Source organism: Apium graveolens, unplaced genomic scaffold (assembly GCF_009905375.1).
Source record: "Apium graveolens cultivar Ventura unplaced genomic scaffold, ASM990537v1 ctg939, whole genome shotgun sequence".
In the NCBI taxonomy this organism is placed as follows: domain Eukaryota; kingdom Viridiplantae; phylum Streptophyta; class Magnoliopsida; order Apiales; family Apiaceae; genus Apium; species Apium graveolens.
Window position 1 is genome coordinate 77 of NW_027421871.1, and position 72,089 is coordinate 72,165.

The window sequence follows — 72,089 nt, forward strand, 5'->3', positions numbered from 1 at the left end:
ATGATCAACCAATTAAGAATGCCTAGAATGGTATCCACCTCAAGAAATTTTACCAATGATTAACTCTTTATGTAATGATTAAAACTTCGAGGCCGCAGGGCCCTACCAAAAACCAACCCTCGATGCAATGAGGGTCGTTATGAGATCCCCATCGAGGGAATTTAAGTTATAAAAGCTTTCAAAATTACTTTACGAAAACGTCATAATTCATTCTCTGCTTCAAAAAAAAACAAAATAACAACATAAGTTGGATGTATCCCATTAGACTTCAAGTACAAATAATATATGTACTCCCGAACGATGAGCAATAATCGATCCCTTCACATTCAAAACATTCTTACACAACAATTAAGCACTACGCAAACAGACTCAAAAACAAACCAAAGACAATGCATCCCAGTGAAATCCAAGTGGTACGAAAACCTTACATTTAAAATTCCTAACATGGAAAACTTTAGTAGACTAACATAAAAATTACCAAATAGACAATTGAATATCATAAAAATGTCTAAAGGCCACCAAAGCCTCATTCAAAGTACGATTAACAATATAGCATCAATCAAGAAACATCGACTTACAACAGCAGAAACTCAAAATTCAAAATTCATACATCATCTACGGGGCATTCCCTGCCTTCAATTTTTATCGGTCGGATCATCGGGCTGCAAAGCAGCGAGGTCAGCAATGTAATCCTCAAACGAATGCCCCGTGGTGTCCACCCCCGCCCCCTGCATCCTAGCAACACAATGCCCATAACCATCTCCCAGGGCGTTAGCAATGTCCTCGATCCCTTTTTGGACTTCCGCCTTCAAAACAACATTCTCATCGACAATCAGTTTGTACGATGCATTCATGCCGTCGACATGGCGCTCCCAGCCTTCACACTTACTTCTTAGGTCATCGCGCTCTGTCTCAGCTTCTTGAAGCTTCCTCTCGAGCTCCGACACATTCGCATCCCTCGACTGCCCCGAAACCTCCATTTCTCCCACCTTCTTGGTCAACGCGGTATTCGCAGTAACCAACTCCGTAGATCTCTTCTCCAATTCTGAATAACTCATCATAAGCTTTTTCCTCTCAACCCTAAGAGCACTCACTTCCGCTTCCAGTCTCTTGTAAGCCACATCATTACCATCGGCACGAAATTCTTCCACGATATGCATAAAATCTGCGAGGAACTGTCGCAAACCACAAATACAAAGTAAAAAAAATATATAATAAAAAAGAAGACAACAATACATGAAAACAAAATTCACATACCCTCCCGGCTCGACTCTTACACCTGTCAGCAAGGTCATCTCGCCCGGCCATCGAAGGCAATCGCGTCTTGGGGAAGATGAAAATGATTAAAAGCCCTCAGCGACACTGTTGTCCCTCCGGTCCAACGCTCGTTGGGTTGAATCTCGACCCTCACAAGCTCCTTCTTGGATCGAGGCTCGCCAGTGTTGGACATAAGAACCCTACTATTGACCAAGGTGATGGTCTTATTCACTCCACTACCTCCCAAAGCTGGCTCGGCAAAATCTCCTCCTCCTAAATGAACATCATCAACCTCACAACGCCCTCTCTCTCCGAGGATTCAAATCCCCCAGATCAGCATCAGTCACAACCTTCTCAGGAGCCTCCACAACTTTGTTTCCCTGATCATCTAACAACTCGATGGACACAGAGTGCCCAGCCCCAGAAGCCCCGACCCTAGAAGTGCCAGCACACACTCCATCAGTATTCTTCCTCGATGAACGCTGAATGAGCAACATCATAGCCTTATCCATCTCCTTCCTAATCCCGTTGTCCAAAACCTTCTGCAAAGAAGCTCCAGCCACTAAAACAAAACAAAAGAAGGAAAAGAATCAACGCGTAATACAAAAAAAAGGGGGAGACAAGCAGTAAATAAAAAATATATGAAAAAGTAATTAATCGATTGAAAATCCCCTACAATCATGCATTTCCAAAAAATCGGGCTCGTTTAACTAAAGATGTGTGTACATCGACCTCAACCCATGAAACTCATTCAGATACCTCACATCGTACTTCTCGAGGTTATTTAAGTAATCGATAGTAAGCTGGCTCACTTTACCACACGGTTTCACAAACTCTAAATCAGGCCCCCCGAAATACAGCCACCTAGCATGGTACCCAGAATTGGAAGATCGAACACTGACAATTTTAACCCTCTTATAAGGACAGTCAAAATAAACATGTCCGTCGTGATACCTAACTGCATATATCAAAAAGAAAAGTTTAAAAGAAGGAGTTCTATTCCTATCACAACAAAGAGCGACGAATCCACTAAGCTGGGCAATGGAGTTGGGCTTCGACTGACTAACCCCACATCCAATAGCCTCGAACATCGCCAAGAAAAAAGGATGCATAGGCAACCGAAGCCCAAGTGGAAAAAATATCATCGGTATCCGTGCATCCCAAATTCCGGCATCTCCACAACCCATTCATCAGTGTCGGTACTCGGTATCGATACCCATTCGACAAATCCACATACGACTTTATCTTGTTAACTGGAGATCCTTGTAATATAATGACTCAGATAGTTTAAACTTGTTCTTCCCTCGAACTCTTCCCTACCTAACCGAAGACAATCTTCAACAACCTGTCGTCTCTTTTTAAGGTCCCAGGACTCCGGGGGAGGCGAGGGAAGAGGCCAAATAGGGAAATTCCTCAAGAACTCGTCCTCTTTCAATAAAATCGAAGGACCCACACTGCTCTAAAGTCAAGAATCTCCAGACTATTCAAATGTAGGAAGGACTCTTGATCACCCTCCTCGAGGGGTCGCTTACCGGATCTCGACCAGAAATGGTACGATAGATGACGAACTAGATTGATTCCATTAAATGATTGAAATCGAATAAACTAAATCAAGAGAAGCAAGATGTAAAAGAAGAAAACAACAAAAGGCAATATAGAAGGTGGAAGATGACTTACATGCGGTTACTGCAGAAGTCGAGAATTTGAGGTGGAATAAGAATAATCCGGCCAGCCGCTACGCTTTTGTTAAGTGAAACAGAAGCCGAACAGTCCAATGCTACAATGTCCAATCAATAGTCACCAGAAAATAAAAACCAAAATACTTATACGTTTCAAAAAAAAAGAAGGAAAAAAAGGAGGAAAAAGAAGAAGAAGAAAAGAAGTAAAGTTAAAGTACAACAATATGCACAACACATTCACTCCTATCTCAATACCCTTGTCTTTTTTATTTTTATTTTACTAACATTTAATCCTCTCATTATTTTATTCTTTTTACCACGCTTTGCTCATTTTACTAACTCTCAGGTCCCGAAATAAAAGCGCAAATCTAAAGATAGTTGCTTGAACTGGGAGGAGGACAAATGTTGGACCAAGACAAGACGGCCCAAAAGAGTCCTAGTTAGTATAATTATGGAACATAATGTAAAGCCCAAGAAGGCCCAATTTGTAAGATAAAGCCCAGTTGGGACTTGATATAAATAGAGGACAACAACCTCATTAAAGGAGGTTGGCAAATTAAAGTAAAGAGCTCATCTCCTAAAATTATAGTCTTAGTAATAGTAATATTGTAAGCTTATCATGTTCTATGTCCAGATTTAATAATTACTTTGCAATTGTTATATTCCTTTAGTTTGATCATAATTTATGATACTCTTTATTCTTGTCTTTCAGTGCAACAGGGTTATGCTTAACAGTATTCCCATTATCGTCATTGTGGTATCATTTGGATTGTTTTCTTTACTTGGAGGAGACTTAACACCGACAAAGGCATTTACATCACTTTCGTTGTTCGCAGTCCTGCGCTTTCCATTATTATGCTTCTAAATATAATAACACAGGTTTGGGTTGTGTGTTTTCCTTGTTCTACATATATCTCATTACTTTCTGGGCTAACATTAGGGGTGAGCAAAAACCGTACAAACCGCAAAAAAACCGTCTGCACCGCACCAATCCGCACCGCAAAACGCGTTTTTTAATTTTCGTGGTGCGGTTGCGGTTTGAATTTTTAATAAACTGTGCGGTACGGTGCGGTGCGGGTTGTGGTTTTATATTGGTGAAATGCGGTTCAAACCGCACCGCACCGCAATATTTAATATATATATATATAATAGTTATATTTCATGATTCCATTTATTAAGTTTGATTCCATTTAACATACTAGGAGTGCTTACTTAGTGATCATCTTGATTCTGCAAGATTTGTTGCGTGGTGACCATCCTATTTGTGTTTCTTCAAAAATAATGAGACACATGGTACAAATCCACATATTTAAGAGATAAATCATTAATTGCCGAGCCAAGTTTCTACGTTAAACTTTACAGTGTGAAATTTCTAATTTGTATTATTGAAGAATATTGGCGACTTTGTTATATTATTCGGAAATTTAATTAATTTAAGTTTTGTATTTATTTAAAATTTTCGAACTTGTAATGTATAAACCGCAGTGAACCGCACCACACCGCACCACACCGCACACCGCTTTTTTGTGGTGTGGTTTATACGGTTTTTGAGGTTACGCGGTGCGGTTGCGGTTTGGAAATTTGATCAAACCGCATGTACGGTTTGGTTTGCGGTTTAGGAAAAAAACCGCACCGCCCGCACCACGCTCACCCCTAGCTAACATAACATGTCACTGACAAAACAATTCACTAGCTATATCAACAGGTGAATACAATATTCAGGAAAAGTATCTTATATCATTACTTTAAGTGCTCCTGGATGCCCATGTGGCTCGACAGGTAGCTTTACTTTTAATAACAATAATGAGTTAAGTGGTGCTAGGTTATGTTTTCTGTTTTCCTACTCTGTAGAAACTAGAACGACGCTGAGCATAGCTAAGGGGTAAATTTACACTTCTGTGTACACTACATGGGCTACATGCCTCAACAATTTTTTCATGGTTTACAACATTGGGCTATTATAATTGTAGTCGCTGTTGATATTTCGATACAACTGCTGTTGCATCTCCAGGTTTTTGAAAAATGTATTAAGGAAGAACTAAGAGGGCAAACAAGAGTTCTTGTGACAAACCAACTACATTTTCTTTCACAAGTAGACAGAGTCATTCTAGTGCATGAAGGAAAGGTGAAAGAGGAAGGAACTTTTGAGGAACTGTCAAACAATGGACAACTGTTCCAGAAGCTAATGGAAAATGCAGGGAAGCTGGAAGAATATGTGGAAGATAATGAAGAAGGCTTGAACATCGATAATAAAATTTCAAAACCTATTGTAAATGGTGAAACAAACGAGGTTCCTCAGGATGCAAACCAGACAAAGAAAAATGAAGGAAAATCTATACTTATCAAACAAGAACGGGAAACAGGAGTAGTCAGTTGGAAAGTTTTGGATAGGTAAGCAGTAACTAATTCTTCTACTCAGAAATTTTGGACTTTTTGTGTGTTTTTCAGTCTGCTACTTGTGTTTCGTATTTAGGCTGCTTCTGATGGACCAACCTGAAACGACCACTTTTCTATTATAAAGTTCTTTAGGATAACTTCCTAGATATAAGAATCTAATATAATTCGGTGACGTTATATACGAGGGTAGTTTTATTCTTAGTGAAGAAATCTGATGCAAAGTTTATTTTTAAAGAACTTCAGATCATTGTGGCAGTCATCTAGTCTTTGATCTGGGACTGTTTATAGTTGGTTATAAACCATTAAATGTAGTTAACACTAAAATTATAATAATTACAGATTCGTGCAATTCGTGCAATTATTTATCTGCAATTTCATATTTCAGTAGGCCTAAGCTCTGTTGGAACATGTGGATGAGATATGCGTACATAGGTTAACACAATAGTTAAGTGTACCAGCGCTATGTTGTAGACTAAACTAAACCAAGTTGCATCCCAGTCATTGCATTTGTTATAGACTAGGTTTTTACAGCTATGTTTTCTCAGTTATGCATCTATTCAATCAACCTCTACAAATACTACCGGCTAGTCATCTGCAAAGTAAACATAATTGGTTTTCTTAATTTGCTTTTTCCTAAAACTAAGAAATTACCTCGATATATTTCTGATGATTAAAATGTCGAATACATCATTCAATCTTTGTTATGCGTGTCGTCAAACTTCAAATATTCCTACATGCCATAGCATTTACAATTGTGAAGACAGCCCCTCCAATATTAGTTCTCGAAGATAATTGAGAAATATGAGTTCTTCTGGAAGCTCCTCCAACATTGGACAATAATCAATAGACCACTCAGTATTGAAATTTTCGAAGACCGGATAATTTTGGCAGATCCTTAACCTCACACCACTCAGTATTGAAATTTTCGAGTGTCTCTAATTTGCTCAGCCCATTAAACCTTAATTTGGTTTTCTTCACTGATTTGAGAGAGACCCAAGGAAGTAAATACAAATGACGCAAAAATGCCAACTTGCCCAAAACATTACTTGACGCCGGTGACTTAAAAATATCATCCGGCACATTTAGGTTGAGAGTCTGTAGCAGCACCAAGTTATGTATCCATGGAAAAGTTTTCAAATTAGAACCCCTTAGGCTGAGATAGCGCAAGTAAACAAGGCTGCCTAATACTCTTCCAATATTTGTACCAGAAAAGGTACCTAAAACGGATCGTCTACTATGCGTTACATTTTCAAGAGACAAAACTCTTAGTAACTTAAAATTGGCCAAATACAGTCCCAATCGTAGTTGCTGACTTTCATCTTCACGATCCACATTTCGAAATAAAATTGATCGGTATTGTTGGTGATTTGGTTTCCCGGTAAAGTAAGAATTAGCTTCTACGACTCTTTTGTCATAAAATACAAGCTGTCTAGTTTTAGCAACCCGAGAGACATCATAATGATTGAGATTCAAGTCGTTTCCTTCCCCAATATCAATTGCTTCGAAAAAATCTTCTCCTTTTGCCTGGAATAATGATAGGTCTCTCATAAGGTCATGCAGAGAACAACTTTTGAATTTCGTAAGCGATGATCCCAAATCATTAAATCTCACTTGAACCATACTCCTATGGACCAGTTCTCCCATGTAAGATTCAGCGACTTGCATCATTGTCTCTCCTTTCCTTTTGTCACTTGATAGTACTATTCCCTCAGCAATCCATAACTGATATAAACTTTCTGCATCTATCCATTCATCTTCCATAAATTTACTCAAATATAAAAAGCATGGTTTCAGTTGAGGGGGCAAAACGTTGTAACTCCGAATTAAATTGTCAAACAGTTGTTCTTGTTGGTTTTTTCCAAACCCCTTCCCTTCTTTTAGAGATGATATACTATCATCGTACACCTTCTTCCACTCATCAAAGGTCGGTTTTGTTACGAGAATTCCCCCCAAAATCATTATAGCTAGTGGAAGACCGCCACAATTTCTAACCATTTCTCTTCCCATTTTTTCCATCTTTTTATAATCTCTAGCAATGTCTGTAACAGACAAAAAAAGAAGAAATATCTGTATAAGCCTACACAATATTGAGATTGGCCTATTAATTAAGTTAAAATGAAACAGTTAGAAATAGGCAAGACAGTAATTTGACACTATGCAACATATTCTTCTGCAACTGATTTTTTGTAAGTTCTAAAATTGGTTTAACTACATTTATTGTCAATATTCTAGAAGTTTTAGAGTATTTTATTGGATTTTCCAAGTCTAGTTTTACTTAACATATGAAATGAAACATAATGAATGCGTGTAAATTACATATGTACCTAGATAACCTCCTCTTGTAGGAAGCGCTTTCAACTGAAGTAGCTCCCAACTTTGATCTGGGCTTAGACATTCTGGTTGGTGAATGAATCCTTTTGGATTTGCATGCCGAGCAACATCAACATTACGAGTTGTAAGCATTAATTTGCTTAAAGATTTTTCAGCAGTGAAAGCCGCCTTTATAGAATCCCAAGCATCATTTGACCAAATGTCATCAAGTACTATCAAACATTTCTTCTTTTGCTGGATTTGTAGCAGATTCTCCACTAGCTTGCCTTCGTCCCAAGTAAATATTTCCTCTTTCATCTCATATACGAGACCTATAAGTATTCGCTGCAAAATTTGTCTCCTTTGCCACTTTTGTGAAATGGAAACCCAAGCTAAACCAGCAAAGTGAGTCTTGATGGTGGAATGATTGTATATTTTTTCAGCCAGAGTTGTCTTACCCAGACCTCCCATCACTACAAAAAAAAACGCCTAAATACAACCGCCCAAAAAACGGTTGTATTTAGTTAAATACAACCGGATTCGGTTGTATTTAACTAAATACAACCGTTTTTGGGACCGGTCGAAAATGCTCGAGTCATATTTAGTAAATCGGTCGTATTTAGTATAAGAGCGGCTAAATACAACCGCTTAAATTCGACCGAAAGCGGTCGAATTTATTTTTTTACCTAAAATTTGAAAATCCCGCCCAAAAATTTGAATTTTTGAAAAAAATTTAAAAAATCCGCCTAAACTATAAATTCAACCGTATATGGTTAAAAGTATTGTTCTAAATTCGACCGAATGCGGTCGAATTAACGAGCACCAGATTTTTTTTAAAAAATCTCGCCGGAAAAATATCAGATTCCGGCGAGAAACAAATTAGACTCAAATTACAAAGAGAAGCTGTACATTCTCTTATCGTACACACCAACTGTTTGTGTTTATGCCGCCGAGAAAAATGAATGTATTTCCAAAATCTTGATTTCTGGGGTGTGTTTAAATCTTCAGTATTCTCAGAATCTGTAAAATTTGCTGCACAAACCCGATGAATGACTGAGGATTTACTGCGGTTAAAAATGATGTTTTTGGAGGTAGAAAAGGTGGAAGAGGAAGGTGGGTCATTTTTGTTCTTGGCTGTGAGAAATGTGATTCTTGATTTTTTGCTGGATGTAAAAGGAGGACGAAAAGGAGAAGATGAAGGAGAAGAATGAAAGCTAACAGTAGTGTTGGAAACAGGAAAAGGAGAAGAAACTGCTAATTTTCCTAGTCTTTCTTGCCAGCAAAACACACATATACCACCAGCAGGGCTATTGTTTTTGTATGTATATTCTGTACATTGCATGCTACATGTATTATCTTCTTGAACTCCTTCCATTATTATTTACTAATAACTGGTGCAAAAGACAGAAAACTAGACTGCCGGAAACAGGGGAGGGGGAGGGAGTAGTGCGTGAGGGATAGGGGTGAGGGATAGGGGGGTCAGGGTTAAATTTTTTATATATATAATTTGGTTTTGTTTTGATTTATAAATATTTATTATAAAAAGTAACTCCAACCATTGGATTGTTATGATACTAACTGATTTTGGTACGTTAGATATAATTCACACGGATTGCTGACATGGCTCTAAATACAACCGCATCCGGTTAAATTTAGGAGTGTCAATCTATTATTATTACTAGCTTAAAACTCGTGCTATGTACGGATGCATAAATCTTTTTTAATATTATATAATTTTTTAAACTAAAATATCTTGAATTGAATTTTTTAAATTTGTTCATTAATTTTTTTATTTCTATCTTTTTATATGATATGACTTCGTGATGATTATATTAATACACGTATATGTTCATAATTTTTTAAAAATATTATTATAGCGATTTTATAGTTTTTTGAGAATAAAAATATAATATTTCTATTATGTTGGAACTTTAAGAAAAATATTATTTTAGAGAGGTTATTACTAAAAAAGATAATAGTACTGATTGAATAATATAGTTTTATTGATCATTTTTTGTGTGTTTTAAAAATAATAATTATTATGTTTAGTTAAAAGTTAATTTTTGGTTAATAATAATATAGTTTTATTGATCATTTTTTGAATGATCCAACCGTACGGATGTCAAGATCTGTATATTTTAGTGATATGACAAAAATTTTAGAAAAAAATAAATATATTTGGTTTGCCTTTTTAATAGTCACATGGCAGTTTGACCATTACTTCTTACTAGTGTTTAATCCCATATTGATGTTTTGATTTTTTTTAAAAAAATTTTGAATGATCCAACCGTACGGATGTCAAGATCTGTATATTTAGGTGATATGACAAAAAATTTAGAAAAAAATAAATATATTTGGTTTGCCTTTTTAATAGTCAAATGGTAATTTGACCATTACTTCTTACTAGTGTTTAATCCCATATTGATGTTTTGATTTTTTTAAAAATATTTTTGAATGATTCAACCGTACGGATGTCAAGATCTGTATATTTTAGTGATATGACAAAAATTTTAGAAAAAAATAAATATATTTGGTTTGCCTTTTTAATAGTCAACTAGTAGTTTGACGAGTACTTCTAACTAGTGTTTAATCCCATATTTATGTTTCGAATTTTTAAAACATATTTTTGAATGATCCAACCGTACGGATGTCAAGATCTGTATATTTTAGTGATATGACAAAAAAATTAGAAAAAAATAAATATATCCGGTTTGCCTTTTTAATAGTCAAATGGTAGTTTGACCATTACTTCTTACTAGTGTTTAATCCCATATTGATGTTTTGATTTTTTTTAAATATTTTTGAATGATCCAACCATACGGATGTCAGGATGTGTATATTTTAGTGATATGACAAAAATTTTAGAAAAAAATAAATATATTTGGTTTGCCTTTTTAATAGTCAACTAGTAGTTTGACCAGTACTTCTAACTAGTGTTTAATCCCATATTTATGTTTCGAATTTTTAAAACATATTTTTGAATGATCCAACCGTACGGATGTGAAGATCTGTATATTTTAGTGATATGACAAAAAAATTAGAAAAAAATAAATATATCTGGTTTGCCTTTTTAATAGTCAAATGGTAATTTGACCATTACTTCTTACTAGTGTTTAATCCCATATTGATGTTTTGATTTTTTTTAAATATTTTTGAATGATCCAACCATACGGATGTCAAGATCTGTATATTTTAGTGATATGACAAAAATTTTAGAAAAAATAAATTTATTTGGTTTGCCTTTTTAATAGTCAAATGGTAGTTTGACCAGTATTTCTAACTAGTGTTTAATCCCATATTTATGTTTCGAATTTTTAAAACATATTTTTGAATGATCCAACCGTACGTATGTCAAGATCTGTATATTTTAGTGATATGACAAAAATTTTAGAAAAAAAATAAATATATTTGGTTTGCCTTTTTAATAGTCAACTACTAGTTAACTGTTAAAATAGTAAACCAAATATATTTATTTTTTTCCAAAAAATTTATCATGTCACTAAAATATATTGATACCGACATCCTTAAGGTTGGATCATTCATAAATATTTTTTAAAAAATCGAAACATCAGTATGAGACTAAACTCTAGTATGAGACTAATAGTTTACTGTTAAAATAGGAAACAAAATACATTTATTTTTTCTAAAATATCATATTACTAAAATATATTGATCTTGACATTTCTAAGAAGTACTAGTCGAAAATAATTGAAAATAGTTAAATATATGTAAAAATAATAAAAAGTTATTTACAAGATCTAGAATGAATATATTATTACTCTTTATTTACGTATTTTAGCAATATTATAAATAATAATTTTATTTTTCTGATTTTTTTTTTTTAAAAAAATTATTTTTAAAAAATTATTTTTTAAAATTTTTAGCTGATATTTGGCTTCATTTTTCTAGCTAAATTTCTTTGGCGGGAAAGTTCCCTCCAATTTTTTTGGTGTGGCTAAATTCAACCAAAATCAGTCATATTTATAAACAGTTGTATTTAGGCGGTTGCATTTAGGAGGGGCGGCTAAATACAACCTTTTAGAGTTGTAATAGGTGTCGGTTGTAATTATCCGGTTGTATTTAGGCGGGGCAAAAATAGACCGAATTCGGTTGAATTAAGTAGAGCGGCTAAATTCAACCGTTTCCTGTTGTACTTAAATTCGGTTGTATTTAGTCGGTTGTATTTGTTTCTAAATTCAACCGCCTAAATACAACCGTTTTTAAATATGACTGATTTCGGTTGAATTTAGCCGCGCATCTTAAATTCAACCAGATATGGTTGTATTTAATCCCAGTTGTATTTATGCAGTTGTATTTAGCCTTGTTTTCTTGTAGTGCATTCCACAAATTGAGATGAGCGGGTAAGAGTCATCACTTTCATCCACCAGATATCCAACCAATTGATCAACATCGGCCTGAAATCCAACAAATATCTCTGGTTCAACAGTAGTGAAAGTGTGAAATCGCTTTAGCATTCCTGGTTGTCCATGAGATGAATTTGATGATTCAGGGGATTCTAATGTTGATTTGATATTACAATCACGAAAGCGATTAAAGAGAAGAGACATCTTTCTTTTAACATCTTTGAGCTTTCTTGAAAACGTCCTTGTGTTCATCCACTGCATTATTTTTCCAGGGGATGATAAAGCTTGGACAAGATAAGTTTCGACGACATGTTCAGCATCATAGGCAAGCTCCCGTGCATCTGCAAGCAGAATACGGATATTTTGATCATGTAACCTTGAATCAGCATCTGGTAAAAATGTCCTCATCCGCTTGAGTTGTGTCACCAGTTCTTGAATTTCATCTTGCACCCCATGCAGTACTTGAGCTTCTTCAGACAAATCAGTGAGCCTTCCGACAACATTTGACACAATTGCTTCGGCCATTTTGAAACCAAGCACAAAACGTAGTAGTTGAAATGCAGATGAATAGGCTTCTGTAAAACCTCTTTGAATTATTACCAATGAAATGAAATGATTTGAACTTTGTAAAACAAAGTTCCAGTGGTGTGAAGGTACAAAATAAAGCTATAAGGAATGAGTGGACAAACTTTTGTTTGTTAAAGGTCCTGCATGGTGGCCGAGTAATAACACTTTCATGATCATGAAAGATTCTTCTTGTTTGTGCTTTTAGATTCTTCTTGCTTTCCTCGGTTCTGTAGTGCATTACTCTAAAGCAACAATGAATCACTCAATTGTTATCATTTTGATCAATTGGCTTTACCTCCTTTCTTTTACGTTTTCAGTTCCATTACAGCTAATAACTAGATTCAGACAATGTGTTAGTTCTAGTCTGTGTCCATGTGTTCTATCAATCACTGCTATTCTCTACTACCAAGACTCTACATCAACTGTATGTGATTCTAATTTTACGGGCAACGGATTCCCGCAAAACATAATATTTTGCGGGAATATATAATATTTGTTAGCTGTGAATATATTATATTTTTTATTCTATCTTATAAAAATATAAAAATTATTTTTTTTATTCTAATACTGGCATCGGGTCTTCCTCTAGGCACGATTGAAACAATACCAGTGTGGTGATACGAATTGAACATACATCATTATGAGTATGATTCAAAAACAATTCTCTTATCATATCTGGCTCATTTTTGAACCCTTGATCAGATGTCTTAATATACATGTTAATATCAAGGGCCAAGTACCGCAGACAGGAATTTGATGTTAATATCCGTTTTTGGATTGATTTTGATTTTGATTTTGTTGTTAGAAATAGAGTTTAAATATTTATTAGATAACGTAGTTTGTACACCTATATAAAGAGGAGGAATAGAGTGTATTTTATAAGTATGGCATCCGATAATAAAATCATATTTTATTTTTAATTTACTTTTTAGAATACTTTTTATCAATTATCATTTAAAATGATGTTGATGGGTTAAGAAGTGGATTAGAGCACTATGTGTTGGACAAACTTAGTATTTTAGACTAAGTTGTTAATCATTTTGAGACTCTATATGAGTGAGACACATTATGTGTTAGTGGTGTGTATTTATTGGAACGTATTCTTCTCTTCGAGGGAATTCCAACGCATATTAACACGCTCAAAATGAGTAAAAGGTGAATGAGAACTGATATTCCAAAGTTTTACCTTTTAATATGAAAAGTGGTTTTGTACCACATCGAGAGTAGCACAAACCTATTCCTTAGTTTTTCTTATAAATACCATGTACCACATCGAAAAGAAAAAAAAGTCCTTTCAAGCCTCTCTTTATAAAAAGAGTCTTAGGGCACCAGTTTTATTAAGTCGAGGAAATAAGAGTCATCTCTTTCATTCTCGGTCTCTTTAGTCTTAAATTTTTCCAATATTCCGGTGATAATTCTCAGGCTCAGTTCAAGTTCGCTGAGAGTATATTCGATCTATCGATTATACTAGTATCTCGTTTTATCCTGGGAAGCAGGTCGCTAAACACGGATGGTGCGGGGCGAAACTGCTTTAAGGAGACAGTTTTCTGGACTCGAGATTAAATCCAATCTCTGTTTGTTTTCTCAAACCCTTCTCCTAATTTAATTGTTAATTCTCATATGCTTATGTGATTTAAGAATTAACAATATTTTTGTGAAGTAGTTATATATTCAATATATATATATAACAATGTCTTTATCGTACAAGATTGCTAACAATCTTAAAGCAGTTTTCTTCAATTTTCATACTTTCTTGTGAGTAGACGCAAAAGTCAATTTGATTGTTTAAATTGGATTTATTTATGGGTATATGAGTGGCCATTATTTGCCTCATTAATTAAATTAAATTTAGTGCGTTAATTTCTTTGATCACTTGTTGCCATGTGCTTGAAATTAATATAAATTTGATTTTAAGTGGTGCTTTGTTTAAGCTTAACAGGTACGAGGCAAAAGTAAGCACAAAGTTGTTGGATAATTGGTTTCTTATAAGGCTATTGATGCTTTAATGGTTATTGATTTATGATCAACTTATATTCAAGTGGACATATTTGGTGACATCTCTTTCGGGTTGATCATTATAAATTGGTAGATTAAACCCAAATTTATAATTCGTCCATGTTTTTGCTATTAATGGATAGCTTATTATGTTTTGTTAACATGGTGATTGATTTCTTAATTCTGAATTGATTTTGGAATTATTAGTACACTGATACAAGAATCATATATGCTATAGTTTACATGCATGTTTGCAAGTTCATAACATGATATTGCTATGCAATTAAATGATATGGCTACATAAATGTGACCCTTCATGATGGAACTTGATTATTTGGTGATTAATTTTTTAATCATTGTTGAGTGATGATAAGGCATCAATTATTATTGTTTAATCTTTAATAATGGAGTTATATCACAAACTTGTAATACTGGATAGAATGCAGTAACATGTTTGTTGTTAAATAATGTGACGAGGTGGGCAGCTGAAGTGAACCAGATTTACAATTACTCAGGATTCTCCACATTAAAAAACCTAATGGGCCTGGAGTACAGGTTATGGGTCGGCACATAAATTATATTTTTCTGGTTGGATTTTTCCTCCAGTTAAATAGTAATTTCACGTGTTGGTGTCGGTCTGCTGCGGCAGTGACACACGAGCCTATTATAGTGATCCATGTGATACTTAATACGGCGAATATTGATATCAGTATTTATGCTGAACTTCGGAGAGAATCCGAAAAGTTGTTAACCCTAACGCATCAGTTGATCAAGGATCACTGAATGTGGGTTTATTGAAGATTTATGTTCTTCCTTGGGCCTTTTCTGGTTGTACCAGTAGGTGAGCCATAAATGTAGGTTCGTGTGAACCATGTAAATATTTTCGAGAAATTCGGTAATTGAATTTTTAATGATAAGAACTACGGGAAGTTCTTTTAACATGATATTAAAATCTTATAGGTTTTAATGAATAACGTAAAACCTGCTCAGATGAGAGGTAGTGACACGATACGTGTTTACTGTCTAGTTTGATAGTAAAACATTTGTCACTCGTACTCGTAGTCGAGTCAATATTGAAGCTAAATAGAGAGATGTGTGCTCTATAAACTCAAGGGTAAATCCAACTTAATACAGATAATTAAGATGGTTGTGAATAAATTTGATGATGAATAATCACCGGGCAAATTCTGTTTGCAACGTGAATATTCATGAGGTCGTTGCACCTTACTCGCATTATATAAATGGAGTAGATGCAGACTTGAGTTGCGCTCTGAAAAAGATGCAAAACGATTGTGATCAGCTCAGACTATCACTGAATTTGAGGATATTAGTTACGAAGGGCTAATCGTTCCTTAAACATGATACCACAGAAGGAAATAATTAAATTTCCTATTAGTTTTGGAATATTTTCTGACATTCTGTAAAATATTAAAATTGTGGGGGTATCTAAAATAGAAAATTATTGAATTTTCTATGAATAGTGGAATGTAATGAAACATTCTTGAAAATAATTGAAATGTGGGGGTATCTCGAAACTTAATATCAATACCTCTGTTGGTAGCATGAGATCCAAAATCAATTGAGATATTTTGGATGGATACATAGACAATGGTTGAGTCTAATAATATCCGATATATGAATCTAATTTTTGAGATTCGTAAGAATACTATTACAGAGTTTAGGAATGCTTATGCGATAAGCTAGTAGATCCTAGTAGATCTGTAATTAAAAGTCATCTAAATGAACTTACGAGTTATTGGATGAATGTGAGGATGAACCTGAAGAGAGCAAAAGACTTGGATAATCGCTAGTCCCGAATGTCTTGATAATTTGCTTGAAGGTGAACTCGTAAATTTAATAGAAGCAATGCGCTTCACGTATAATTTCTTGATAAGTGAATATATCAAGAGAAAATTTGACTATTACTGAGAGTCAATAAATCAAGATTTTCTAGCACGTGTACTAGAAAATGGATTGTGCATGTTCTCTCTATGTCCTTTGTGGGGGAAAGGATGTTAAGAAATAGAGAGAGTGGTTCTGTTTGACAGAATCTTGTTTAAAAAAAATATATAGATCTTCTTACGAGATAGAAGCATTAGGACCTAAATGAATTTTTAAATTGGGAAAATATATCTGGGTCTGAAGGAAGTATAAGGTCAGACTGATACAAAAATATTACAGTCGAAAGTGATGACCTTATATAATTTATGAAATATTCTCGAGTTTTGAGAATAAGGTTCATTAAGATGATACTAAAATTATCGTATTGTGAAATTTAAAAGTGCATCAATGCACATTGAGATGGTCTTTCTAAATAGATATTTGGAGAAATATCTATTTACGTGAACCCGAGGGTTGCTCTAGATAAAGCAAGAGTAGAAAATCTGTATTTTCGGTGATCATGTTGAGTGAAACAACATTGACACGAAATGATGGCATATTAAATTTGATATTGCTATGATAAGCAATGGCTTCAAATAAATGACATGGTTGCCATTTTGAGGACGCTCAATATTGGTTGCTATGTGAATAAGGATTGCCAGTTTAAGGATGCTTAAACTCGGTAATGATGCAAACTGAAATTGCTGGTTTTTGGGACGCTAAAAGCTGGTAATATCAATAACAAGTGAAGCCTTAAGTAATAACTAGTAAAGTTATTTCATAAATATGAAATATGTCAATATGAGATGTCAAACTGATTCAAAATCAGAGAATTGACAAGTGTGCATGTGTTATTTACACATGATATGCAAGTCATAATTGATTGCATGTGAGTGATCTGATCATTACGAGAAGTAATGACAAGAGGATCATCTCTGAAAATCTTGATGAGATTGAAAAGTTTTGATTTGAAGATTACAATCTTCGTGACTTTAAAAGTTTTAGATGATACATGTCACATGTTGGTGATGTGAATTTTGAAGAGGTTAACGAAGCTAAAGTTGTCATAGCTGGAATGGATTTATATATCCAAGCGTAGATGAACAAGGATCTCTCAAGAAGGATTGCAAGTCTGTTGTACTTTTTAAAATTGTACAAAATTAGACATAGGCTACACAGTTGGTAAACTGGGTAGATGCACGAGTACAATGGAAATTGGTCACTTGGAAGTGATTGCAATGAGATTTAAGGTGTATGATATGTGCTCGTGAGCTTGGACTTCAATACGAAAGATATCTAATTGTACTATGTGAATATAGTATGTAAATTAGATATTTGACTTTAAGAACTTAAAAGTCATTCGACAATACATTTCACACTTAGCAGTCGTGTCATGGAAATCCTAAACTTAGCTCGATTCATGATGGAATACGAGTCTGGTGCATAAAATAAATGCAGTTAAAAGGCCGAGTAGCCACTTTGTAAGGATATTCCTAAATGACAAGGAAAATGTGTCTTCAATATGCATATATCGTGTAATCAATATGCAAATTGGGAGATCACATTATTGTGTATGAAATGGTATGTCTCACATCTATGATGAGGACATAATACCATTAAACAACTATTCTCAACGAGAATTATCATGATTGACTATGTAAAGTTAAATGATAATGTTTGGATCCACTAACCAGATGGTTAAACTGAGCGAATCTGTTTAAGCCAAGGGAATCTAGTTAGACCGAGAGATAGTTGTCAAATCATCGAGAGGAATGGGCCTTGCCTATTGCTTAACGGCGTCATGGTGGACACCCAACCTTGCTGACTGGAGATCCCAAGAACTTGGTTCAATGGGACAACTAAATCATGATGACCAAATCACTGTGGGGGTAACCCCTGGCCTATTTCTATGATGATGAAACAGTGAGACCCGTAAGGTACGAGGTTAAGCTTTATGCTTTTAATGATCTTTGACGAATACAGGGATTTCAAGTTTGAATACATAATATTCGGTTAAGTAAACGCGGGTTACTCTATAAGATAAAGATCACCTATGTAAGAGAGAAGTATGGCCGCTTCAAAGGAGAATTGCGAGGCACAATTCTTTAGAAACTCTTGCAGAACCAGGACGATGTTCCAGGGCCAAAATGGACATAATCATGAGAACTGAATGAGTCAGGAAAGATATAGTGATGAGTATGTCATCGTTTACACAAACGGTCGAACAGTTCAAGGACATCGCGTCATACTGTCTACCAGTAAAGTCGATATACTTATTCGAGCGAAGGTTCAAGGAGCATTCTCTACCTATCGTATGCTATATCTGACCGCCGGAACTATCACCAAGTCAAGCTCCGCGTCTGTCTGTCTATATGGTGCGTGCTACTGGACCATCAATCTCATTTGTGGGGGATTGTTGGACAAACTTAGTATTTTAGACTAAGTTGTTAATCATTTTGAGACTCTATATGAGTGAGACACATTATGTGTTAGTGGTGTGTATTTATTGGAACGTATTCTTCTCTTCGAGGGAATTCCAACGCATATTAACACGCTCAAAATGAGTAAAAGGTGAATGAGAACTGATGTTCCAAAGTTTTACCTTTTAATATGAAAAGTGGTTTTGTACCACATCGAGAGTAGCACAAACCTATTCCTTAGTTTTTCTTATAAATACCATGTACCACATCGAAAAGAAAAAAAAGTCCTTTCAAGCCTCTCTTTATAAATAGAGTCTTAGGGCACCAGTTTTATTAAGTCGAGGAAATAAGAGTCATCTCTTTCATTCTCGGTCTCTTTAGTCTTAAATTTTTCCAATATTCCGGTGATAGTTCTCGGGCTCAGTTCAAGTTCGCTGAGAGTATATTCGATCTATCGATTATACTAGTATCTCGTTTTATCCTGGGAAGCAGGTCGCTAAACACGGATGGTGCGGGGCGAAACTGCTTTAAGGAGACAGTTTTCTGGACTCGAGATTAAATCCAATCTCTGTTTGTTTTCTCAAACCCTTCTCCTAATTTAATTGTTAATTCTCATATGTTTATGTGATTTAAGAATTAACAATATTTTTGTGAAGTAGTTATATATTCAATATATATATATAACAATGTCTTTATCGTACAAGATTGCTAACACTATGAGCTTGATGTTGTTGGTAGTGCTAAATTTCAAAATATATTCCGAGCTATGTCACATGTTGGTCAAGACCAGAAAGTGAAAATCTTTTGTTATGATTGATAGGTTGATCGGTCTTATCTTAACTCTTCCTGTTTCCACGGCATCAACTGAAAGAGCATTTTCTGCTATGAAAATTCTCAAGACCGTTCTTCTAGCAAGTTGGATGATGCATTTTTGGGAGATATTATGGTTATATATATAGAGAGAGAATATGCTAAAAAAGTTGACATAGAAGCGATGATCGATGAATTTTATGAAATGGGTGATCGGCGCGTGAAGTTTTGGTGAAGACTTAGTCAAGCCCACCCAATCCTAAATTCATGGTTCCGCCCTGGTCCTTGTGTACATCCTCTGCATTATTATTCCAGGGGATGATAAAGCTTTGACAAGTAAAGTTTCACGACAGGTTCAGCATCATAGGCAAGCTCTCGTACATCCGCAAGCAGAATTAGGATTTTTTGTTGATGCAGCCTTGAATCAGCATCTGGTAAAAATGTCTTCATCCGCTTGAGTTCGGTTACCACTTGTTCAATTTCATCTTTCACCCCCTGCAGAACTTGAGCATCTTCACTCAATAAATCAGTGAGCCTTCCGACAACAATGGACCCAATTGCTTCAGCCATTCAGGAACCAAACACAAAATGTAGTAGTGGCAATGCAGATGGAATGGCCTTTTGCAATGCAGATGTAAATTGTATGGTGAATGCCCTGCCAGTGAGTAATTAACTTTATGGGGTAGCGTAGCTTGAATAATTGTACTCTGTTTTGAGAATAACTACCTTTAATTTATGACCCCAGTTTCTGAAGACCAACCAAGATGGTTTTTCACCTTGCTCCCCAGTTCTAAAGAATTAAGGAAAGTAAGTGAAGGGTAACTAAATTACTTTCGATTTCACTCGTATTCAAAAAACGAAAACAAGTGGTAATGAATGTAAATTTGACATAATTTCACTACAAAATTTGCACTGCAAAAGTGGGATGAACGTATTTAGAAACTAAATATAATCGTATAACATATTGTAAAACAAAGTTCCGGTGCTGTGGAGGTACAAAATAAAGCTATAAGGAATGAGTGGACAAGGTTTTCAGAGCAACAAACTTTTGTTTGTTAATATCACTTTCATCATGAAAGATTCTTCTTGTTTGTGCTTTTAGATTCTTCTTGCTTTCCTCGGTTCTGTAGTGCATTACTCTAAAGCAACAATGAATCACTCAATTGTTATCATTTTGATCAATTGGCTTTACGTTTTTAGTTCCATTACACCTAACTAGATTCAGACAATGTGTTAGTTCTTAGTCGTGTCCATATCACTACTATTCTCTTCTACCATGACTCTACATCAACTGTATGTGATTCCTCTCTTTTTAATTCAATCCTGCTTGTTGTCACATTCGAGAGAAATCTTGATCCTTATAAGATGATTACACTTGTCGAAATTCCACAAAACTGTCAGCCATGGCAATTCCAGCTAGCTTCGCTGCACCTGCACAACTTATTAAACAATGCTGGTCGAAAAACTGTGCTAATGCCCTGTTAATTAATAACTTTTATTAATATGCGAAACCTATTAAAAAGTGTTACCTTTGTTTCACTTTTTTTTTTGCTTTGTTTCACTTATTTTTTTGATGTTATAATTCTAAGTGTATTATTTTTAGGGCTTTTCTCATAAATACCTAAATTTTATAAACTTTTTGTAAAAATACTGTCAGTTTTTAAAATAAATTGCAAAAATACTATCTTTCAACCGCTAGTAACCATATATGCAACCACAATTGCAAATCTGTTAAAAATTACGTTTAGTTGCAAAATAAGTTGTACAGGTGGTTGCAAATGGCGAAAAATGAATGTCCCTGCGGGGCCAATACTAATACCAACTAAAAACAACCCCAAAATCAACTAAAAACAATCAAACCCACTTTTCTCGTTCTGTACTGAGATGTAGGCAGGTAGGCAGATTGTCGAATTTACCCATTTATATCAATAGCAGAGGACTATGACAAAAAGGGCGCCACGGTGCATGTTAGAAGGTTGTTAAACATCGTTGCTTGCACCACCAGCTTTGGATCTTCGGCCAACAAGGAAGATTCCGGCAAAAATGCGTCGGATAGCAAGGCCTCCAAAAAATCTCTGCGGAAACGAATGTCTCTTCCGCCGCCGGAGAAAAGCTTGTCGGTGTTTCCGTCACCGTGCTCTTTTGTTGCCGCCGTGCTTGCGCTGCCGCCGTCGGAGGAACAACAGTCTAGGTATGTCGTGGCGGTGACAGTGAGAGGAGAGTGAGAGAGAGAGGGCACAGAAGTTAAAAAAAGGAATGAGAAGATAAAGATGGTATTTTTGCAATTTAATTGTTTGTATGTTTAAAAAGATAGTAAATTTGCAAGATTTTAAGTAAGATAGTAGAGTTGCAAATAATTACCCCAAAATTGGTATTCTTGACAATTTCCCTTATTTTTATCCTAATTGATTCTTATATGACTTACTCCCTCAGTCCTACTGGATTGTTTACGTCACTTTTCGGCACGCTTTTCAATACTCATTTAAAGTATACTTCCATAATATTTTTTTTAAAAAAATCCGAAAAAAAGTTTAATGTTTAAACTTTTATTCAATTTTTTTAAAAAAAATATTATGAAACTATAATTTATTGAAGCCTCGAAATACGTGCAAACATTGTACGTAAACTATCCAGCGGGACGGAGGGAGTATAATTCTATAAATATATATTATTTTTACCCATTTTTCTTTATTAATAAACCTTTTAAGTGATATATTTTTATCCTAATTGATTCCTATATGACATATAATTCTATATATATTATTTTTACCCGTTTTTCTTTATTAATATACCTTTTAAGTGATATTTTGTTTCACATACTTTTTTGGTTCTATCACCTTTTGTTTTCAGTTTTTATGATTCATGTTATAACTGTAAGTGTATTATTTTTATACTTTTTGATTCCTATATGACTTATAATTCTATATGTAATTTTTACCCGTTTTTCCTTATTAATAAACGAAACCTATTTTTAAGTGGTACTTTGGTTTCACTTATTTGTCGGTACCACCACCTTTATTAATAAACGAAATCTCTTTTTAAGTGGTACCTTAGTTTTACCTATTTTTTGGTATCACCACCTGTTGTTTTCACTTTTTATGATTCATGTTATAATTCTAAACTTATTATTTTTATCCTTTTTGATTCCTATCTGACTTATAATTCCATATATATTATTTTTACCCATTTTTCTTTATTAATAAATTTTTTTAAGTGATATTTTATTTTTCACTTATTTTTTGGTTCTATCACCTTTTATTTTCAGTTTTGATGATTCATGTTATAACTCTAAGTATATTATTTTTATCCTTTTTTATTATTATTCTATATGTATTATTTTTACCCATTTTTCTTTATTAATAAACAAAATCTATTTTTAAGTGATTTATAATTTTATATTATTTTCCTTTTTTATTCTTATAGGACTTATAATTTTTATATGTATTATTTTTACTCATTTTTTTAAATTTTTATAAGCCATGATTTTTTATTATTTTTATAGGTTTGAATCCTATTTTTAATTATATTTTAAAAATAAATAATTCCATAAATTGGCTCAACTAAGTAGGTTCCGAGAAATATAAATCATGACCAAGTAAATAGGCCATGCGTTTAAATTGGAATTTTTTAATTTAGCATTTTTTAATTTGTCGGTGGAATTCCATTTTAATTAAATGGTATGAATATTACAAAAACTGTATTTTGGTTTCACCACTAGAAAATAATAAAATTATTCGAACCGTAATACGATTACAATTCTATTTTCGTAGAACTCTAAATTATTTCGTGATAGGGTACTTGGTTTCATCTTAGTACGGTTACGCCGTATTTTAATTAAATTTATATTTTATTAAATATAAATTTAATTAAAAGGTAAAAAATGAAAAATTTGTCAGATTAAAATTTTAATGCATAAGTGTTCATACATATCTATATTAAGGGGAGCTTACTTAAATAAATGGGACCAACATCATACTCAGAAGATTCCAAAAAGTTATTGGTCTCATGCTATTCATGATCAGCTGTCACAACAGTCCGTTATAGGGTCACATGATCTGATAGTACAATCACATGACTAGCAGTCCCATTACTTTCTTTATATGTCTATCTTTCTATACTAAAGAGACTATGCAGTTATTTTGATATTAGAGAAACTATTTTCTCCTCGGCATCTTTAAAGCATCTCTGCATTTTCTATGTTTTGAGATCTCTGTGATTGTCTTGTTTATAATACTGTTTTGCTGTGACTTGCTTGTATGCTTGTCATCATGGTATCAGAGCCATCCTGATATGCTCTTTGATTTATCATTAATTTTTCATCTGTGTTTTCTACACACTCATTTTTCAGATCTACTTTTTCTGTCTAAATTTTTTCTTGAGAGCTTTTTCCGATTTCATTAAAGATCATGGCCAATAGTCGATTAACATATCAAGATATGGTAAACCCATTGTTCCCGCACCCATCCGATGGTCCCAACTCCATTCAAGTTGAAATCTCCAAGGTAGCTCTGATTATAGATCTTGGAAATGATCCATGGAGATTAGCCTTTCCTCAAAAAGGAAATTGGGCTTTGTTAAAGGCACTGTACCAGTACCAAGCGACGACCTTGCAAAGGCTGAGATGTGGGAAACTTGCGACAACATGGTTATCTCCTGGATCACATCAAACCTCTCACCTGTCATCTGTAAGTCTGTTATTTACATGAGCACTTCTAAAGATATATGGGATAATTTAGAACAACGCTTCTCTTTGACTAATGGGTCTCGTAAATGCAAGTTGAATAGAGATTTATATTAACTTAAACAATCATCTATGCCTGTTAATGAATACTATACAGCTATGAAAACAATTTGGGAGGAACTCGATTCTTTAAATGTCTTACCCACTATTGCCAACCCTTCTGCCGAGATTACCAAATTGCTCTCTGATATTGCAACTCAAAAGGAGGAAAGCAAGTTGTTTCAATTTTTGAATGGTCTAAATGATGTGTACTCACCACAAAGAAGCCATTTGTTACTACTTCAACCTCTGTCAAATGTTGAAAGTGTATCTGCAACGTTACAACAGGAGGAAGCCCGGAGAGATTTAATATATGGCCATAAAACTGAGGACATGGTTGCTTTATATGGCAAGGGACCTTCTTTCAACACCTCCAAGATCTATCAATGTACGACATGTGGTGGAAAAGGGCATACTCAAGACAGATGTTGGACAATCATTGGGTATTCAAAGTGGCATGCCAACTACTTTGGCAATCAAAACACCTCTCAATCAAGAAAAACTTCACAGTCATATGCAGGCAATAAGCCCAAATGGAGAAGTAATGCTAGGACTGGAATTTCAAAATCTGCTAATGTGGCTCAATACTCAGACTCTGAAAATGATACACCTATGTTTTCCTCACAACAGCTAGCTCAACTTGCTCAACTTATGAATCTGGAAAACTCCCAGGCATCCGACTCAGGGGGAGAGATACCTGAGACACCTTTCTCTGGAATGATGAGCTGCAACATTGCCCAGCCCTTCAACCAAAATTGGATCATTAACTCTGAGGCGTCCGATCATATGACACCACACCTGCACAATCTCAAAAGACCAGTACCTGTTGCTCGAAACACGCATATCAATCTTCCCACTGGCTCCACTGTCAATATCACTCATACGGGTACAGTTACTATCTCAAATACTTTGTCTTTGAATGATGTCTTGTGTGTTCCAAATTTTAAACACAACTTGCTATCGGTTCAGAAATTGATTAAGCACAGTAATTGTGAAGTGAAGTTCTTACCTAGTCATTGTATTATCTTGGATAGTGCATCTCAAAATGTTATTATAGTGGGAGAGGCCAAACATGGCCTGTATTATCTAGTTGACACTACTGATCCTGTCAAATGGTTGTCTAATATACAAAAACCTAATGCCTGTCTTGCAAATAATGGAGATCCTGCTAGCATTTGGCATCATCGACTTGGTCACATGCCAATGACTAAACTTCATCTTATTCCCGAGATTCCAAAACCTATCAAATCTGATATATTGTGTGTTACCTGCCCCGTGGCTAAATTCACCAAACTGCCTTTTGACTTGAGTGAACCCCATGCTTCTCATATCTTTGATCTTATTCATCTAGATATTTGGGGACCCTATAAAGTACCCACTAAAGGAAATTTTAGATACTTTATCACTCTAGTGGATGATCATAGTCGATACACTTGGATTACCTTATTGGCATACAAGTCTGATTTTCTATCTGTGTTTCAAACCTTTTATAACTATGTTCAAACCCATTTCGCTAAACCCATCAAAACCATTCGATCAGACAATGCAATGGAATTTCTGGATACAAAATGCACCGAGTTCTTTTCTCTTCATGGTATAGCCCACCAACAATCATGTTCTCATCGACCACAGTAAAATGCTCGTGTCGAACGAAAACATCGATACATCGAGCCCGTCAAGTTCCCCACATGGATCTCCAATTTCATTTTGGTCAAGAAACACAACGAAAAGTGGCGAATGTGTGTCGACTATTCTGATGTTAACAGAGCATGCCCCAAAGATTTCTACCCACTCCCATACATCGATCAGCTGATCGACTCTACAGCAGGAAACGAACTCCTTTCCTTTATGGATGCGTTTTCAGGGTACAATCAGATAAAAATGGATTCTCATGACTGGGAGCAAACGACATTCATTACTCACAGAGGAGTATTCGGATATCGGGTCATGCCTTTCGGGCTGATTAATGCTGGCGCAACTTTTCAACAGATGATGGACACAATCTTTGGCTCACAAATAGGGAAAAACATGTTAATCTATGTCGACGACATGATAAACAAGTCCAAACTCGCCGTTAACCACTCACTTGATCTTCGTGAGACCTTTGAAAATGCTCGGAAGCTTAACTTGCGCCTCAACTCTAACAAATGCTCATTCGGGCTTACATCTGGCAAGTTTCTGGGATTTCTGGTCACACAGCAAGGCATCGAAGCTGACCCCGCACAAACAAAAGCCATCCTTGAAATGGATGATCGAAAATCCATCAAAGACTTACAAAAGCTAACAGGATGCATAGCAGCCCTGCGAAGATTCATCCCACAATCATCCAAAAGATGCCTCCCGTTCTTCGCCACCATAAAAAAATCTTCAAGATCATCACCATTCGAATGAAACGATGAGTGTAAATCCAGCTTCACGGAACTCAAAGCGTTCTTAACAAATCCTCCTATCCTTACTAGGCCAATCCCAGGCGAAGCTCTACGCATTTATCTATCGGGTTCCGACGAAACAGTTGCAGCCGTCCTTGTCCGACTCGACGAAGGAAGAGAGGTTCCCGTATACTACATTTGTCACTCACTGCGTGATGCTAAAACTCGGTACCCTCGGGTCGAAAAGCTCGTGTACGCCTTAGTTATTGCAAGCAGAAAACTCCGACACTATTTCCAAGCAAGGGAAATTCATGTGTTAACAAATGCGCCGCTTAAAAGAATCCTCCACAAACCCGATATGACAGGAAGGCTCGCCGCATGGACCATCGAATTAAGTCAGTTCTACATCGAGTATAAACCACGAACAGCCATAAAGGCCCAGGTCCTCTCAGATTTTGTAGCAGAATTCCAATTCAAGGCCAAAGCGTCAGATCCCGAGGAAGCCCAGCTAAGGCCGTGGCTGTTGTCTGTTGACGGATCATCAACCTCGAATTCTGGTGGTGCAGGGATAATTCTTATCAGCCCAGAAGGGTTTAAAGTCCAGCAAGCCCTTAAGTTCGAATTCCAAGCGACAAATAACGTGGCCGAATACGAGGCATTAATTGCGGGATTAAAATTGGCAACGGATCTCGAGGTAAATATCATCGACATATTTGGCGATTCCCAGCTGGTAGTTAAGCAAATAAGCGGAGAGTTTAAGACTCACAATAAAAACATGGCTAAATACCTTGCAATGACACAAGAGCTGCTCAAGAAATTCTCTTCCTGGAAACTCTCCAATGTTGATAGAACAGAAAATCAGTGGGCTGATTCCCTCGCCAAGTTAGCCTCGTCCAATCTGAAAATGAACCTCGACCCAGTATATGTTGACAGCCTGAAATCCCCCGCTATCGACACATTGATGGTCCACAACATTCATAGTAATCCTGACTGGCGAAGCCCTATCCTCGAGTACATCCTAGAAAACAAACTTCCCATGAAAAAAGTGAAGCTCGCGCTATCATGTTTAAGGCAAGGAACTATTGCACAATCGGTTCAATGTTGTATCAACGTGCTTTAACCGAACCACTTTTCCGATGTTTAAGCCCAGAAGAGGCCGATCAAGCAATCCTCGAGGTTCACACGGGAATATGTGGCAAACATCTCGGGGAAAAGAACCTAGCTCTTAAAATCATGAGACAGGGGATGTATTGGCCCACACTTCGGAAAGATTGTGAAAGTTACATCCGCAAATATCATGCATGCCAACGACATGGGAACGTGAGTCATCGACCCACAACAGAGCTTAAGTCGATACTCGCCCCTTGCCCTTTCTATCAATGGGGAATCGATATCGTGGGGCCCTTCCCAAAGTCTAAAGGTCAATGCCAATACATCGTGTTTGCAGTCGACTACGCGACGAAATGGGTCGAGGCAAAACCTCTCTCCAAGATCAGAGAAAAATAGATGATTAAATTTTTTATGGAATATGTGGTGTTTCAATTTGGAATTCCAACGATTTTAGTCTCGGATAACGGGACACAATTTGTAGGCGCACAATTCGAAAAAGCCTTAAGCGACTTAAAAATCCAACACATCAAGCATCGGTTGCATACCCACAGGCCAATGGCCTTGCAGAAGTAATGAACAGAACCATTTTGCAAGGATTAAAGAAAAGAATAGAAGAAATTCCCCGATTTTGGGTTGATGAGCTCCATAATGTGATGTGGTCCTACAGAACAACACCTCGAAGCGCAACAGGAGAAACTCTTTTCCGTCTCGCGTACGGCGTCGATGCCGTTTTACCTGTCGAGATTATTCTGATTTCCCCAAGAATCGAGGTTTTCGATCCTTCTTTCGCTGCCGAAGGATTATGCTTTTACGAAGACTTACTTGAAGAAACAAGAGAGGAATCTAGACTTCGCATGATCGCACAGCAGGAGGGGACGACAAGGTACTTCAACAAGAAAGTCAAAAATAAGCGATTCGAAGTGGGAGACCTCGTCCTTCGAGATTCCGCCACATCACAGCCAACAATCTCAGGAAAATTGAAACCAACATGGGAAGGCCCATACAAAGTGTCGAAGGTCATCAGCACAGGAACCTACGAGCTCTCGTACCTCGATGATCAACCAATTAAGAATGCCTAGAATGGTATCCACCTCAAGAAATTTTACCAATGATTAACTTTTTATGTAATGATTAAAACTTCGAGGCCGCAGGGCCCTACCAAAAACCAACCCTCGATGCAATGAGGGTCGTTATGAGATCCCCATCGAGGGAATTTAAGTTATAAAAGCTTTCAAAATTACTTTACGAAAACGTCATAATTCATTCTCTGCTTCAAAAAAAAACAAAATAACAACATAAGTTGGATGTATCCCATTAGACTTCAAGTACAAATAATATATGTACTCCCGAACGATGAGCAATAATCGATCCCTTCACATTCAAAACATTCTTACACAACAATTAAGCACTACGCAAACAGACTCAAAAACAAACCAAAGACAATGCATCCCAGTGAAATCCAAGTGGTACGAAAACCTTACATTTAAAATTCCTAACATGGAAAACTTTAGTAGACTAACATAAAAATTACCAAATAGACAATTGAATATCATAAAAATGTCTAAAGGCCACCAAAGCCTCATTCAAAGTACGATTAACAATATAGCATCAATCAAGAAACATCGACTTACAACAGCAGAAACTCAAAATTCAAAATTCATACATCATCTACGGGGCATTCCCTGCCTTCAATTTTTATCGGTCGGATCATCGGGCTGCAAAGCAGCGAGGTCAGCAATGTAATCCTCAAACGAATGCCCCGTGGTGTCCACCCCCGCCCCCTGCATCCTAGCAACACAATGCCCATAACCATCTCCCAGGGCGTTAGCAATGTCCTCGATCCCTTTTTGGACTTCCGCCTTCAAAACAACATTCTCATCGACAATCAGTTTGTACGATGCATTCATGCCGTCGATATGGCGCTCCCAGCCTTCACACTTACTTCTTAGGTCATCGCGCTCTGTCTCAGCTTCTTGAAGCTTCCTCTCGAGCTCCGACACATTCGCATCCCTCGACTGCCCCGAAACCTCCATTTCTCCCACCTTCTTGGTCAACGCGGTATTCGCAGTAACCAACTCCGTAGATCTCTTCTCCAATTCTGAATAACTCATCATAAGCTTTTTCCTCTCAACCCTAAGAGCACTCACTTCCGCTTCCAGTCTCTTGTAAGCCACATCATTACCATCGGCACGAAATTCTTCCACGATATGCATAAAATCTGCGAGGAACTGTCGCAAACCACAAATACAAAGTAAAAAAAATATATATTAAAAAAAGAAGACAACAATACATGAAAACAAAATTCACATACCCTCCCGGCTCGACTCTTACACCTGTCAGCAAGGTCATCTTGACGCCGGCCATCGAAGGCAATCGCGTCTTGGGGAAGATGAAAATGATTAAAAGCCCTCAGCGACACTGTTGTCCCTCCGGTCCAACGCTCGTTGGGTTGAATCTCGACCCTCACAAGCTCCTTCTTGGATCGAGGCTCGCCAGTGTTGGACATAAGAACCCTACTATTGACCAAGGTGATGGTCTTATTCACTCCACTACCTCCCAAAGCTGGCTCGGCAAAATCTCCTCCTCCTAAATGAACATCATCAACCTCACAACGCTCTCTCTTCCGAGGATTCAAATCCCCCAGATCAGCATCAGTCACAACCTTCTCAGGAGCCTCCACAACTTTGTTTCCCTGATCATCTAACAACTCGATGGACACAGAGTGCCCAGCCCCAGAAGCCCCGACCCTAGAAGTGCCAGCACACACTCCATCAGTATTCTTCCTCGATGAACGCTGAATGAGCAACATCATAGCCTTATCCATCTCCTTCCTAATCCCGTTGTCCAAAACCTTCTGCAAAGAAGCTCCAGCCACTAAAACAAAACAAAAGAAGGAAAAGAATCAACGCGTAATACAAAAAAAAGGGGGAGACAAGCAGTAAATAAAAAATATATATGAAAAAGTAATTAATCGATTGAAAATCCCCTCCTACAATCATGCATTTCCAAAAAATCGGGCTCGTTTAACTAAAGATGTGTGTACATCGACCTCAACCCATGAAACTCATTCAGATACCTCACATCGTACTTCTCGAGGTTATTTAAGTAATCGATAGTAAGCTGGCTCACTTTACCACACGGTTTCACAAACTCTAAATCAGGCCCCCCGAAATACAGCCACCTAGCATGGTACCCAGAATTGGAAGATCGAACACTGACAATTTTAACCCTCTTATAAGGACAGTCAAAATAAACATGTCCGTCGTGATACCTAACTGCATATATCAAAAAGAAAAGTTTAAAAGAAGGAGTTCTATTCCTATCACAACAAAGAGCGACGAATCCACTAAGCTGGGCAATGGAGTTGGGCTTCGACTGACTAACCCCACATCCAATAGCCTCGAACATCGCCAAGAAAAAAGGATGCATAGGCAACCGAAGCCCAAAGTGGAAAAATATCATCGGTATCCCGTGCATCCCAAATTCCGGCATCATCCACACCCATTCATCAGTGTCGGTACTCGGTATCGATACCCATTCGACAAATCCACATACGACTTTATCTTGTTAACTGGAGGATCCTTTGTAATATAATGACTCAGATAGTTTAAACTTGTTCTTCCCTCGAACTCTTCCCTACCTAACCGAAGACAATCTTCAACAACCTGTCGTCTCTTTTTTAAGGTCCCAGGACTCGGGGGAGGCGAGGGAAGAGGCCAAATAGGGAAATTCCTCAAGAACTCGTCCTCTTTCATAAAATCGAAGGACCCACACTGCTCTAAGTCAAGAATCTCCAGACTATTCAAATTTAGGAAGGACTCTTGATCACCCTCCTCGAGGGGTCGCTTACCGGGATCTCGACCAGAAATGGTACGGATAGATGACGAACTAGATTGATCCATTAAATGATTGAAATCGAATAAACTAAATCAAGAGAAGCAAGATGTAAAAGAGAAAACAACAAAAGGCAATATAGAAGGTGGAAGATGACTTACATGCGGTTACTGCAGAAGTCGAGAATTTGAGGTGGAATAAGAATAATCCGGCCAGCCGCTACGCTTTTGTTAAGTGAAACAGAAGCCGAACAGTCCAATGCTACAATGTCCAATCAATAGTCACCAGAAAATAAAAACCAAAATACTTATACGTTTCAAAAAAAAAGAAGGAAAAAAAGGAGGAAAAAGAAGAAGAAGAAAAGAAGTAAAATTAAAGTACAACAATATGCACAACACATTCACTCCTATCTCAATACCCTTGTCTTTTTTATTTTTATTTTACTAACATTTAATCCTCTCATTATTTTATTCTTTTTACCACGCTTTGCTCATTTTACTAACTCTCAGGTCCCGAAATAAAAGCGCAAATCTAAAGATAGTTGCTTGAACTAGGAGGAGGACAAATGTTGGACCAAGACAAGACGGCCCAAAAGAGTCCTAGTTAGTATAATTATGGAACATAATGTAAAGCCCAAGAAGGCCCAATTTGTAAGATAAAGCCCAGTTGGGACTTGATATAAATAGAGGACAACAACCTCATTAAAGGAGGTTGGCAAATTAAAGTAAAGAGCTCATCTCCTAAAATTATAGTCTTAGTAATATAGTAATATTGTAAGCTTATCATGTTCTATGTCCAGATTTAATAATTACTTTGCAATTGTTATATTCCTTTAGTTTGATCATAATTTATGATACTCTTTATTCTTGTCTTTCAGTGCAACAGGGTTATGCTTAACATATTCCCATTATCGTCATTGTGGTATCATTTGGATTGTTTTCTTTACTTGGAGGAGACTTAACACCGACAAAGGCATTTACATCACTTTCGTTGTTCGCAGTCCTGCGCTTTCCATTATTTATGCTTCCAAATATAATAACACAGGTTTGGTTGTGTGTTTCCTTGTTCTACATATATCTCATTACTTTCTGGGCTAACATTAGGGGTGAGCAGAAAACCGTACAAACCGCAAAAACCGTCTGCACCGCACCAATCCGCACCGCAAAACGCGTTTTTTAATTTTCGTGGTGCGGTTGCGGTTTGAATTTTTAATAAACTGTGCGGTACGGTGCGGTGCGGGTTGTGGTTTTATATTGGTGAAATGCGGTTCAAACCGCACCGCACCGCAATATTTAATATATATATATATAATAGTTATATTTCATGATTCCATTTATTAAGTTTGATTCCATTTAACATACTAGGAGTGCTTACTTAGTGATCATCTTGATTCTGCAAGATTTGTTGCGTGGTGACCATCCTATTTGTGTTTCTTCAAAAATAATGAGACACATGGTACAAATCCACATATTTAAGAGATAAATCATTTAATTGCCGAGCCAAGTTTCTACGTTAAACTTTACGGTGTGAAATTTCTAATTTGTATTATTGAAGAATATTGGAGACTTTGTTATATTATTCGGAAATTTAATTAATTTAAGTTTTGTATTTATTTAAAATTTTCGAACTTGTAATGTATAAACCGCAGTGAACCGCACCACACCGCACCACACCGCACCGCTTTTTTGTGGTGTGGTTTATGCGGTTTTTGAGGTTACGCGGTGCGGTTGCGGTTTGGAAATTTGATCAAACCGCATGTACGGTTTGGTTTGCGGTTTAGGAAAAAACCGCACCGCCCGCACCACGCTCACCCCTAGCTAACATAACATGTCACTGACAAAACAATTCACTAGCTTATATCAACAGGTGAATACAATATTCAGGAAAATGTATCTTATATCATTACTTTAAGTGCTCTGGATGCCCATGTGGCTCGACAGGTAGCTTTACTTTTAATAACAATAATGAGTTAAGTGGTGCTAGGTTATGGTTTTCTGTTTTCCTACTCTGTAGAAACTAGAACGACGCTGAGCATAGCTAAGGGGTAAATTTACACTTCTGTGTACACTACATGGGCTACATGCCTCAACAATTTTTTCATGGTTTACAACATTGGGCTATTATAATTGTAGTCGCTGTTGATATTTCGATACAACTGCTGTTGCATCTCCAGGTTTTTGAAAAATGTATTAAGGAAGAACTAAGAGGGCAAACAAGAGTTCTTGTGACAAACCAACTACATTTTCTTTCACAAGTAGACAGAGTCATTCTAGTGCATGAAGGAAAGGTGAAAGAGGAAGGAACTTTTGAGGAACTGTCAAACAATGGACAACTGTTCCAGAAGCTAATGGAAAATGCAGGGAAGCTGGAAGAATATGTGGAAGATAATGAAGAAGGCTTGAACATCGATAATAAAATTTCAAAACCTATTGTAAATGGTGAAACAAACGAGGTTCCTCAGGATGCAAACCAGACAAAGAAAAATGAAGGAAAATCTATACTTATCAAACAAGAAGAACGGGAAACAGGAGTAGTCAGTTGGAAAGTTTTGGATAGGTAAGCAGTAACTAATTCTTCTACTCAGAAATTTTGGACTTTTTGTGTGTTTTTCAGTCTGCTACTTGTGTTTCGTATTTAGGCTGCTTCTGATGGACCAACCTGAAACGACCACTTTTCTATTATAAAGTTCTTTAGGATAACTTCCTAGATATAAGAATCTAATATAATTCGGTGACGTTATATACGAGGGTAGTTTTATTCTTAGTGAAGAAATCTGATGCAAAGTTTATTTTTAAAGAACTTCAGATCATTGTGGCAGTCATCTAGTCTTTGATCTGGGACTGTTTATAGTTGGTTATAAACCATTAAATGTAGTTAACACTAAAATTATAATAATTACAGATTCGTGCAATTCGTGCAATTATTTATCTGCAATTTCATATTTCAGTAGGCCTAAGCTCTGTTGGAACATGTGGATGAGATATGCGTACATAGGTTAACACAATAGTTAAGTGTACCAGCGCTATGTTGTAGACTAAACTAAACCAAGTTGCATCCCAGTCATTGCATTTGTTATAGACTAGGTTTTTACAGCTATGTTTTCTCAGTTATGCATCTATTCAATCAACCTCTACAAATACTACCGGCTAGTCATCTGCAAAGTAAACATAATTGGTTTTCTTAATTTTCTTTTTCCTAAAACTAAGAAATTACCTCGATATATTTCTGATGATTAAAAATGTCGAATACATCATTCAATCTTTGTTATGCGTGTCGTCAAACTTCAAATATTCCTACATGCCATAGCATTTACAATTGTGAAGACAGCCCCTCCAATATTAGTTCTCGAAGATAATTGAGAAATATGAGTTCTTCTGGAAGCTCCTCCAACATTGGACAATAATCAATAGACCACTCAGTATTGAAATTTTCGAAGACCGGATAATTTTGGCAGATCCTTAACCTCACACCACTCAGTATTGAAATTTTCGAGTGTCTCTAATTTGCTCAGCCCATTAAACCTTAATTTGGTTTTCTTCACTGATTTGAGAGAGACCCAAGGAAGTAAATACAAATGACGCAAAAATGCCAACTTGCCCAAAACATTACTTGACGCCGGTGACTTAAAAATATCATCCGGCACATTTAGGTTGAGAGTCTGTAGCAGCACCAAGTTATGTATCCATGGAAAAGTTTTCAAATTAGAACCCCTTAGGCTGAGATAGCGCAAGTAAACAAGGCTGCCTAATACTCTTCCAATATTTGTACCAGAAAAGGTACCTAAAACGGATCGTCTACTATGCGTTACATTTTCAAGAGACAAAACTCTTAGTAACTTAAAATTGGCCAAATACAGTCCCAATCGTAGTTGCTGACTTTCATCTTCACGATCCACATTTCGAAATAAAATTGATCGGAATTGTTGGTGATTCGGTTTCCTGGTAAAGTAAAAATTAGCTTCTACGACTCTTTTGTCATTAACTACAAGCTGTCTAGTTTTAGCAACCCGAGAGACATCATAACGATTGAGATTCAAGTCATTTCCTTCCCCAATATCAATTGCTTCGAAAAACACTTCTGCTTTTGCCTGGAATAAAGATAGGTCTCTCATAAGGTCATGAAGAGAACAACTATCAAACTTTGTAAGCGATGATTCCAAATCATTAAACCTCACCTGAACCATACTCCTATGGACCAGTTCTCCCATGTAAGATTCAGCAACTTGCATCATTGTTTCTCCTTCCCTTTTGTCACTGGATAGTACCATTCCCTCAGCAATCCATAACTGATATAAAGTTTCTGCATCTATCCATTCATCTTCCATAAATTTACTCAAATATAAAAAGCATGGTTTCAGTTGAGGGGGCAACACGTTGTAACTCCGAATTAAATTGTCAAACAGTTGTTCTTGTTGGTTTTTTCCAAACCCCTTCCCTTCTTTTAGAGATGATATACTATCATCGTACACCTTCTTCCACTCATCAAAGGTCGGTTTTGTTACAAGAATTCCCCCCAAAATCATTATAGCTAGTGGAAGACCGCCACAATTTCTAACCATTTCTCTTCCCATTTTTTCCATTTTTTTATAATCTCTAGTAATGTCTGTAACAGACAAAACAACAAGAAATATCTGTATAAGCCTACATAATATTGAGATTGGCCTATTAATTAAGTTAAAATAAAACATTTAGAAATAGGCAAGACAGTAATTTGACACTATGCAACATATTCTTCTGCAACTGATTTTTTGTAATTTCTAAAATTGGTTTAACTACATTTATTGTCAATTTTCTAGAAGTTTTAGAGTATTTTATTGGATTTTCCAAGTCTAGTTTTACTTAACATATGAAATGAAACATAATGAATGCGTGTAAATTACATATGTACCTAGATAACCTCCTCTTGTAGGAAGCGCTTTCAACTGAAGTAGCTCCCAACTTTGATCTGGGCTTAGACATTCTGGTTGGTGAATGAATCCTTTTGGATTTATGTACTCAGCAACATCAATATTACGAGTTGTAAGCATTAATTTGCTTAAAGATTTTTCAGCAGTGAAAGCCGCCTTTATAGAATCCCAAGCATCATTTGACCAAATGTCATCAAGTACTATCAAACATTTTTTCTTTTGCTGGATTTGTAGCAGATTCTCCACTAGCTTGTCTTCGTCCCAAGTAAAGATTTCCTCTTTCTTCTCATGGACGAGACCTATAAGTATTCTCTGCAACACTTGTCTCGTTTGCCACTTTTGTGAAATGGAAACAGAAGCTAAACCTGCAAAGTGAGTCTTGATGGTGGAATGATTGTATATTTTGTGAGCCAGAGTTGTCTTACCTAGACCTCCCATTCCACAAATAGAGATGAGCGGGTATGAGTCATCACTTTCATCCACCAGATATCCAACCAATCGGTCAACATCGGCCTGAAATCCAACAAATAACTCTGGTTCAACAGTAGTGAAAGTGTGAAATCGCTTGAGCATTCCTGGTTGTCCATGAGATGAATTTGATGATTCAGGGGAATCTAATGTTGATTTGATATTACAATGACGAAAGCGATTGAAGAGAAGAGACATCTTTCTTTTGATATCTTTGAGCTTTCTTGAAAACGTCCTTGTGTTCATCCACTGCATTATTTTTCCAGGGGATGATAAAGATTTGACAAGATAAGTTTCGACGACATGTTCAGCATCATAGGCAAGCAGAATTCGGATATTTTGGTAAAAATATCCGAATCACCAGTTCTTTCTTCATCTAACCTTGAATCAGCATCTGGTAAAAATGTCTTGATCCGCATGAGTTGCGTCACCAGTTCTTGAATTTCATCATGCACTCCATGCAGTACTTGAGAATCTTCGCTTAATAAATCAGAGATCCTTCCGACGACAATGGACACAATTGATTCAGCCATTCAGAAACCAAGCAGAAAACGTAGTAGTTGAAATGCAGATGAAATGAACAAATGTAGACTGAATGTACTTGGTAATGGTAGTTGGCTTTCATATAATTATGAAACAATTATAGAAAAATTAGGAGGTCCTTTATGGCAACGTCTGTAACAGACAAAACAACAAGAAAGGTATGTATAAGCCCACATAATATTAAGCTAGGGCGATTCATTAAGAAAAAAGAGAACACCTGGAAACCTCTTCTCCTGCTTCTTTTTCACGAAACAAATTACTTATGGTCAGGAACTCTGTAGGAAAGCAACTGGTTTTCCGTAAGTTTCAAAACACGGTTTAACTACTTTTATTGTTCATACTAGGAGTTTCAGAGTTTTTCATTTGATTTTTCAAGTCTAGTTTTACAAAAATCAGCTGTTTCATAAGAGGTGTCATAACTTTGCAGTCCATTTACTTACCTTAAACAGATGAAATGAAATTAACAAGAAAGGTAAATAAATTACCTAGATAACCTCCTCTTGTAGGAAGTGCTTTCAACTGTAGTAGCTCCCAGCTTTGATCTGGGCTTAGAAGTCCTGGTTGGTGAATGAGTCCATTTGGATTTGCATACCGAGCAACATCAACATTACGACTTGTAAGCATTAATTTGCTTAAAGATTTTTCAGCAGTGAAAGCCGCCTTTATAGAATCCCAAGCATCATTTGACCAAATGTCATCAAGTACTATCAAACATTTCTTCTTTTGCTGGATTTGTAGCAGATTCTCCACTAGCTTGCCTTCATCCCAAGTAAATATTTCCTCTTTCATCTCATATACGAGACCTATAAGTATTCGCTGCAAAATTTGTCTCCTTTGCCACTTTTGTGAAATGGAAACCCAAGCTAAACCAGCAAAGTGAGTCTTGATGGTGGAATGATTGTATATTTTTTCAGCCAGAGTTGTCTTACCCAGACCTCCCATTCCACAAATTGAGATGAGCGGGTAAGAGTCATCACTTTCATCCACCAGATATCCAACCAATTGATCAACATCGGCCTGAAATCCAACAAATATCTCTGGTTCAACAGTAGTGAAAGTGTGAAATCGCTTTAGCATTCCTGGTTGTCCATGAGATGAATTTGATGATTCAGGGGATTCTAATGTTGATTTGATATTACAATCACGAAAGCGATTAAAGAGAAGAGACATCTTTCTTTTAACATCTTTGAGCTTTCTTGAAAACGTCCTTGTGTTCATCCACTGCATTATTTTTCCAGGGGATGATAAAGCTTGGACAAGATAAGTTTCGACGACATGTTCAGCATCATAGGCAAGCTCCCGTACATCTGCAAGCAGAATACGGATATTTTGGTCATGTAACCTTGAATCAGCATCTGGTAAAAACGTCCTCATCCGCTTGAGTTCTGTCACCAGTTCTTGAATTTCATCATGCACTCCATGCAGTACTTGAGCTTCTTCAGACAATAAATCAGTGATCCTTCCGACAACAATGGACACAATTGATTCAGCCATTCAGAAACCAAGCAGTACAAAATGCAGTAGTTGCAATGCAGATGGAATGGCCTTTTGTAAAATGTTAAGCGATAAGGAATAGTTAAAGTCGTAATTCTAATCGAAATGCAGATGAAATGAATAAATGTAGACTGAATGTACTTGGTAATGGTAGTTGGCTTTCATATAATTATGAAACAATTATAGAAAAATTAGGAGGTCCTTTATGGCGGCTGATCAGTGATCACATGAACCAACTTTATATGTATTTTATGTTGAAGTTTCTGAACACCAACCAAGTTAGGTAGATGAATAATAAGGTGGTCCTGTATGGCGGCTAATCAAAATTTTTCATCATCCATCTTGTCTCTTTCTTCTCAACTTGCTCTAAATTCTCCACAATAATTGATTTTATGCCTGTTAGTTAATTTATACTCCAAAGAACTTCTAATAACTTTGTGTATGATTTTTCTAAAGATTATTTTGTGTATGATTTTTCTAAAGATTATTTTCAGATTCACCGTAAATTTATTTTACCGTAAAGGTTCATTACAAGTCAGACCTGTTAGATGTTCAGGTTTATGATGATTGCAGATTAACAGAAGATAAACAGAATGCAAGTAAACGAGATTCAAACTTTGCAGTTTGTTCAGAGTTTCCAGCAGTGGCTATTTCTCAGGATTAGGTTTGTTAGGGTTTTGTGTAAATCTTGTTTATCTGGATAAACCTTATCTCAAACAAACTCATCACCTTATCTTATAAATCAAGTTTAAATCTTTCAAGCCTTATCTCTTTACTTGATTTATCTCTTTTTCAAACGTACTAACAGATCAGTTCAAAGTTTTATTCAAATATTTTCAAACAAACTTATCTTCCAATCTTATCTTGTGTTTGAAAATAAATCTGTTAGAACTTTTCTTATAAATACAACTCTTCATTTCAGATTTGTAGCTAACACTTTCACGAGAATCTTTCATCATCTGAAATCATTTTCTTGTTTCATACCCGAGATATTCATATCCAGAAAAACAAGAAACCTAGTTTGAGTTGTAATCAATTTGTTTATTCTTATACTTGTGTATTCATATCAACTTTGTGCCGGGTTGTGGCAAGCTTGATTTCAAAGTATAGCAAGGTAGCTAGAAGGCTAAGGAATAGCAGTGGGCTAGGTAGCAAGGTAGCTTGGGAAAGGGTTTCTTTCAGGTGCTATATTTGTAATCAAGGAAAAGATTGTAAGTTCTTTTATTAAAGTTGATATAATACATTCTCTATGCTAGTTGGCATGGGGACTTGGATGTAGGCCATAGACTAGATGTAGGGGCCGAACCAAGTGAAAACTTCTGGTGTTTTTACTTTTCAGTTTTCAGCATTCTGCATTTTATTTCTGTTATTTATTTTCTGCAGTGTAATTGAGACTGTCCCATACCCTGTCTCATTTGTAAAGGGACTGTCCCATTTGCATAAGAGACTGTCCCATTTGCCTTGACAGTTAGAATATTATTTTATCTATCGAGCCATCGAATTTCATTTGGTATCAGAGCAGGTGCATTTAATTCTCTTTTTAGTGTTTATTTTGCTAGCGATCCATGGCTCAACCAGATAGGTATTCAAACAATTATCCACCACTGCTTCATGGTGCTGAAAACTACAATGACTGGAAGTTTCGGATGAAAATCTTTCTCCAGCGTGATGCATTTGAATGGGATGCTGTAGAAAATGGTTTCACAATTCCTATGAAAGAAGGGAAGCCAAAATCTCTCAAGGATCTCTCTCCCGAAGAAGTGAACGCAATGAATTCCAATGCTAAAGCTATGAACTCACTTCTCAATGGCATGGTAGCTACAGAATTAAGAAAAGTTTCAGCATGTACTACTGCCAAGCAGATTTGGGATACGATCAAAGTCAGCCACGAAGGCACGTCTAAGGTACGTGAAGTAAAATTAAGTATGCTAATGAGTGACTATGAAGGTTTCAGGTTGGAAAGAGATGAAAGCGTGCGAGATGCTCAAGGGAGGTTTCTGACATTGATGAACTCCATCTCACTTCTGGAAAGGATCATTCCTCAATCTGAGATTAATAGGAAAATCCTCAGAGCAATGCCAAAGAAGTTTGCTCCAAAGGTTACCATTCTGCAGGATTCAACACTGCTTTCGACTATGGATACTCTAACACTGTTCAGTGAATTGGAGGAATTCGAAAATCAGCTTCGTAGATATGATGAAGAAGATGAAGCTCCTCGTAAGAAAACTCTTGCACTTAATGCAGATGCAGATGAGTCTCCTGACAATTCTGATGAAGATATTGCTCTTCTAACAAAGAAGTTTCATAAATTTCTTGCCAAACGGAATGCTTCCAAACGATCTATGAAGTCACAGTTTCCAAAGAAGGACTTCAAATCTAATCCGAGCAAGGAGAGTAAAACAAATCAAAGCAAGGATACCTGTTTTGAGTGTGGAAAGAAAGGGCACTTCAAAAAGGACTGCTACAAGCTGAAGAACAAAAAGAAGGCATTAATTACTTGGAGTGATGATGAATCTGACGTGGAGATCGATTCAGACGATGAAGTTGCTCAACTTTGCTTTGCTGGACTAGAGGACGACTCCAGTGATAATGATGAGGTACAGAATATTAAGTATAATTCAAATATATCTTCGTCTATTTTAAATTTGCAGGTCCAGGTCAAGAAGTTGAAAGAAAAGAATGCTTATTTAAAGCAAGCTTTAAGTGAAGTTCTTAGTGAAATGGATGACTCCATGAAGGAAGAAGCCCTAGTTGCCGAGAACAAATCATTACTTGAAAGGGTTTCAAAACTTACTGAAGAAAATCAATATCTCAAAAATGAGATTGAGATGAAGGATGTATGCCTTGAAGCCTTGAAGAAAGAGTCAATATCTGTTGATTCAGAAACCGTTAAAGAAGACAGTGCTCCTGATCCTCTGGTTCCTGAATTAAAGCAGAAAGTCGAACAGCTTGAAAAAGATTTAGCTAAATGTTTTCATGGAGAAGGAACTTTGAATGCTCTTCTTGGTAAACAAAAATCTTCTCTTGATAAAGGAGGTTTAGGATGTGAGTCAATCAAGAAACGTGCATTTCAAGGCGGTTATAAGCGAGCTCCTATGAAATATAAGATGCCTTATGAGAAATGTCGAGATTGTGGCAAAGCTGGCCACCCTACAGCTGAATCTAGATTATGTGGTATCAAGGACCACTTCTCTAACTCATCTTATAAATCGTCTGCTGGATATAAATCTGCTAATACTTCTGTTAATATCGTTCAGATGTGGATTAAGAAATCAGATAGACATTTATATAAGATTTGTGATACTAACCAACCAGGACCCAAGGTTAAGTGGGTACCTAAGACATAAAGCAATTTTTGCAGGTTTGTTTGAAGGTCCATGTTCCGCGAAATAAATGGATCATCGACAGTGGTTGTTCACGTCACATGACAGGTGATAAATCCAAGTTTCTATCTCTAGTTGCCAAGGAAGGTGGCTTAGTTACTCTTGGAGATTCAAACACCGTCAGAATTATTGGAAAAGGCACCATTGGTAATGATAGGTTTGCCATTTCTAATGTTCGTTTAGTTGATGGTTTGAAATATAATCTTACTAGTGTAAGTCAACTTACTGATGCTGGTCATAAGGTTAAGTTCGATAAAGATGTATGCTATATTGGTACTCATACTAACGAGTTTGCTTTAGTTGCCAAAAGAAAAGGAAATATTTTCGTGTTAGATTTTGATGAACAACAGGAGGAAATTTGTCTTGCTACTGTTCAAGATCAACAGTATCTTTGGCATCGACGTCTTGGCCATGTTCACATGGATCTTCTTCGGAAGATATCTTCTCATGATCTGGTTCGAGGTCTACCAAAGCTGAAGTACAAGAAAATAGAACCTTGTTCAGCTTGCCAACTTGGAAAACAGGTGAAAACTTCCTTTACTGCTAAGAATAAAGTATCAACTTCTGTTCCGTTGCAGCTCCTTCATCTAGATCTTTTTGGTCCAGAAAGGTATGTAAGCTTAGGAGGTAAGAATTATGCTTTTGTCATAGTTGATGATTATTCTCGTTTCACTTGGGTATTATTTTTACGAACTAAGGATGAAGCTTTTGTTGAGTTTAAGGATCTTATTACTAACCTTGAGACTAAGTATTCATTTAAGCTCAAGACTATTCGTAGTGATCATGGAGGTGAATTCGAGAAGGATTTCATAACCTTCTGTAAATCAAGAGGAATCACTCATGAATTCTCAGCTCCTCGAACTCCTCAGCAGAATGGAGTAGTAGAACGCAAGAACAGGACGCTACAGGAAACTGCCAGAACTCTACTGCATGAGAGTAAGCTTCCAAGAAAATTTTGGGCTGAAGCGGTACACACTTCCTGTTATGTTTTAAATAGAGTACTTATTCGTCCTATTTTGCTTAAAACACCGTATGAATTGCTTAAGAAAAGGACTCCTAACATTAGTTATTTTCGAGTATTTGGTTCCAAGTGTTTTATTTTAGATACTCAAAATAATCGAGGCAAGTTCGATGCGAAATCCACGGAAGGAATCTTCTTGGGATATTCTACAACAAGCAAAGCTTATCGTGTTTATAATTCTGTCAAGAACAAAGTAGAAGAATCCATCAATATTTCATTCAATGAATCCTCAAGGAATATATCTCAAATTGATGAAGACACTGCGGATCTATCGTCTCATTCCCAAATGAGACAGTCTCATTCTGAAAAGAGTCAGTCTCATTCTGACAAATCAAACAGTCAAGACTCTCCAGGTCCATCTCAGTCTTCTGATAATTCTGCAGGATCTACTCAAGCTTCAGTTGAATCTTCTGGCTCTCCAAAGACTCCCGATAGTGTTTCAAATGTGAATTATGTTACTCCTCTGGATAAATCTTCACAAGCGGAAATGAGGCAGTCTCTTTTGAATGAGACAACTCCTATTCATTTCCAGGCAGACAATTCTAATGAGGAAGAAATGAGTAATATTCAACTTCCTAAGTCTTCTAGGACTGTGAAGAATCATCCACCAGATAATCTTCTCACTGATTTAGATCAAGGGATTTCTACTCGAAGCAGACTTTATAATCTATGTGCATTCTGTGCTTTTGTTGCTGAATTTGAACCAAAGAATGCTCAAGAAGCAGTTGCAGACGAACATTGTCTGTTGCAATGCAGGAGGAATTGAATCAGTTCGAGCGTTGTGATGTTTGGGAACTCGTCCCACTTCCTCAGGATGCCAAGATCATTGGTACTCGCTGGGTTTTCAAGAATAAGAAGGATGAAGATGGCAACATTATTCGAAATAAAGCTCGTTTGGTTGCTCAGGGATACAACCAACAAGAAGGAATCGATTACGACGAGACATATGCTCCAGTAGCTCGTTTAGAAGCTATTCGAATCTTAATGGCCTTTGCAGCTCACAAGAAGTTCAAGCTCTATCAGATGGATGTCAAAAGCGCATTTCTAAATGGCTATCTCAAGGAAGAAGTTTACGTGAAGCAGCCTCCAGGTTTCATTCACGAGAAGTACCCTAACTATGTTTACAAGCTCAAGAAATCTGTCTATGGATTGAGACAGTCCCCTCGTTGTTGGTACGAGCGTCTCAGTCAATTTCTTGTGAACAATGGTTTCATTCGCGGTACACTCGATCCAACTCTCTTTATTTTTCATAAACGTGATAACTTTCTTTTAGTTCAAGTTTATGTTGATGATATAGTATTTGGATCTTCTAATGAATCTTTGTGTAAGTGGTTTTCTGATTGCATGCATAAGGAATTCGATATGAGTTTGATGGGTGAATTGCAGTACTTTCTAGGTTTGCAAATTAATCAGTCTAATGCAGGAATATTTATTCACCAAGGCAAGTACATAAAGGATCTACTCAAAAGATTTGCACTTGATCATGTCACACCTAAATCAACTCCGATGAGTACTTCAGTTAAGCTTACTAAGGATGAACAAGGTACACCTGTAGATGTCACTAAATTTCGAGGTATGATTGGTTCATTATTATATTTAACTGCCTCACGACCTGACATTATGTATAGTGTATGCTTGTGTGCTCGTTTTCAATCTCAACCTAAAGAATCTCATTTGAATGCCGTTAAACGTATTTTTAAATATTTGAAAGGTACGAGTGACTTGGGATTATTTTATCCAAGCTCCTCTTCCTTTGACTTAATCGGTTTTTCAGATGCTGACTATGCAGGGTCACAGGTTGATAGAAAAAGCACAAGTGGTGCTTGTGAATTTTTAGGAGATTGTTTAGTTGCATGGCATAGTAAAAAGCAAACTTCAGTAGCTCTCTCTACAGCTGAAGGAGAGTACATTGCAGCTGGAAGTTGCTGTGCTCAAATTTTGTGGATGCAACAAATATTGCAGGATTTTGGTATTTCTTACTCAAATATTCCTATATATTGTGATAATACCTCTGCAATTAATATCTCTAAAAATCCTGTCATGCATTCTCGTACTAAGCATATTGATGTTCGTCATCATTTTCTACGAGATAATGTTTCTAAAGGTAATATTGAGCTTATTTATATTTCTACTGAGAAACAGCGTGCAGATATCTTCACTAAGCCTTTAGCTGAAGATAGATTTTGTAAAATGCGTCGTGAATTAGGTATGTGTTCTCTGTAATTTACTACGTGATTTTATGTAATTTATGTGTTTAAATATGAATTATGTCATAATACTTAAATATATGTTGTGTATTTATTATTTGAGTTATTAGGTTCCTGTTTATAAATTTGTGGTTTTTTATTTTATTTGTCCGTGTGTTTATGCGTGTATATAGCATTAGATTTTGTAAATCTTTTGATTAGACTTTTCATATCCTTGAAACTCGTGCATGTATTACTCTTTCAGTACATCTTCTGTCATGCATCTCTTCGACTTCTTTTCAATCTCTATCTCTTCAATTCTCATTTTTTATTTAACCTAATCTTCTTAACCCTTTCAGTTTCCTATTCATCTTCTCTCTCTCAAACACAATCGAACACCTTTCTCCATTTCTTTTCTATTTTCTCGCCTCTATCCATGGCACGAAAATCTACCCCTTTCACTCGTTCTCGATCTACCGCTCAACGTACCCCAACTGATGCGGCTTCAGGTTCCAAGCGTCAACGGGTCGGTAATTTTGAACCGGAAGTATCAAGCGGAATGTCTGATAGTTCTTTTGAGCGACATGCAAAGGAGACTACTTCGACGAAAGTGATGTCAAAGTTGATTCTGAAGGAACGCCTGTGTGATCTGGATCTTCTGAAGAAAATCGGTATTGCGGACTTGTTTGATTCAGTAGGTTGTTCGTCATTGTTGTCGCCCCCGGAGATTATTTATCCCGAGTTAGTGAAAGAATTCTATGCCAAGCTTCGTATTTTGGATGGAAATATTGTGTTCTCAGAAGTCCAAGGGAATCCTGTTTGTTTTAAAGCGGATCTTCTGGCACGACTTACTGGTGTTTCTGACAAGGGAGTTTGTCCGTCGACAACTCATCAAGCGTTTCAAGATGTTCCTGGTCTCCAGTACGAGGAACAGCTCAAGGTCATTCTTGGAGACAATTTTGTTTCGGTGTCAGTCAAACCTTCAGTAAATGATTTAACCCCAGTTTCTCTTGTTTTGTTTCGTTTATTTCATACGAATGTTATGCCTCGTAAATCTGGTCGTGATAGAGTCACTTTTCAAGATTGTATTCTTATGTCTGTTTTTGTTAAAAAGATTCAGTGCAATGTTGCTTCCTTGATTATATCCAATATGGGTCACTGTGCCAAGCATGGTTCTATGCACTTGCCATACCCTGGTCTTTTGTCTCGAGTATTTGAATATTTTTGTGCCTTGACCCCTGCTTCTGTGTCTGATAAGATTTCCGTAGTTTTTGACTTGTCAGTATTAACCTTAAATGGTTTAGTTGTTTCTGAGTCCAATGAGTTAGTTTTTGATGATGCTTCTAGGAATGTTGGTGGTATTCCTAAGTCTCCTAATTCTGCCTCAGACCCCTTTGATCAGCCTACCAATACTCTTCTTAATTCTCTGTTGATCAAATTAAATGAAAATTCTGTTGCTTTGGCTAATCTTAATCAGCATTTTGCTTCTGTCAAAACTCTTGGATCACTAACTTCTGAAGTTAGTATTCTCAATGCTTCTTTTGAGTTGTTTAGGAAGTATGTTTGTTCGTCTTTGGATGATATCAATGCTAAATTCTCTGTATTGCATACTTCTGATGTCAAGTTGTCTAAGACCATAGATTTTGAGTTTGGGACTCTGCAAGAAGGGATGGTTTCCTCTGCTAAGGCATGGGAAAAGGAATTTGTTAAGTTGTTTTTTAAGCTTAGGTCAGAGACTAAGTTTTTATCTCAGCAGTTGTCAGCCATGCAAGACAAGAGCAAGATGTATTGGCACAAGAAAAGAGACTGGATTGGAGATTGTACTTTAGAAGAAATCACTGCTCCTCTGCCACTCCCTGCCATTCCTCCACCTTCAGTTTTTGGTATGACCAGAGAAGAATACAAGGCTAAGATATTTGAATGGCTTCGTGAACGGGACGGGAAGGCACCAGCTCAGGAAGCTTTTGACAAGCTATTTTCAGAGTACGGCTCAGCTCCGGTGTTTCCTTCATCCCAGAACAAGGCTTCTGGTTCAGGCAAAGGCAAAGGCAAAGACAAAGCTCCAGTTCATGTTGATGACGATTCTGATTAGAGGACCCTTTTATGATGAAGGGGAGAAATTATGAGGTGTTTTTAAGACGTTTGTTGTTTTTAAGACGTTTGTTTCATTTTGGTTTCTTTGATGGGTGTTTCGTTTTTTTAAGACTATGGGTTGGTTGTGTTGTTTGGGTTTTTAAGACTTTGATTGTTGATTGTGTTGGTTTTGAACTTTGATTTTGGATTTTGATTTTGGATGTGCTTTATGTGTTTAATCGTTATTCTGGATTCTGTTTAGATAACAACTGGACATCCTGGTTGAGGGATGGGTTGTTATGTTTTAAGTATTTATTGATTGAGACTGTTTCTTTTATGCATATTGATCTAGTGTCTCATTCATTTTTTAGTTGTCTCATTCTCATAATAATTGCACATATTATAAACTGCAATATATTCTGTTATATCTAACTTTGTTTTACAGGCCTTTAGTGTTTTTGATAGGGGGAGCATTTATGCTTTCTTTGTCATCATCATAAAAGGGGGAGAATGTTAGATGTTCAGGTTTATGATGATTGCAGATTAACAGAAGATAAACAGAATGCAAGTAAACGAGATTCAAGCTTTGCAGTTTGTTCAGAGTTTCCAGCAGTGGCTATTTCTCAGGATTAGGTTTGTTAGGGTTTTGTGTAAATCTTGTTTATCTGGATAAACCTTATCTCAAACAAACTCATCACCTTATCTTATAAATCAAGTTTAAATCTTTCAAGCCTTATCTCTTTACTTGATTTATCTCTTTTTCAAACGTACTAACAGATCAGTTCAAAGTTTTATTCAAATATTTTCAAACAAACTTATCTTCCAATCTTATCTTGTGTTTGAAAATAAATCTGTTAGAACTTTGCTTATAAATACAACTCTTCATTTCAGATTTGTAGCTAACACTTTCACGAGAATCTTTCATCATCTGAAATCATTTTCTTGTTTCATACCCGAGATATTCATATCCAGAAAAACAAGAAACCTAGTTTGAGTTGTAATCAATTTGTTTATTCTTATACTTGTGTATTCATATCAACTTTGTGCCGGGTTGTGGCAAGCTTGATTTCAAAGTATAGCAAGGTAGCTAGAAGGCTAAGGAATAGCAGTGGGCTAGGTAGCAAGGTAGCTTGGGAAAGGGTTTCTTTCAGGTGCTATATTTGTAATCAAGGAAAAGATTGTAAGTTCTTTTATTAAAGTTGATATAATACATTCTCTATACTAGTTGGCATGGGGACTTGGATGTAGGCCATAGACTAGGTGTAGGGGCCGAACCAAGTGAAAACTTCTGGTGTTTTTACTTTTCAGTTTTCAGCATTCTGCATTTTATTTCTGTTATTTATTTTCTGCAGTGTAATTGAGACTGTCCCATACCCTGTCTCATTTGTAAAGGGACTGTCCCATTTGCATAAGAGACTGTCCCATTTGCCTTGACAGTTAGAATATTATTTTATCTATCGAGCCATCGAATTTCAAGACCTACTGTGTAATACCCCAATTTTTTTTATACAACAACTATACTTAGATATTAAACTTTATTTATACTTAAAAACAAGTCTCACATAAGCAAACAAGATACCGAAATCCAACTCAGAAATAGTATCATATAGCTGAAATAAAGACAAATACAGAGAAACGCAGCTCTAAGATAAAACACTATCACTAAAATATTATTACAATAAGCTCAAGCCAAATGCATTTCCTTGTCCATCCCAGAAGTTTAGCACCTGAAAATTTGTAAGTCATGAGCCAAACAGCCCAACAAGAAAACAATTCGACACTAGTGGACCAAGGAGTTCATAATTTTTATAAAGCCAAAATCATTGCTCAAAATCCAAAGTTTACATATAACATAAATAAATTTCACAGCTCCCTAAGGTCACAAATACCTGGTGACACAGTATCAGAGGTTCACAACTGTCAATAATGCGCCCCTTACTAATGTATCATAAACTGTGCAAAGCACGCCCTAGTAAGGTATCAAAATCTAGTTCAGGAACTATAGGCAGTTACCAAATGTTTCATAGGTCAGAGTTCACTGGGAATTCTTATGTCTAAAATAATTACTTGATCCATAGTTGTTAAAATAAAAGCACTGGAAAAATATTTAACAGATTTCAAAATAAAAATAAAAGTGTGAAGAATTAACTTACCTTGACACTGACAACCACTTTAACAATTTATCACTTCACGCAGAGAAATCCAACCTATGTAGTTATTATTAAAAACAAACATAATTAATTATCCTCATACACTCTAATACACAAACCAGGCAAAAGATAATATATATATATAAAATTATATATACACAAAATAAGAACTCTAAAACAAAAATCAGGCAAAAGATAATATATATATATATAATTATATATACACAAAATAAGGACTCTAAAACAAAAACCAGGCAATAAAAACAACATATACAGATAGCTGCAATACAAAATCAGCCAACATTATAAAATAACATGACCAGGCAACAAGATAATATAAAAAAAACTAAATATAATGAAATATTATACTAACAAGAATTTACTAAATGAATTTTTAAAAATTATACAAGTCAATTAATACTATTACTACCATTTTCTAAAAATACACATAAGTAAAAAAAATTAAATAAATAAACATGTATGTACATATACTAATAAAATATAATTAAAAATTTCTAGAATGAATAAATGATTGATCAATTTATAAAAATAAAACTAACAAAAACAGAGACTTGTAAACGAGAATAAAATCGTCACATATGTCATTAACATTATAATAAAAACACTAATAATAATATCTCATAAAATAAATAAACAGTTACATATTAACAATCTTTTATAAAAATAATACACATAATTAACTATTTTTCACATTTATCACGTTAATAACATAATTTAACAAAATCATATAAAAGAGTTAACCAGAAATATCACATGTACATAACATTTCTTTTCACAAATCATTCTCTTTAAAATTAAAGACTACTTTTAAACAGAGCATTAAGTATTTAACAAAATATCAATGTATAATAAAATATGTAAATCAACAAGCACATATAAGTATTAAAAATAACTTGACCATTAAATACAGTACAACAATGAGTAAAAAAAAAAAAAAAAAAAAAACACGTTGAAAAGAAAACCTAGAAAAAAAAAGTACATGAAAAAGAAAAAAACTGGTTTTTACATACTGCCACTCCAGAAAAATTATTTCGTATTTTTTATACCTTAAATTTCCTATTATCTCCTCAATTGTTAATGTGCACAACCAAGGAATTAGGGGCCACAGGTGCGTCAATGAGATATATTTGCTTATGTTGTTTCCTGTATAAATATAATAATCCTAGCTTCATATTATCGAGACAATGTCTGATAGAACTGAATCACAGGACCCGTAAGGTTCTTGGTATTATACCTGCCCTGTTTTTCTCTTCAACTAAGAGTTATATCTTTGCTTCAACTTGTTAAGGTTTCGGAACTGGGGGGAAATTTTAGTGTTGGGCAGAGACAACTACTAAGTCTTGCTCGAGCATTGCTTCGTAGATCAAAGGTTCTTGTTCTCGATGAAGCAACAGCTGCTGTTGATGTTAGGACTGATGCACTAATCCAAAAAACCATTCGTGAAGAATTCAAATTTTGCACGATGCTCATTGTTGCTCATCGACTAAATACAATTATTGATTGCAATCAAATTCTTTTGCTAGATGCGGGTCAGGTATGAAATATTTCTCGTGTCTTTACTTTATGTTTAGTTTTGCACCAACTCACATTTGTCCAAAATGCAGATTTGTTGTTTTTTCTTCACAGTTCAGGATAGCTATGTTTTAATTATAAATGTGCATTTATCAGGTCCTGGAGTGTGATACCCCTAAAGCACTACTTCTTAATGAACAAAGCTCTTTCTCCAAGATGGTTGAAAGCACAGGGCCCGCAAATGCTCAATACTTGCGCAGTTTAGTACAAAGCGTGAAAGGTGAGAACATATTAGGAGCAGATGAAACCAAGCAACTAGATGGGCAAAGGAAGTGGCTAGCCTCATCACGTTGGGCTGCTGCTGCACAGTTTGCTGTAGCTGTTAACCTATCTTCATCACAGAATGACCTCATGCAGTTGGAACTTCTAGAAAATGATGATAATATTCTCAAGAAAACAAAGGATGCAGTTATAACTCTTCAAGCAGTGCTTGAAGGGAAGCATGACAAAGTTATTGAAGAGACTCTTGATATCCTGAACTACTACAATTTTCTAATACACACATTCAGACTGCAACTAACTATGATATCTTATAACTCAAATTGTCAGGTCTTTCATTGATGAGTAGGTTAGGTCGAAACAGACTTCAACATTCAACGAACGATTTCAGAGACAACACTATTAATTGGGACCAGATTGAGATGTAGTTAAGAGATAATCCTGGAGATTGCAATCTGCTGATGTACAAAATCTTGTTCTTCATTTAAGAATGTAATGTACTGACAACTTCTAAGGCTGCTGAAGAACATGCATGCTTCCTTTCTCCACCCTCAAACTTTCAAAATTATCAAGAGACCATAGATAAAGATGGGTAAGTATTGGGAAATCCATGGCTGAGCCTACCATTTCCGTTCCTCAAAGTGAATTTTTTCAAGTATTTGATGACGCATTCAATATGATTATTAAGTTGTTGTTGCTCCTCAAATATTTCACACAACTGTGGGAGCTTAGTAATAATCTTGTTTAGTTAAATTTGTTTAGTAATAATGTTAGACTAAAAAAATGTATTGAATTGGAAGATTTTTATTATCATTTTTATGTATTTGTGTGTTTTGTTGTTGTTAATTTAATTGTATGCTTTAATTTCGGTAATTTAATAGTTAAACTTATTTTAATAAAAAAACAACAAACCGGATTATTATGTAGCATTTTACGTGAATCAAACGTTTCTTAATCAAGCGTTTTACCTGTTTTATATAATTTGAAAAAATCAGAAAAACAGACTATTATCCAATGAAGAGATCAGGGATATGAGCGACCTTGTAAAAGTCCTGTCCTTCCTCACCGTTTTCCAGGCGAATCTTGTCACAGAATTCCGAAGGCATCTCCCACAATCCTAGTTCTCGAAGGGAGTTGAGAAATATGAGTTCTTCTGGAAGCTCCCTCAACTTTGGACATTTATAAATAAGCAACTTTTGAAGAAGAGGCATGCTTCCTTTCTCCACCCTCCAACTTTCAAAATTGTCAATATTCCCCAGATGAAGCCGGGTGAGTCTTGGGAAACCCATGCCTGAGCATACCATTTCCTTTCCTTTGTATGCGTTACCTGGTAAATACAATTCCCTCAAAGTTGGAATCTTCTCCAGTACTGGCATTGGGTCTTCCTCCAGGCACGATCTGCATAAGGTTAACTCAGTGATACGAATCAAAGACACATCAATATGATTATGATTAAGTTGCTGCCGCTGCTCCTCAAATATTTCAGACAACTCTGGGAGCTTTCCGTAAATTTGTAATTCCTGAAGGTTGATCTTATGATTCCCAAACAGCTGTCTTATCATGTCTGGATCATTTCTGAATCCCGGATCATCAGATATCCGCATAATAAGGCTCGTGTACAGGATAGAGGAATTTGATGACAAGGCCAAATCAGATAAGTACTTTAACATCTCTTTCACATCATCATAACCACCCTCTGCTGTTAGCTTTAGTTTCCGAAGACCGGATAATTTTGGTAGATCCTTAATCTCACACCACTCAGTATTGAAATTTTCGAGTGTCTCTAATTTGCTCAGTCCATTGAACCTTAATTTGGTATTCTTCAGTAATTTGAGAGAGACCCGAGGAGGTAAATACAAATGACGCAAAAATGACAACTTGCCCAAATCATTACTGAACACTGGTGATGTCCTAGGTACGTTTAGGTTGAGAGTCTGTAGTAGCACCAACTTTTTTATGAATGGAAACGTTTTCAACTTAGAACCCCTTAGACTGAGATAACGCAAGTAAACAAGGCTGCCTAATACTCTTTCGATATTACTACCCAAAAAGGTACCTAAAGCAGATCGTCTACTATGTGTTACTCTTTCAAGAGACAAAACTCTTAGCAACTTAAAATTGGCCAAATACAGTCCCAATCGTAGTTGCTGACTTTCATCTTCACGATCCAGAAATAAAATTGATCGGTATTGTTGGTGATGGGGTTTCTTGGTAAAGTAGGAATTAGCTTCTACGCCACTTTTCAGATAAAATACAAGTTGTCTAGTTTTAGCTTCCCGGGAGATAACTGAACGATTGAGATTCAAATCATTTCCTTCTCCAGTATCAATTACTTTGAAAAAATCTTCTGCTTTTGCCTGGGATAAAGATAGGTCTCTCATAAGATCATGAAGAGAACAACTTTTGAACTTCGTAAGAGATGATTCCAAATCATTAAACCTCACTTGAACCATACTCCTATGGACAAGTTCTCCCATGTAAGATTCAGCGACTTGCATCATTGTTTCTCCTTCCTTTTTATCACTCGATAGTACCATCCCTTCAGCGATCCACAACTGATATAAATTTTCTGCATCGATCCATTCATCTTCCATAAATTTACCTAAATAAAGAAAGCATGGCTTCAGCTGCGGGGGTAAGTCATTGTAACTCCAACCTAAAACATTTAATATTTGACTTTCATAATCTTGTCCCGATCCTTTCCCCCTCTTCAGGGATGTGATAATGTCACCATGTACCTTCTCCCACTCTATCAGTGATGGTTTAGTGACAAGAACTCCACCCAAGGTTACTATGGCTAGTGGAAGACCACCACAATTTGCCACCATTTCTCTTCCCAGTTCTTCCATTTTTTTATAGTCTCTAGCAACGTCTGTAACAGACAAAACAACAAGAAAGGTATGTATAAGCCCACATAATATTAAGCTAGGGCGATTCATTAAGAAAAAAGAGAACACCTGGAAACCTCTTCTCCTGCTTCTTTTTCACGAAACAAATTACTTATGGTCAGGAACTCTGTAGGAAAGCAACTGGTTTTCCGTAAGTTTCAAAACACGGTTTAACTACTTTTATTGTTCATACTAGGAGTTTCAGAGTTTTTCATTTGATTTTTCAAGTCTAGTTTTACAAAAATCAGCTGTTTCATAAGAGGTGTCATAACTTTGCAGTCCATTTACTTACCTTAAACAGATGAAATGAAATTAACAAGAAAGGTATGTAAATTACCTACATAACCTCCTCTTGTAGGAAGTGCTTTCAACTGAAGTAGCTCCCAACTTTGATCGGGGCTTAGAAGTCCTGGTTGGTGAATGAGTCCATTTGGATTTACGTACTCAGCAACATCAATATTACGACTTGTAAGCATTAATTTGCTTAAAGATTTTTCAGCAGTGAAAGCCGCCTTTATAGAATCCCAAGCATCATTTGACCAAATGTCATCAAGTACTATCAAACAGTTTTTCTTTTGCTGGATTTGTAGCAGATTCTCCACTAGCTTGTCTTCGTCCCAAGTAAAGATTTCCTCTTTCTTCTCATGGACGAGACCTATAAGTATTCTCTGCAACACTTGTCTCGTTTGCCACTTTTGTGAAATGGAAACCCAAGCTAAACCTGCAAAGTGAGCCTTGATGGTGGAATGATTGTATATTTTTTGAGCCAGAGTTGTCTTGCCTAGACCTCCCATTCCACAAATAGAGATGAGCGGGTATGAGGCATCACTTTCATCTACCAGATATCCAACCAATCGATCAACATCAGCCTGAAATCCAACAAATATTTCTGGTTCAACAGTAGTAAAAGTGTGAAATCTCTTAAGCATTCCTGGTTGTCCATGAGATGAATTTGATGATTCAGGGGATTCTAATGTTGATTTGATATTACAATCACGAAAGCGATTGAAGAGAAGTGACATCTTTCTTTTAATATCTTTGAGCTTTCTTGAAAACGTCCTTGTGTTCATCCTCTGATTTATTTTTCCAGGGGATGATAAAGCTTTGACAAGAAAAGTTTCGACAACATGTTCAGCATCATAGGCAAGTTCCCGTACTTCAGCAAGCATAATTCGGATTTTTTCTTCATCTAACCTTGAATCAGCATCTCTTAAGAATGTCTTGATCCGCAAGAGTTGCGTTACCAGTTCTTGAATTTCATCTTGCACTCCATGCAGAACTTGAGAATCTTCGCTTAGTAAATCAGTGATCCTTCCGACAACAATGGACACAATTGATTCAGCCATTCAGAAACCAAGCACAAAATGCAGTAGTTGCAATGCAGATGGAATCACCTTTTGTAAAATGTTAAGCGATAAGGATTGTATGGTGAAGGTTTTGGAAGGAATTGAATGGGGTGTTTGACAAGAACTACCAAGCACAAAGTGTAGTAGTTGTAATGCAAATGAAATGTTAAGTGATAAGGAATGTGTGGCGAAGATCTGCTGAATAATTCTACTCTTCATTTATGGCCTTGGGGTAGGGTGCATGTCAAGATGGATAACGTTAATTAGTTAGGCATGCCTTTTTCATGTTTTGGCATGCTTTTTTACTATTTTTTTATTTTTTAATAATTATTTTAATATTAAAAATATCTAAAAATAAAAAATATAATTCTAAAATATTTACATATATTTGAATATCTAAAAAGTTATTAATATAAATGCGTATTATGATGGTATTCCGTTGTTATTATGTTAATTTTAATTTTATATTCAAATTTACTGTATATAAGTATAAAAATTATGTATTAAATTTTATTATATTTAATTGATAAATGGCATGTCATTTGGGCATATCTTTTGACAAAAAACATGGCTATAGGCATGCCTTCTAAGAGTCTCATGACAGGTACCCTACTCGGGGGTTAAGTGTAATTCTATAACTAATGACTTGACTGAATTATGGTAACAAAGCTGAGTGAAGTAGAAGTAGTATACATTTGTTATATGTGCACGGAGGTTAAGAAAAAGTTAAATATTGGGAGTGAAAATAAGAAAATTGAGTAAAGTGGCAAGATCAATCAATATTTAATGTATAAAGTTAGTGTAGTGGAAAAAAATAGCGGATGTGAGAATGTATAGTTAATTTTTATATTGTAAAATTTTTATTATTTTTGAGAAGTTTTGAAATATATAGAAAAAAAACAAATTTTTATATTAAAAACAAATTTTTATAGTAGTCGTTAACACACCTCTTTGAATTATTACCGATGAAATAATTTTCCAAAGCGAGGAGTGAAGCATATTGGAGTAATCTGATCTAAAGCTAATTGGCTTGGAAATATTCGATAATTCTGATTGAAATGCATATAAAATTGCTTTTTGTAATCTCTGAAACAGTATTCAGTATTCCATTATCTGAAGCTAAGTAAAAAAACGAATAAGGTGGTCATCCACTTCATTATTTTTCCAGGGGATGATAAAGCTTTGATAAGATACGTTTCGATGACATTTTCACATTGTTTTGAAAATCACCTGTATAAATTTAATTAAGGGTAATTTTATTTATTTTGTATTTTATGTTTAGTGTTATAAGTTCTTTTTCCGAAAGAAAGTTTTGTATTATAATAAAATTTCAAGTTTAATATAAATGCCTATATACATCTTGCTACTAGTTTAATATTTATTTATTCATATTTATAATTAAAATCTTTCAAATTTCTTTGGTGCAGTTTTTTATAAATCATTTTGTTAGGAATATATGTGCATTAGTTTGATGATATGTTAAACAAAACACTTAAGTAGAAATCTAGTATTTGTAGCCTCAACGGATAAGACCACTTTGGCTATCAGTTGATGGGGTAGCTTTACTTAGAAATAAGTTTAGTATTGTAGCACATTTCAGTCTCTGTATTTAAGTTATAATTCTTAGAAGTTGTGGGAAATTATAAGTCATGTTGACTACTAGAGGATAAGCAAATAGGAGGGCTAGTTATAAATATTTCATGCCTTGTAATTTTGTATAAATGAAGTAGTATCAACTGATAGTTTAAAGGCCTTCAACGGATGAGAAATAAAGCTTCAACGGATGTCTCTAAACCTTCAACGGATAACATCCATCAACTGATGAGTGCATCAACGGATAAAGCTTCAACTGCTAAAGCATCAACGGATAAAGCATCAACGGATAAGAGTGTCAACGAATAAAGCCATCAACGGATGAAAGCTTCAATGGATGCTCAGTTCCATAGCAGTTGATAGTGACAGTTTATAAAGCTGACAGAGGCACATGGGTTGACAGAGACAACTGGAATGTGGTAGCCTCTTGGAGGAACAAAAGAAAAAGCAGTCGTTTCACTCTGGTACAAAAGGAAATAGTCAACGGATTATCCCATATTGTACTGGATAGAAAAATAGAGTAGAAACAAGTGAAGAACTATTTTATAATTGAACTTTATCTTTGTCTTCACTTGAAAAACTTGGTGATATAAATACCAAGTGGCAGCTAGTAATTAGATAAGATTTTCCAGAGCTGTTTAGAAAAACATAGAGAGAAAATCATCTAGTTTGTACTAGGACGCAGCTGTGATCAATTCTTTGTATCACAGATTTTCTGAAATACACATCTCTGGTGGAACAACAAATCCACCAGAAAAGTTTTTTAAAGGTCTTTGTGTTATTTACATTTGGGTTTTGAATATACATCTGTCTGCACTTGCTTAAAGCAATTCACACACATTTGTCTTTTATTCACTTAGCCTTAAAACTGCTCAAAACTTGAAAAAGTTTTGAGATTTACATTCAACCCCCCTTCTATAAATCTCATTGTTAGTTCATTAGAAATAACAATTGGTATCAGAGCAAGCTCTTGACACACAAAGAGTTTAAAGATCTTGGAAGCTAACAAAGATGAGCAAGAAGGATGTTGGTGTAAAGATCCCAGTTCTTGACAAAGACAGTTATCACCACCGGAAGGTGAAAATGCACCTTCATCTTCTCTCTCAAAATGAAGGTTATGTCAACTGCATAGAGAATGGTCCTCACATTCCCCACAAGGTAGTCACAGTTGCTACAGCTACAGTTGTTGTTGGCCAATCTTTTCCAAAGCCTAGAGCAGAATGGACAATTGAAGACACTGATGAAGTTCACAAGGATAAGAAGACCATGAATATCTTGTTTAATGGTCTGGATAAAGACATGTTTGATAATGTGATCAATTGTACAACTGCCAAAGAGGTTTGGGACACAGTTCAATTGCTGTGTGAAGGTACATAACAAGTAAGAGAGAACAAGATGCAGCTTCTCATTCAACAGTATGAGTATTTTCACTTTGAAGAAGGTGAATCTTTAAATGACACATTTAATAGATTCCAAAAGCTGTTGAATGGATTGAAGCTGTATGGTAAAGTGTACCAGGTGAATGATTCAAATCTTAAATTTTTAAGATCCTTGGCAAAGGAATGGAAACCCATGACTGTTTCCTTGAGAAATTCTCAAGATTATAAGGACTTCACTCTTGAAAGATTATATGGAATTTTGAAGACTTATGAACTTGAGTTGGAAGGGGATGAGGTGTTGGAAAAGGGAAGGAAGAAAGGAGGTTCAGTTGCTTTGGTAGCTGAAAATGAAAAAGAAGAATGCAGACAAGAGACTGTGAGATCAACACCAAGTTTCAAGGTTGGTGTAAGCAAGCAAGAATCAAGCAAGGGATAGGAAGTAGCTGTTGACATTGAGGACAACTCCAGTCAAGATGACTCTGATGGAATTGATGAGCATCTTGCATTCTTGTCCAGGAAATTTCCAAAGATGAAATTCAGGAAAAACACTAGAGCCACTAAACCATACAAGAACATGGTGGACAAGTCTAAGTTCAAGTGTTATAACTGTGGCACAAGTGGACACTTTGCAAGTGAGTGTAGAAAGCCAACTTCTGAAAAGAAGAAATTTGAGCAAGTGGATTACAAAAAGAAATATTTTGAACTGCTCAAGCAAAAAGAAAGGGCTTTCATCACTCAAGAAAAAGACTGGGCAGCTGATGGAGCTGAAGAGGATGAAGATGTGGAATATGTCAACCTGGCTCTCATGGCTGATTCTGAAGAAAATGAAGTTAGTTCATCTAGCAACCAGGTAATCACTACTGATGTATCACAGCTTACTAAAGATGAATGCAATGATGCTATCAATGACATGTCTACTGAATTGTATCATTTGCGTGTGTCTCTTAAATCTCTTGCTAAAGAAAATAGTAGGATTAAAGAGAACAATCTGTTTTTAAGTGATAGAAATGCTGTGCTAGAAAATAAGTTGATTGACCTAGAGAAAATTAAATTGCATTGTTTATCTGTTGAAAGTGAGCTAGCTGAATCTGTTAAGAGAGTAGAGATACTTTCTAAACAATTAGAGAGAGAGCAAGAGGTGATTAAAACCTGGAAAACAACTAGGGATGTTAGTGCTCAAATTGTCAAGGTTCAAGGAATTGAATCATTCTGTGAGAATGCCTGGGAGAAAAACAAAAAGAAAATAGAATTAATTGATGGATTATCAACGGATGTGGAATCAACGGAAGAAAAGGAGCATCCGTTGAAGGCTCATCAATTAAAACAGGCAAATGATTCTAAAAGAGATAATTTGAAAAATCTCAAAAAGAAGTTTGGTTCAACTTCCAAGAACTTTGTCAAAGAAGAAGCTAGCACATCCAAAGATGCTAGTAAGGTGAATATAGGACACATGACTTTAGATCAGTTGAAGAATAGTCTTAAGTTGGTTGAGGATGAAAAGGAAACCAAAAGAAAATCCAATAGAAATGGGAAGGTAGGGATTAACAAACATAAACAATTACACACCTGATAAGTATGCTCCTAGAAAAAGTTGTGTGCATTGTAGTAGTGTTAATCATCTATCTGCTAACTGCAAATCTGTTAAGAATGCTCCCACGCCTTTAACCTCTTCCATGCCTAACATGTCTATGTCACCATTGAATGCCATGCCTGTTCTGTCTCAATAGAATCCTTATGCATATTTTGCAAACATGCCATATGTTAATAATCCTTATTTTGCTGCATTTAGTATGCCTCAAATGTCATACAACATGCCTATGTGTAATAACATGTTTGCACAATCCATGTCTTATCAAATTCAACCAAATGTGCTAAATAATTCTGTGACTAATCCTACACTTCAACCATCTACATCTGAGACCAAGGTTGACTCAAAGTTACCTAAGTCAAAAGATGCAGTAAGTGTGAAGTCTAGGAAAAAGACTAACAAGGCTGAACCCAAGGAAACTTGGGTACCAAAATCAACTTGATTTGATTTTGTTGTGTGTATGGAATAAGAAGGAATATATGGTACTTGGACAGTGGTTGTTCAAGGCACATGACAGGAGATTTCACCCTGCTCATAGAGTTTAAGGAGAGAGCTGACCCTAGCATAACCTTGGAGATGACAACAAATGGTTCACTATGGGATATGGCTTGATTTCAACAGAAAATGTCATCATTGATGAAGTTGCATTAGTTGATGGTCTCAAACACAATCTACTGAGCATCAGTCAACTATGTGACATAGGGAATACTGTTTCCTTCAATTCTGAAGCCTGTGTTGTTACCAGCAAGAAGGACAACAAAGTGGTTCTAACTGGAGTTAGAAAAGGAAATATGTACTTGGCTGACTTCAACTCTACAGATGCAGAATCAATCACTTGTCTTTTCAGCAAAGCAAGTCAAGAGGAAAGTTGAAGTTTCAAAGGATGGTCTATGTGATGCTTGCCAGAAAGGTAAACAAAGGAAAGCATCATTCAAAAAGAAGCTTGAAACAACAATTGATGAACCACTACAGCTATTGCATATGGATTTGTTTAGACCAGTCAATGTATTGTCAATTGCAAGGAAAAGATATTGTTTAGTGATTGTAGATGATTTCTCCAAGTTTTCATGGACATACTTTCTTGGATCAAAGGATGAAGTAAGTGAAATCATTATCAATCACATTAGACAAGTAAATAATCATCCTGACTTGAAGGTTAGGAATATCAGGAGTGACAATGGAACTGAGTTCAAGAATTCTACAATGAGGCTGTTCTGTGAAGAAAATGGAATCATGCATGTGTTCTCAGCTCCAAGAACACCACAGCAAAATGGTGTAGTTGAAAGAAAGAACAGATCCTTGATTGAAGTTGCTAGAACAATGCTTGAAGAATCAAAGCTACCAACATATTTCTGGGCTGAAGCTGTTAATTGTGCTTGCTACACTCAGAATATTTCTTTGGTCAATCAAGCTAAAGGCATGACTCCTTATCAGTTGTTCAAGAGAAGAAAACCAACTCTAAACTTTCTTCATGTCTTTGGATGTAAATGCTTTATACTAAGGAATCAACCTGACCACAAAGGGAAGTTTGATGCAAAGGCTGATGAAGGAATATTTGTTGGTTATTCAGCTGAAAAATCATATAGGGTCTATAATCTAAGAACCAACATTGTTATGGAATCTGTGCATGTTGTGTTTGATGATAAAAAGATTGATGGACTAACAGATGAGGGACACCATGAAGGACTCAAATTTGACAATATTGAGATATATTGTGATGATAGTGAAGATGAGAATGGTGGAGAAGAAACTTCAAAAAGGATTCAAAATATGCCTTTGGATAATACACAAAATGTTGCATAAGTTGAAAGTCATAATTCAGCATCCGTTGATAGAATTCCAAGTTCCCTGCAAAGGACCAAAAACTCAGGGGGAGTTTCAACCAATCAACACTCTATCTCACATCATGACAATACTGAGGCCACCTCATCTAGAGCAAATTTTCCACCTCAAAGGAAATGGACCAAGAGTCATCCCTTTGAACTGATCATTGGTGATGCAACATCTAAAGTGCAAAATAGAAGGGCTACTCAAGATGAATGTCTGTACAATAGTTTTCTATCACAAGAGGAGCCTAAGAGAGTGGAAGAAGCTCTATTGGATCCAGATTGGATATTAGCTATGTAGGAAGAGCTAAACCAATTTGAGAGAAACAAAGTTTGGAAGCTGGTACCCAAACCAAAGAACAAGAGTTCTATTGACACAAAATGGGTATTCAGAAACAAGATGGATGAAAATGGCATTGTCATAAGGAATAAAGCTAGATTGGTTCCCAAGGGCTACTCTCAACAAGAGGGAATAGATTTTGATGAGACATTTGCTCCTGTTGCAAGACTTGAAGCCATCAGAATCTTTCTAGCCTATGCAGCCCATGCCAATTTCAAAGTCTATCAAATGGATGTCAAGAGTGTATTTCTGAATGGAGAATTGGAGGAAGAAGTTTATGTGAGCCAACCTCCAGGGTTTGAAGATCCAAATTTTCCAGACTATGTGTACTATCTGTTGAAAGCACTCTATGGACTGAAGCAAGCACCTAGAGCCTGATATGAAACTTTGTCAAAATTCCTTTTGGAGAATCACTTCACTAGAGGTACTGTTGATAAAACTCTTTTCTTTAGGAATGTTAATGGCTCTAGTATACTTGTTCAAATTTATGTAGATGATATCATATTTGGTTCTACAAATGATAAAATTTGTAAAAAGTTTGCTAAGTTAATGCAAAGTAGATATGAAATGAGCATGATGGGAGAACTAACTTATTTTCTTGGTTTACAAGTTAAACAAGTTAGTGGTGGAATTTTCATTAGTCAAACTAAATACATTTATGATCTTTTAAAGAAGTTTGACTTAATGGAATGTTCATCTGCAAAAACTCCCATGGCCATTGCCACTAAGCTTGAATTAAATAAGACTGAAAAGTCTGTTGATATTACAAGTTATAGAGGCATGGTAGGTTCACTTTTATATTTAACTGCTAGGAGACCAGATATAATGTTTGCTACATGTCTTTGTGCTAGATTTCAAGCTGATCCTAGAGAGTCTCACTTAATTGCTATTAAGAGAATTTTCAGATATCTCAAGGGTACACCGGATTTAGGTATTTGGTACCCTAGAAAGTCTGGCTTTGATCTAATTGGCTATTCAGATGCAGACTATGCAGATTGTAAGATAGACAGGAAAAGTACAACAGGCACCTGCCAATTTCTAGGAAACAAGCTTGTATCATGGTTCAGCAAGAAGCAAAATTCAGTCTCTACTTCTACAGCTGAGGCTGAATATATTACTGCAGGAAGTTACTGCTCTCAAGTGTTATGGATGAGGAATCAACTCCTTGATTATGGACTTCATGTTGATAGAATTCCTATCTTTTGTGACAACACAAGTGTCATAGCCATAACTAAGAATCCAGTGCAGCATTCAAGGACCAAGCACATTGATATCAAGTACCACTTCATAAGGGAGCATGTCATGAATGGTACAGTGGAACTACATTTTGTTCCAAGTGAACAACAAATTGCAAACATCTTTACCAAGCCACTTGATGAATCAACATTCACAAGGTTGATAAGTGAGCTAGGTATGCTTAATTTCTCTTAAAATTCTTGTTTATATTGCAATTTGCATTACAGCCTGAAATGAATTTGTTGCAAGAACAAAGTTGGCTTCTAGTAAAGATTATTCCATCAATGGATATTCCCTATCCGTTGAAAGTCAAAGTTGTTCTACCAACGGATGTCCATTATCTGTTGAAAGACAAATACATTTCTGGAAACTTGATCCTTCAACGGATAAAATTGTGTTACTCTTCAACGGATGACAGTTTACTTTATCCGTTGAAATGTCACATCAGTCGATTCAAGTAGATCACAGCCGTTGATTCTATTTTCTTAACAGTTGATACTTATATATACAGCTGTATGTATTTGTATTAAAGGCAGTTTTTAAAATACATACAGTTGATTCTTAAACGGCTGTTGTTATTCCTAGTGAACTAACAATGAGATTTACAGAAGGGGGGTTGAATGTAAATCTCAAAACTTTTTCAAGTTTTGAGCAGTTTCAAGGTCTATGTGTTTAAGATAAACAAGTGTGTGAATTGCTTTAAGCTAATACAGACAGATATATATTCAAACACAAAAGTACAGAACACAACAGACCTTAAAAACTTTTCTGGTGGATTTGTTGTTCCACCAGAGATGGTATTTCAGAAAATCTGTGATTCAAGAAGTTGATCACAGCTGCGTCCTAGTACAAACTAGATAATTTTTCTCTCAAGATTTTTCTAAACAGCTCTGGAAAAATTCTTATCTAATTACTAGCTTCTGCTTGGTTTATATATCACCAAGTTTACAAGTGAAGACAAAGATAAAATACAATAAAAAATAAGTTCTCCACTTGTTTCTTCTCCATTTTACTCCAGTGCATTGTTGACTATTGCCTCTTTGTACTAGAGTAGAACGGCTGCTTTTTCTGATGTTTCTGAAATAGGCTACCACATCTCAGTTGTCTCTGTCAACCCATGTGCCTCTGTTTGTAGGTACAACTACCACTTGTCAACTGCTATTTATCAGAACATCCGTTGAAGCCTTCATCCGTTGATGGCTTTATCCGTTGATGTGTTAGCAGTTGAAGCTCTATCAGTTGATGCACTCATCCGTTGAAGGATGTTATCCGTTGAAGCTTTAGAGACATCTGTTGAAGCTTTGTTTCTCATCCGTTGAAGGTCTTTAAGTTATCCGTTGATACCACTTCATTTATGCAAAATTACAAGGCATGAAATATTTACAATTGGTCTTCCTATTTGCATATCCTCTAGTAGTCAACATGACTTATAATTCCTCTCAACAGTTAAGAACTATATCTCAAATACAGATACTGAAATGTGCTACAACACTAGACTTATTTCTAAGTAAAGCTACACCATCAACGGATAGCCAAAGTGGTCTTATCCGTTGAGGCTACAAACACTAGATTTCTACTTAAGTGTTTTGTTAAACATATCATCAAACTAATGCACATATATTCCTAACAATCTCCCCCTATTTATGTCTATAAGAATTGTAGGCATAAATTCAGGGTTAACTTGATGATAACAAAACACTTAACAAATATATGAACTGAAACTAAGTAGAAATTTAAAAGTGCTGCAAAAGTGTATGTACTAGAAGGTAATTGAAGATTTACAGTATTTCCAAGGGTGCTCCTCTAGCCTGAGCAAATCATCTTTTTCTTCTTTGTTCCCTGGTTTTCTTTCCTAGCCCTTTGTCATTTTCCTCAATTTGGAGTTGGAGTTGTCTGAAGAATTCAGCTTCATCTTCAACACTGATATCCAACTTAGATTGCATTTCCTTGAGAGTTTCATTTCTGGCAATCTTGAGTTGGTCTTCAAGTCTGAAAAATCTTCTGACTCCTTTTTCATCTCTGAATGCCATCAACCAATGAGGTGATTTGTGAATTGTAGTTCCCCTTTCTTGAATGAGTAAGGTTCTGGGCAAAGCATTGGGCTCCCTCCAAGTTTTCCTTATGTTGGCAATCTTGTTGAGAATTTCAGTCTTGGCAGTCCTGGTAAAGCCAGAATCCTTTTGTATGGCTGAAAAGACTCTGATCAAGGTAGAGTAGCCTTCATTCAGAATCCTGTAGAGAGGCCATGTTCTTTCCCCAGCTCCTTTGTATCTGAACACCAATCTCTCTGGTAGCTGTCTGTAGGCAGCTATTCCCCTTACATCCTCCAGCTCATCCAGATAGAGTTCAATATCTGAAATTTCTTTTATGTCACAGATGTGAACATAATCATCTTTAGAAATGGGTGGCTTAGGGTTAGGTTTATGTTTTTGAGTTTTTAGAGGTTAGGGGAGGTGTAGATTTGGATTTTCTTTTCTGTTTCTTTGGTAGTGGAAGAGTGGTTAAAAAGGTAGGCAAATTGATGGTGTCCCAATCAATAGGTTCCTCTTTTGGGATGATTGGTTCACCATGGATGTTTATAGTGGGATCAGCAACAAAGGGTTCAGGTATGGAAGGTAGTGGTTTAGATATTGATTTAGTTTCTTCAGTGTTGTCTTCACTCCTTCTATGTGCCTTGACCTTTCTTCTGTTTCCCTTCTGCCATTCCTCTTTTTCCTCCATACTTTCACCAAATATACTCCCAATAACCTCATCTAGGTTTGCAATCTTGTCTTCACCCCTGACTTCAATTCCTTTCTCTTCTTCAACTAGACTTGACTTTAGCTGTTGTTCAAGCTTTGCTTGTGCTCTTTTGTCAGCCTTTAGCTGTTTGGCTTCTTCCTTCAACCTTTTGGTTTCTTTCTTCTTGGCTATTGAGAATTTGGGATGTCCTTGCATCACACATATGCTCTTTCCCTCTCTGAAGATAATAGCCATGTTTCTCCTTACAGCCTCATCCATGGTCTCTTTGAGATATGCAATACTCCTACCTAAAAGCTTGTTCTCATCAGCTTTTGGAAGAGGAAAATCCACCTCTTTTAAAGGATTCTTTGTAGAGTCCTTATTGGATCTGTTGTTGGGCTTGAGAATCATAGGTTGCAGATCTTTGAAAGAAGCTTCTCCATCCTTATGTCTCCCTACTGGCTTCAGTTCCATATTGATTGGTTCAACCTTTGTGCTATGTTTCACAGATATTGATTGATCTTGTGTAGAGCCAAACAACTGTTGCACCCTTTCATCAATTCTCCTCCTTTGCTCTTTCATTTGAATTTCAGCTGCTGCTAGCTGGATTAAATCAATTCCATCAGGATTTCCTTTGATTTGAATGATTGGAGAAGTAGTGATGGCAGGAACTAGCACTTTAGATATTTGGATTTTTGTAGATGGCTCTCCTTCCCCTTCCCTTTTACTCTCCCCCTTTTTGTTATCATCAAGGAGAGGGGTCAAGCCCTGTGCTTTTGCCAGCTGCATAAGTAGATTTGTTTGAGATTGTTGGTTGTGAAGAATGGTGGCCACAGAATCTTCAATAACTTGAACTCTGTCTTCCAATTTGGCCAGCCTCTTTTCAGTATGTGATTCCTTTTTCAATCTCAACAAAATGTCCTGCATTGTACCAAAGGGCATGACTGAATCCAATTTTTCAGAATTGTAGGATTTCAAGTCAGCAATATCCTTTCTGAGTTCATTCATACTCAGATTCTGTCTTACTTGCTGCAACTTCATGAGATGCAGTGAGTCCAGGTGAGCTGTAAGGATAGCCTTTGTACCAGCATGAGAAGTTTTCTGAATGGCCTTTTGGATAGTATTGATTTGTTTGACTAAGGAGACATTGAATTGCCCTGTTGTAGACTCCTTTGTCAAGGCCCATTCAGGTAGATTTGGAATAAAACTAGGGCCTTCATCTCCCCCTAAGTTCATGCTTCCATCAGAAGAAACAAAGTCATCATCATCAGAATTTACTCCAAATTCTTCAGATGACTCACCAGCTGTAGAAGGCATCTTGTTAATAGCAGCTTTGTCCCTTTGAAGAGATGCTGTTGTATGTACAAGATGTAGTGTCTTTTCTGCCTCCTCATTGCCCTGTGCAGCCAATAATTGATAGGCTGAAACAGGATGAGTAAAAGTGTCAGCATCCAAGGAAATGTTATCAATTACAGCTTTGTAATGTTGCTGAAATTGTCTTTCCTTTTCAGCATCATTCACAATCATTGACTCACTACCAATGGCTGGATCCACCCTTATATCTGCTGTACCTGCTTTTCTCTCATTTTCTCTATGTTCTTGCATCAGGGGCTCCCCCTGGCTCACACAACTCACTCCCTCACCTTCACCTACTAAGGTGGTACTCCTCTCACTTACTTTTGCCATGCTGGAAAAAATAGCATGCATATTTGAGCTCTCAATCTCTCCTTTTGCCTGGGAGCAACCCAGCCTCTCACTCAAATTGTCACTCCCTTCCCTCAGTCCTAGAAGTGATTGTACAGTAATCAAGTCTTCTACACTTGGAATTGTTTCAGTTGTGTGTGTAGAGACTATCAACGGATGCGGAATAGCCGTTGAAGGTGAAACTGATGGTATCAACGGATAACTGCTGTTAAGCTTATCCGTTGAAGAACAACCACTTGTCAACGGATGAGTGATATCCGTTGAAGAAGGAAAAGAAGTATAAATTGAAAGTGATATAACTGTTGAATCTGTGTAGATTGATGTGAGTTTTGGTGACACAGATCCTTCAATTATATTTGAAAGAATTTGCGGGTGATCCAACAAATCATCTAAAAGATGATGATCACCTGTATTTGAGTGGGGCTCCTCCCTGAGTTGTAAAGAGGGAGAATCAGGAATTGATGGGAATAACATATCCACATCCAGAGATGGTGATGAAGTGTGTGGTGATTGATGTGTGTTAATTGTGAGAGAATGGGGCTGTGACTCCACATTTGTTGGAGCCACATCAAACTGAGTTTGAGAAGGCATAGATACAGATGGATGTATCTGTGCAGTGTGTGCACCCTGTGTAGAAGATTGGGTTCTAGCTCTCTTTCTTCTAATAAAGGCTTTTGTTGGTGAGTGTTTGGCTTTAGTGTCCCTCCCTCGTTTGTGTGTTCCTGGTTGGGAACTATTTTCAATAGTTACATCCTTTTGGGAGGATGCATCTAGGGATATGCTAGTAACCTTTTCAACCACCACAGCTTTTTGAGAAACTGTGGCTTGGCTAGCTTGGGAAGCACTTTTCTCTCCTTCCTTATCCTGGGGGTTTCTTTGATGTTCACCCCTCCCCTCACCACTCACACCCTGTTCACTCCCCTCAGGGTTAATGGTAGGTGTTACAACTGTTGTCTTTTGAGAAACAACAGAGGTGGTTTTCTTTGACTTTGATTTTGAAAGTTTAGTTTTGGTGACCTTGGTAGGAATCTGTTGGGGCATTGTCACAGATTCCATGGCCACACTAGAAGATAAAGAAATAGAGGGGTTGGAAGAAGTAGGAGTTGTAGAAGCAATTACCTCACCTACCTGAGGTGCATTCATGATTGGTAAATATACCAATGGCACACTGCTGTTTAGATCCATTCTCACTCAATCTGTAAGAACTCTTTTCTCTTGTGCCCAGCACTTGAGTTTATTGTTCTCATTGGTTATGACCAAATCTTCAGCAACATGGTTAGCCAATAACATAAAGAATCTAGCATAATAGATGTTATTAGGTCTATTAGCTTTGTTACCTAATCTAGTACCCAATTCTAGCATTACATAGTTGCTAAAATTAAAATACCTATCAGAAACAAGCATATAGAGCATATTAACCAGAGATGAAGTTATGGCATCAAAATTGCTAATTTTCCCAGAGAAAACCTTGATAAAGGCATCCCCAAGAAAACTCCATTCTTTCCTAAGGCCTTTTCTTTTAATACTCCCTAAACTAGCAGAGTTAAGAGAATAACCTATGGAATCTAACATGCTGGATACATCATTATCAGTGTGTGGTGTCATTGCATTGTTCTCAGGTAATACATTTCAGGCTTCAATTCAAATTGCAGTTAAGACATGAATTTTTAAGAGTAATTAAGCATACCTAGCTCACTTACCAATCTTGTGAATGTTGATTCATCAAGTGGCTTGGTAAATATGTCTGCAATTTGTTGTTCACTTGGAACAAAATGTAGTTCCACTGTACCATTCATGACATGCTCCCTAATGAAGTGGTACTTGATATCAATGTGCTTGGTCCTTGAGTGCTGTACAGGATTCTCTGTTATGGCTATGGCACTAGTGTTGTCACAAAAGATAGGAATTCTATCAACATGAAGTCCATAGTCAAGGAGTTGATTCCTCATCCATAATACTTGAGAGCAGCAACTTCCAGCAGCAATGTATTCAGCCTCAGCTGTAGAAGTAGAGACTGAATTTTGCTTTTTGCTAAACCATGATACAAGCTTGTTTCCCAGGAATTGGCAGGAGCCTGTTGTACTTTTCCTGTCTATTTTGCAACCTACATAGTCTGCATCTGAATAACCAATTAGATCAAAGCCAGATTCTCTAGGATACCAAATACCTAAATTTAGTGTACCCTTGAGATATCTGAAAATCCTTTTGATAGCAATTAAGTGAGACTCTCTAGGATTAGCTTGAAATCTAGCACACAGACATGTAGCAAACATTATATCTGGTCTACTGGCAGTTAAATATAAAAGTGAACCAACCATGCCTCTATAACTTGTAATGTCCACAGACCTTTCAGTCTTATTTAATTCAAGTTTGGTGGCAGTGGCCATGGGAGTTTTTGCAGATGAACATTCCATTAAGTCAAACTTTTTTAAAAGATCATGAATATATTTAGTTTGACTAATGAAAATTCCATCACTAACTTGTTTAACTTGTAAACCAAGAAAATAGGTTAGTTCTCCCATCAGGCTCATTTCATAATTACTTTGCATTAGCTTAGCAAACTTTTTGCAAAGTTTATTATCTTTAGAACCAAATATTATGTCATCTACATAAATTTGAACAAGTATACTAGAGCCATTAACATTCCTAAAGAAAAGAGTTTTATCAACAGTACCTCTAGTGAAGTGATTCTCCAAAAGGAATTTTGATAAGGTTTCATACCAGGCTCTAGGTGCTTGCTTCAGTCCATAGAGTGCTTTCAACAGATAATACACATAGTCTGGAAAATTTGGATCTTCAAACCCTGGAGGTTGACTTACATAAACTTCTTCCTCCAATTTCCCATTTAGAAATGCACTCTTGACATCCATTTGATAGACTTTGAAATTGGCATGGGCTGCATAGGCTAGAAAAATTCTGATGGCTTCAAGTCTTGCAACAGGAGCATATGTTTCATCAAAATCTATTCCCTCTTGTTGAGAATAGCCTTTAGCAACCAATCTGGCTTTATTCCTTATGACAATGCCATTTTCATCCATCTTGTTTCTGAATACCCATTTTGTGTCAATAGGACTCTTGTTCTTTGGTTTAGGTACCAGCTTCCAAACTTTGTTTCTCTCAAATTGGTTCAGCTCTTCCTGCATAGCTAATATCCAATCTGAATCCAATAAAGCTTCTTCCACTTTCTTAGGTTCCTCCTGAGATAGAAAACTACTATACAGACATTCATCTTGAGTAGCTCTTCTTGTTTGCACTTTAGATGATACATCACCAATGATCAGTTCAAAGGGATGATTCTTGGTCCATTTCCTTTGAGGTGGAAGATGTGCTCTAGATGAGGTGGCCTCAGTATTGTCATGATGTGAGACAGAGTGTTGATTAGTTGAAACTCCCCCTGAGTTGTTGGTCCTTTGCAGGGAATTTGGAGTTTTATCAACTGATGATGTAAATCGATTATCCGTTGATGAACTATGATCAACGGATGCTTCATTTTGTACTTCAACGGATGATGCACTATATCTTTCAACGGATACTGCATTGCCTCTATCAACGGATGCAGAATTCTGACTTTCAACAGATGCAGTATTTTGTGCATTATCCAAAGGCATGTTTTGAATCCCTTTTGAAGTGTCATCTCCATCATTCTCCTCTTCACTATC

At 36.3% G+C, this 72,089-nt stretch overlaps 4 protein-coding genes and 1 pseudogene across 4 annotated transcripts; 1 reads left to right on the top strand and 4 right to left on the bottom strand.

Moving 5' to 3' along the window:
- Window positions 1–6,139: 6,139 nt before the first annotated feature.
- On the bottom strand, window positions 6,140–12,879 carry LOC141705737 (putative disease resistance protein RXW24L). Its single transcript, XM_074508623.1, has 3 exons — window positions 11,989–12,879; window positions 7,658–8,116; window positions 6,140–7,372 (listed from the first exon to the last, which is right to left on the bottom strand). The coding sequence occupies exons 1-3, from the start codon at window positions 12,530–12,532 to the stop codon at window positions 6,186–6,188; spliced, it is 2,190 nt and encodes a 729-aa protein (XP_074364724.1). The 5' UTR covers window positions 12,533–12,879; the 3' UTR covers window positions 6,140–6,185.
- Window positions 12,880–29,194: 16,315 nt separating this feature from the next.
- LOC141705736 (uncharacterized) lies at window positions 29,195–32,037 on the bottom strand. Its single transcript, XM_074508622.1, has 3 exons — window positions 31,935–32,037; window positions 30,251–30,813; window positions 29,195–30,167 (listed from the first exon to the last, which is right to left on the bottom strand). Exons 2-3 carry the CDS (start codon window positions 30,761–30,763, stop codon window positions 29,628–29,630), a joined length of 1,053 nt encoding a protein of 350 aa, XP_074364723.1. The 5' UTR covers window positions 30,764–30,813; window positions 31,935–32,037; the 3' UTR covers window positions 29,195–29,627.
- A 3,105-nt stretch (window positions 32,038–35,142) lies between these two features.
- On the bottom strand, window positions 35,143–39,444 carry LOC141705734 (putative disease resistance protein RXW24L; annotated as a pseudogene).
- Window positions 39,445–48,357: 8,913 nt separating this feature from the next.
- On the top strand, window positions 48,358–52,151 carry LOC141705735 (ABC transporter C family member 1-like). The gene is made up of 3 exons (XM_074508621.1): window positions 48,358–48,438; window positions 51,307–51,552; window positions 51,687–52,151. The coding sequence occupies exons 1-3, from the start codon at window positions 48,358–48,360 to the stop codon at window positions 52,149–52,151; spliced, it is 792 nt and encodes a 263-aa protein (XP_074364722.1).
- Window positions 52,152–52,738: 587 nt separating this feature from the next.
- On the bottom strand, window positions 52,739–56,236 carry LOC141705733 (putative disease resistance protein At1g59620). Its single transcript, XM_074508619.1, has 2 exons — window positions 55,035–56,236; window positions 52,739–54,681 (listed from the first exon to the last, which is right to left on the bottom strand). The coding sequence occupies exons 1-2, from the start codon at window positions 56,041–56,043 to the stop codon at window positions 52,817–52,819; spliced, it is 2,874 nt and encodes a 957-aa protein (XP_074364720.1). The 5' UTR covers window positions 56,044–56,236; the 3' UTR covers window positions 52,739–52,816.
- Between the last annotated feature and the right edge of the window lie 15,853 nt (window positions 56,237–72,089).

What these genes read in the sequence shown, in the direction of transcription:
- LOC141705733 (XM_074508619.1), bottom strand. Translation starts at nt 56,043, where the DNA reads ATGGCTGAATCAATTGTGTCCATTGTTGTCGGAAGGATCACTGATTTA. An exon ending in TACAAGAGGAGGTTATGTAG is followed by an intron (nt 54,682 to 55,034) that starts GTAATTTACATA and finishes TGTCTGTTACAG; the next exon opens with ACGTTGCTAGAGACTATAAA.
- LOC141705736 (XM_074508622.1), bottom strand. Translation starts at nt 30,763, where the DNA reads ATGGATAAGGCTATGATGTTGCTCATTCAGCGTTCATCGAGGAAGAAT. An exon ending in GTAAGAGTCGAGCCGGGAGG is followed by an intron (nt 30,168 to 30,250) that starts GTATGTGAATTT and finishes GGTTTGCGACAG; the next exon opens with TTCCTCGCAGATTTTATGCA.
- LOC141705737 (XM_074508623.1), bottom strand. Translation starts at nt 12,532, where the DNA reads ATGGCCGAAGCAATTGTGTCAAATGTTGTCGGAAGGCTCACTGATTTG. An exon ending in TTACCCGCTCATCTCAATTT is followed by an intron (nt 8,117 to 11,988) that starts GTGGAATGCACT and finishes TTTTTTTTGTAG; the next exon opens with TGATGGGAGGTCTGGGTAAG. An exon ending in TACAAGAGGAGGTTATCTAG is followed by an intron (nt 7,373 to 7,657) that starts GTACATATGTAA and finishes TGTCTGTTACAG; the next exon opens with ACATTGCTAGAGATTATAAA.
- LOC141705735 (XM_074508621.1), top strand. Translation starts at nt 48,358, where the DNA reads ATGTTAGATGTTCAGGTTTATGATGATTGCAGATTAACAGAAGATAAA. An exon ending in AACGAGATTCAAGCTTTGCA is followed by an intron (nt 48,439 to 51,306) that starts GTTTGTTCAGAG and finishes CAACTTGTTAAG; the next exon opens with GTTTCGGAACTGGGGGGAAA. An exon ending in TTTTGCTAGATGCGGGTCAG is followed by an intron (nt 51,553 to 51,686) that starts GTATGAAATATT and finishes TGCATTTATCAG; the next exon opens with GTCCTGGAGTGTGATACCCC.